At 39.4% G+C, this 60617-nt stretch overlaps 1 protein-coding gene across 6 annotated transcripts; it reads left to right on the top strand.

The window, feature by feature from the left end:
* The first annotated feature begins 12519 nt into the window (after window positions 1–12519).
* LOC119743234 lies at window positions 12520–59030 on the top strand. 6 transcript variants are annotated; one of them, XM_038219633.1, is made up of 47 exons: window positions 12521–12918; window positions 18508–18747; window positions 24949–25059; window positions 26243–26464; window positions 29361–29492; window positions 31173–31283; window positions 31752–31973; window positions 32271–32402; window positions 32717–32827; window positions 33299–33520; window positions 33819–33950; window positions 34269–34379; window positions 34848–35069; window positions 35367–35498; window positions 35813–35923; window positions 36395–36616; window positions 36915–37046; window positions 37365–37475; window positions 37946–38167; window positions 38464–38595; window positions 38910–39020; window positions 39492–39713; window positions 40011–40142; window positions 40457–40567; window positions 41022–41243; window positions 41541–41672; window positions 41990–42100; window positions 42574–42795; window positions 43094–43225; window positions 43540–43650; window positions 44120–44341; window positions 45340–45591; window positions 45742–45984; window positions 46105–46347; window positions 46672–46911; window positions 47277–47528; window positions 47801–48046; window positions 48324–48569; window positions 48686–48934; window positions 49205–49342; window positions 49976–50103; window positions 50341–50560; window positions 51643–51718; window positions 53877–53920; window positions 55784–55992; window positions 57056–57130; window positions 58288–59030. In XM_038219633.1, the coding sequence occupies exons 2-47, from the start codon at window positions 18657–18659 to the stop codon at window positions 58327–58329; spliced, it is 7512 nt and encodes a 2503-aa protein (XP_038075561.1). In that variant the 5' UTR covers window positions 12521–12918; window positions 18508–18656; the 3' UTR covers window positions 58330–59030. The 6 variants fall into 6 exon arrangements, with proteins under 6 accessions (XP_038075565.1, XP_038075563.1, XP_038075564.1 ...); XM_038219637.1 differs by lacking the exons at window positions 31752–31973; window positions 32271–32402; window positions 32717–32827 and having other exon boundaries at window positions 12520–12918; XM_038219635.1 differs by lacking the exons at window positions 33299–33520; window positions 33819–33950; window positions 34269–34379 and having other exon boundaries at window positions 12520–12918.
* Window positions 59031–60617: the final 1587 nt, after the last annotated feature.

The following is a 60617-nucleotide window of genomic DNA, read 5'->3' as shown; positions in this document are numbered from 1 at the left end:
ATGCCCTCAAACTCCTCGGTATTTGAACATATTGTGGGCTATGAACTTTTGGCTATGGGTTTGTAAACAATATGGGTGGAAGCCGCGCGCAGGACTTGGGGCCCTAAAAACGCTTTATTTTGCAATGGAGTGTAGGCATCGTTTTTCAAAATGGCGATGGACTTCAGGACTATTTTAAGGGATGATCATCTCCGGATGGAAATTTCTCCTAAAAGTCATCGGTTAACCCCCCCCCCCCCCCCAAATTGAAACGAAAATGAAAGATGATGAAATTGGCTTTAATTTGATGTGTGTCTCGAACACCTTGGAGTTGTGAGTATTTTTCCTGAATTTTCCTGAATTTCTGTAGTAGGGGCATTTATCATTGGGGTCCATGGCAGTATTTATACTGGTCTGCAACCATATTGGTCACTTATCAGAAGTGTATAAGTGAACAGTGTATTCAACCTTGTTGTTGTTCCGCCATTTTATTACAGGTATGTACCTGTTCCTTGATTTTTAGCTGTTTTGGTGTACACACCGAAACAGCTCTTGTTTTTGGTGTGTTTTTTATCTGTTCCTGATTTCAATTGGGAACAGCTATTGTTTTCGTTTAAGTTTTTTTTCCTTTTATTGGCTTTTTCGCAATTCTTGCATCATCGTGTCATCGTGAAATCATCGTACATGTAGGTCACGTGACATATCGATTTGAATGTTCATTTTTTACAGTCTTATAACTACATGTATTGAACTATTGGACCGATTGGTCTCAAACTCGGTATGTATATAGTCAGGGAAGTGTAATACCGGTAGATGAAATTTGATATGTTATGGTCACGTGACCTTCACTTCCAGTTTGACCAGAAATGGTAATTTTAGACCCCTTTATCATATCTCATGAATTATAAATCTGATTGGGTTGAAACTTCACAATAATACAAAGCTATATTGACAGATAATTATATTGCATTATTATTACTGTGCACTTTATTATTATCATGTTATGATGTCATGAATATTTAATGAGGCAACCTTTACAGTCTTATAACTATAGAACTATTTGACCAATTGATCTCAAACCCGGTAGGTATACAGACAGGGAAGTGTTCTAGATGAAAATTTGTATGTCAAGGTCATGTGACCCCTACATGTACTTCCGGTGTTACCGAAAGTGTTATTTTTAGATCCTAATAAGCATATCTAATGAATATATATTTGATTGGGTTGACACGTTATATTAGTATTAAGCAACATTAAAGGATAAATACATGTATGTTGCATTATTATTAATGGGCAATTTAATGTTTTCATTTTATGACTTCATGAATATTTAATGAGGCAATCTTTATAATTCTTTAACTTTAAAACTATTTGACCGATTGATCTCAAACTTGGTAAATATATAGACAGGGAAGTGTTATAAATGAAAATGTGTATGTCAAGGTCATGTGACACCTACTTCCGGTGTTACCGGAAGTGTTAATTTAGACCCTATCTAACATATCTAATGAATTATAAAATTCATGGGGTTGACACCTTATAATAGCATTAAGCAACATTAAAGGCTAAATATTATGCACTACTTTTGATGGGCAGTTTATTGTTTTCAGGTTTTGACGTCATGAATATTAAATGAGGCAATCTTCATACATGTAAACTTATAACTATAAAACTATTTGACTGATTGATCTCAAACTTAGTAGGTTTATAGAGAGGGAAGTGTTATAAATGAAAATGTTTATGTCAATTTTATTAATTTCATTTTTTTAATCTCATCATTATCATTTTGTTTACGGTCCAATACAGAATCAAAACTGGAAACAGCTCTGTGGTTGTTCACAACCACAACCTCTAGTTAGCTGTTCCCAATTTCAATTGCGAACAGCTCTTGTTTTCGTGAATTTTTTTTTCCCCTTTTCGAAGGGCATTTTTTACTCTTTGCCAGTAATTCATTTACACCAATCTTTGTCCAAGCAAAGACCCTAATTCAAACAACATTGTGTAATGATGACGTCATGATGACGTCATCCGGTGTTTATTTATGGGCAATTAAATTGTGACACATAAGAAATCAACCGTACGCATCCGCAGCATTTTGTTGCCGGCAAGTGGTAGAGTAGGTTGAGGTCTTTATTTCATTCAGTGTGCGCTAAATCACGTGACCCTTGCTTCCGGTCGAAAAAGGCCAAAACCGGAAGTGGCTTATTATTTGAAAGTGGTAATAGGTATGAGCTTGCTTTCAACGGTGTTAGTCTCTCGGCTGAGAGTATTCTTCAAATCATCTACCGATGACGTCATGCAATCTTTGAGCGCCCTCTAGCGACAGGCCGTTTGACGCAGCCCGTTTTGCTCACAGAATTACAACGTAAAAGCAGTTAATGTCGTGTCTAGGTTTTATATGCCTATGGGTCCAACAGACAATCAATATTGGGAAAGCTCTGTGGTTGCTCACAACCACAATTTCTAGTTTTTCTTTTTCTTTTTCCACTTTTTCCCCATAGGTTTTGTACACGTTTTTATTCTACAAGTCACTATGGGAATTCTTTTAATCCGATCAACTTTAAACTCAGCATAGTCATTAACCATCATCTGAAGATGTACACCGAAACTTTTCGTCATCATGATGTCATCAGGGGGTCACGTGACATCTATTTATAGATTCAATTTTTACAGCCTTATAACTATAGAACAATTTGACCGATTGATCTTAAATTTGGTAGGTATACAGACAGGGAAGTGTTATAGATGAAAATAGATATGTCAAAGTCACGTGACCTTCACTTCCGGTTTTACCGGAAGTGGTAATTTTAGACCCCTATTTCATATTTCATGAATTATTAATCTGATTATGTTGAAACTTCACATTAATACAAAGCTATATTGACAGATACATGTAATTATATTGCATTATGTGCACTTAATTATTGTCATGTTATGACGTCATGAATATTTAATGAGACTATCTTTAGAGTCTTATAACTATAGAACTATTTGACCGATTGATCTCAAACCTGGTTGGTAGATAGACAGGGAAATGTTATACATGTAGATGAACATTGATATGTCAAGGTCATGTGACCCCTACTTCTGGTATTACCGAAATTGTTAATTTTAGACCCTTATTAGCATATCTAATGAATTATAAATTTGATGGGGTTGACACCTAGCAGTAGGTAATCCTTTAAGGATAAATATGTTGCGTTATTATAAATGGGCAGTATATTGCATTCACGTTATGACGTCATGAATATTTAATGATGCATGTTTACAGTCTTATAACTGAGGAACCATTTGACCGATTGATGTCAAACATGGTGGGTATATAGACCGGGAAGTGTTGTCAATGAAAATTGGTATTTGTCAAGGTCATGTGACCTTTACTTCCGGTGTTACCAGAAGTGTTAATTTTAGACCCTACTTATCATATCTCATCACATGAATTATATATTGCTTTTAAAAGTCACAGATTGCTTTTAAAAGTCACAGATTTTTGAAAAAAAATCATTGAATCATTTTCTACTTTGCAATAGACAATCAAAAACATGTTGGGAACAGCTCTGTGGTTGTTCACTCACAACAACATAGTTCTAGTTTTTTTTCTTCTTCCACTTTTTTCCCATAGGATAACACATGTTTTCGTTCTACAGGGCACCTTTGGACCTTTTTTCAAATCCGATTGACTTCAAACCTGGCACACACTTAGACCACCATCTGAAGATGTATGCCGAATCATGACGTCATCATGACGTCATCACATGTCACGTGACGTAATCCTAAAAGTGCATAATTTAAGGCCCTATATCTACAGAACCGCAAGTCCGATTTGGTTCAAACTCAGTATGCATGTATTCTGGGATGTGTTATAGACAAAAATTGCAGTGACGTCACGATGAAGTCATCATGTGATTTTATATGAATTATTCCATTTTTGGACCTTTTAGTCATATCTCATCAACGGAACATGGTAAATTCGAAATTCTTTTTGTAAAAGGTTTATTAGGTCATTTCGTTAAATGTGTAACGTCATCATGATGTCATCAAAAACGTGATTTTCTTTTATTTACATATAAGGGTATGTCCGATCGTTATGAAACTTGGTGGGTAGGTAGATATTGATAAAAACATTTAAAATCTGAAGTGACGTCATCATGACATCATCATCTGATTTTTTATTCATTTTTAAAAACTAATATGTTCTAATTAGCAAAAATAACATAAAATACGCTCCGATCGACTTCAAACCTGGCACACACTTAGACCACCATCTTAAGATGTATGCCGAATCATCACGTGTCACGTGACGTTATTCTTAATGTGCATATTTTAAGGCTCTATATCTACAGAACCGGAGGTCCGATTGGGTTGAAACTCGGTATGCAGGTTTTGCGGGAGGTGTTATAGACAAAAATTGAAGTGACGTCACGATAATGTCCTCATGTGATTTTGTATGAATTATTCAATTTTTTGACCTTTTTCTCATATCTCATTAATGGAACGTGGTAAATTCAAAATTCTTTTTGCAAAAGGTTTGTTAGGTCGTAGATAGATACAGAAAATTTCGAAAAAAATGTGCAACGTCACCATGACGTCATAAAAAATGTTGTATTATTTTACATCGGACCGACACTTAGACCACCATGTGTAGAATACTTATGTACTTGTTCATTCGACTTGGATGAAACTCCTTTGTGGCAGTTATTGCTAAAACGATCGAAACAGCTCAGTGTTTGTCCACAAACACATTTCTAGTTATATTTGTTTGTATTATATTTAGAAATGCTCTTAGTTCCTTTGGCATTGACAATGTTTCAAGTTTACTTTAAGTTTTTGGTGACAATCAGTATACAGGGTGGTGCAAAAAGAAGGAAACCCACTTTTGACAATAATTTTAACCTACTTACTTATATTATTTGAACTGTTTTTTATAATGTAGTGAAGTATAGCTGCAACCATACATGTACGTGGTGAAAAAAATTCAAAAAATCGCAGAATAGTGTGATTATGCTAATTTGAATACAAGTCACCAAAATCACTGTTGTCTACGTGCATTAGTGTGGTTTTTTTGTGTCTTGAAATCAAGCCCTGGAGCTCAGTCAAGCGGATGGAATAAAACCATCCGTGGACAAACAAGTTTGGCTCATGAACTTTTTAAACTACCATATTTCAGAGACAAAATATGCATTTGCAATCATTTTTTCGTCACTTATGTTTAAAGATCAATATTTTAATACATTAAATTGAATTTTTGAAATATGCTCAACAAGTAGCTGAAAACTGCTGGCCAAAGTGGGTTTCCTTCTTTTTCACCACCCTGTAGTTATCTGTTTTAATCAAAATGTAGAATTCCTTTTCATTAATATTAATGGGTCGTTGTCAAAGTATAGTTATGAAATGTGTATGATAGGTTTAACTACAAATAATTTGCAACTCAGTGAATTGTGGAGATACCAGTTTTGTTTCGTACACTGTGCCTAGCCTAGCCCGTGCACAGTGAGACCTGGCACTGCCTGCCACACGGCCGAGCCCTGGGTGGACATTCCAGAGCCCTGCGGTCACTCATCAGGCCGATGGTCACTCCATCAGGCCGATGGTCACTCCATCAGGCCCTTGTTTCTTGTGGATTAGAAATGAGTGTTTGCACACTTTGAGCACTGAACTGGATTGAGTTCACGTTCATTGATTGGAATTATTTAGCATAGCATCAACTATTCATAAGATGAATTTGTGTCGGGGTGATGTAAATCAATATTAGCTTGGTTTTGCCCTTCACCGACGTATAAACACTGTATACGTTGTTTGTGTATTTCTTAATCACCACGAGTGCAACAGTAGGAATTTAGAATTGAAAAATCTTAATAAGAATTAAATCATTACATTTACTTATAATATTTTAACAGTATACTTATCAATGAAGTTTATATTATTACGTATTATATATTGTTAGGGTTAAATGTGAGGAATTATAACGTTCTGTAACTTTAAAACAAAATAATTAGATGGAGGATAGGCTGTACGTATTTTAATTAAATGGTGCAGGTATTTACACTTTTTCGGATGCCGTGGAAAGGAAAATGTAGTTAAGTTTAACTTATGCTTAGTTATATTTTGATTTTGTCACTAGTGAATAAAACAAGTTCTTGGTTTGAAAATATACGACACTGTTCTATAGATTTTTTCTAATACAGACCTAAAAAAGTTTAGTTCATACGGTTTGTGTTGACCGAGACTTCAATGTTTTAAAGCCGGCGATGTAACAACGGCACTGTGTAGAGATGGCTGGGCGGCGTGATTGCGTTTTCAGTTTGTTGCAATAAAGGGGGAGTTATCACTGTGAAAGGCCAAACTAAAGAAAGTTTTATGTAAATTTATTTCAAATTGAAGAATATCAGTACAAATTCTAAAATACTGGAAAAATAACCAGCTTGCATATTTTCAGTAAAGTTGCATGAAAAGAACTGCCGTTTGATACAATGAAATACTAGCATTAAATGTTTCTTGTTTTATTTTGGTCCCCCGAGCCTCTGTCCCATGATTTTTCAATCAATTGTGCAAGCTGAGAAAACCATGGGTTTCCACAGAGTGGAACAACATAACACAGAAATGTATTGATGTAAATACAGTAAATACATTTTATTCATCAAAATTAGCAATGTTATAAACTCGGAGTTCCAAATCCCTTTCTTGTCAGAATAAAAAGCCACTCCCATGTAAACAAATAGAATAGTCCGCAATGCTATACGTGCATGCAAGGCGGGAATGGACAGCTTCTTTGTTACAGGGTAGAAATATTTAAATCCCGAACTTAAGGTGAAGCTCTCTTCAATTAATCACGAAAATGACGGTTTATTTTATCAACATGAAACAATTGATACGCCATGTAGAATCTTATTATGAAAGGAATTTGGCTGTATGTGGTACTTGGACAACCGCCATGAACTCGATTTTTTTTCCGAAGGTCGTCAAGCCCATCAAACATACATGTAGGCACACAAAATTGCAATGCGCAGCAATGCGCATTTTTTTGTAACGAAAAAGGGTAGCTTTTTCAGCAAGAACAAACCTTAAATGACCTAAACATACCTCCATTTTACTTCGGTACACTATATATTATGCACAAAAATATTCACGTATTTTGTGGGTTTTTTTGGTGCGTGATGGCAAAGATTTTTGGCGATTATTTCTAATACCTCAACCGGCCGCGGCAAACAAATTCATCGAAGAGACTGCCATATTGACTACCTACGTATTCAGTTTCCCACTCTTTCTTGTTATGATCTTTTCAATGAATAATTTTGAGAGTTTCGAGATCGCGTGAGACTAAAAAAAGAAAGATGGCGGCCGCCAACATTTTTACAACTGGCCATTCTTGCTTATAAACCTGACAAAAATTATACTATTAATGACAAACTTTAGATACAAATTTAATCAAATCAGGAAAATTGAGAGTTTAATCACCTAGTATAAAATGCAAAGAAAATTCATGTTTATGCATCAGACGAATGGACTGTGGTGGATTTTGTAAAGAGTAATTACATGGTGACAGATGTGAGGCATGAAGACTGTCGGTAATGTCGCTACAAGGAGTGATAATTATGATTTTCAATAATTTTGGCTTATCAAACAGGCAGCGCATTCGTGTATGGTGCTGAATGGCCATAGGCCTAGGCCTTAGGTAGCCTACTCCCAAAGGGACGAGTTTTAAGTGTACCGTTGCACATAGCCCCATAAATGTGGCCTATTTACTGGACTGCCTCCGTAAACATAGGCCACACATCCACATGTACAAAAACGTGTCGCACTTTGCCAAATTTTGATTTTCGCATTAAGGCTTAGGGGCCATTCAGAATCTTCAATGTTTTAAAATTTCGACTTTTTTTCCAAATTATTTTGACCCACCCACCCACCCCTAATTTCGATTAATAAAAAAAACTGAACATGTCCATGTACATGCACTTGCATGTACATATACTTGAACATGAACATGTATACCCCTGTAGGCCCTACATGTGTGTCTAGTTCAGTGACGGCGTGAAGTTATCGGTCTTCCTCTGTTGCACTGCTGACCTTCAGTTTTCTTGTGTTATGCCAGCTGATATGCTGTTGGGAAAGACAGGTTGCAGTTTTGGAAGCCACAAAGATGACCGTGGTTTTGTCGTTTTTTTGGATGAGGTGGATGACATGTGACATACGAGGTTGCGCCTGTCACGTGTTTGCAGGGCGGGGGGTACGAGCGAAAGAAAAACATCAGGTTAGGGCAGACATCACATCACAGGCTGCGGTCCTCGTAGTCTTGGAGTCCAGTGGTTGAATAGTCCAGTTTTTATAGCTATTGGCAATCGACGCCCGCGGCGTGTTATAGAGCCGATCTAGTACACCTGGTACCCTGCTGCCTCTGCACGGCCTATAACCGCTACAAACACCTGGTGTCCAAGTCTACTGAAAAACCACCTCCCTCTCATGCATGCCACAGTGGGTCTATATACACGTAAATGACATACATGTACAGTACATACAGGGGACGAAGTTGGAAAAGAAACACGCATCGCGATATCGGAACGCTTGCGCGTAGTTCAGGCAAGTTAAAAGATCTATCTTTCTTTTCTTTTTTATCTTTTTCCATGGAAAGTGAATTTCGATTTTCAATTATTTAGCTTGACCCACCCACCCACAATTTGGAAAAAAGATCAAAATTTTAAAACATTGAAAATTCTGAATGGCCCCTTTGTTTGTAGGTTTTTTTTGCTTTAGAAGCATACTCACCCTCTTTATAGGCTAATCAGAAAGTGCTGCCTTTTTCAGATGTATATTTTCGTGAAATTTCCAGATTCATTTTTACAGGTTTGCGTATCAAAATTTCAACATGAAATTTCACAAAATTAGACATCTGAAAAAGGCAGCACTTTCTGACTAGCCTATAATTAGGGTGAGTATGCTTCTAAAGCGGTAATCCTTACTTTTAGGACACCTCTATTTTTTACGAGTTCTTTTCAAAACTGACTTTTGCAGATGACTGTCCAGTACCAAAGTGACTTTTGCAAGCTAAAGCAATCTTTTTTCTTCATATAAACCCATGTTTGTTGTAATTTTGAAAGCACTTTCAAAGAAAATGTGACTTTCCTACCTTTTTTCACAGTCAGAGGTGCATGATGTAGTTCTCACAACACAGTGAAAGCCCTACATAATGAAAGCTTGATGCTGATTGGCTGCAAAAGAAAATTAATAAGATGTTTATTTTTTACCAGCCAATCAGCATCGAGCTTTCATTATGTAGGGCTTTCACGTTTGCCATCTTGGATTTTGAGTCTGTTTTCTGGTTGTCATCGTCGTCTTTTACCCCTGAATTTCCCTCATAAATCAAAGCCCTGCCCTCTTTCCACAAAATTATACCTGCTGATATTCAAGAAGGTGTCATTGCCAATTGTTTAGATGTGCCAAGAAATATCAGAATGTCACTTTTGAGTGTCATTTAGTCAACTGTTTTGGTGAGTCTTCCCCTTCCTATATAGGAACGGGGTCCTAAAAGTAAGGATTACCTCTAAAGCAAAAAAAATCCTACAAACTAAGCCTAAATGTGAAAATCAAAATTTGGCAAAGTGCGACACGTTTTTGTACATGTGGATGTGTGGCCTATGTTTACGGAGGCAGTCCAGTAAATAGGCCACATTTATGGGGCTACGTTGCACACAATCTGTCAAAACAATACAATAAATCTTGCAGTGGTAGTACATCAGAGCAATACACAGTGTACTGAAATAAATATACATGTATAAACAATTCCCAACTGGATATTCATTTTGAATGTCGCACAAAATATTATTTCACACGAGTTGCGCTCACAGCGCACATCGCGACTGCGGTGGAGACTATACAAACTCGCTACACACACAGCGCGGGTCAAAGGTCACCCACGAGGAACCGCTCTATAACGCGCGCCAGTAGTAGCGCAGCACTGTGTGCGTAATACTAATAGCAGGGCCCAATTTCATAGAGCTACTTAAGCACAAAATTTGCTTAAGCACGAAAAAACATTGCTGTAAAATCACGTAACCCGGCAAAACTCCATGCGATGTACATTGCTTGTGACTGGTATTTAGCTGTTGTTTACTTAGCATAACAATCGAGTGGAGTTTTGGCCGGTAACCTGATTATATTAAGCAAGATTTTTTTGTGCTTAAGCAAATTTTGGGCTTAAGCAGCTCTATGAAATTGGCCCCTGTTCATATGCACATCGCCTCAATAACGCATCTTAGCTTTGTACACACAACACATTAAACTTTGTGAGAAAGCCGGGAGCTCGTTATGCACACAAAACACTGCCGTTCATGAAAATAAGGCAACATAACGGTCAGGAAAATAGCACTCACCAGTCAGCAAGTGTCCAACTGTCCTCTCAATAAGGAACTTCCGACCCAACAAAGATGATTTGTGCTACGTCCTACGAAGAAGAGGCTTTCATGCGTACAATTACGGAGCTTGACTGGCCGGATGCCATGAAAGCTAGAAGTCTAGTAAAGACGGTGTCACATGAAAATCCGACTCCTATGAAAATCGGACCCCTTTTTCCCTTTTATTGGTTAATCCCTCGCACGTGACAGGTCACTCTCCCCAAACGATCTAGACTTGGCCAAGTCTGGGTTGCGCTCGGTCTGTGCCTAAATCCACTCACAGCGCATATCGCATACGTCCTTACCAACGCGCGCCCTTTTGCACCACATGTATGCGCATGCTCTGCAATACATGCACACACATGTAAATGTACATGTACGTGTAATACGCGTATTGTACAATGTACATTATACAGTGCGTGCGTGAAGTAGAACGCACGCTGAAGTGTACCTTGTCGGGCATCTGGAAAGGCATAAACTAAGTGATTTTCGCTGCTTTTTTATTTAAGATACCGACTTGGGGCAATTCCGACTTGAGTCAAGTCTACAAACGATCCTAAAAATAGCATAGTATCGTACTCACGCGTGCGCACTACTACCAATGAGTCCACATTTCATGGAGTCGGATATTCACGCTACACCGGCATGCAACGCGCGCGTGCACGTGCCTTGGTGACCGTAAGGTCATGACTAAATTCTGCTAAATGCGCTTCAAAAATCTGTCAGATTTATTAAAAATCTGCCAAATTATCCAGAATTACTCGAAATACACTATAAAACACTTTGAATAATAATTATGTACCACTCATGGACCTGTATACAATATACCAAGTCTCCCCTATAACCGCTGCATTTTGTGCTTACGCAAACTCTTTAGGCCTTTTACCAAAAAAAAGTAAAAGTGACACACAAACAGACATCAGACAGACAGATATCAGACAGAATTCGTATATATTATCTTTTAATATATTTATATTATTTGTAGTCGAGTGTCCAAATGAGTAAAGTATTGTTTCTTGTGGATGAGAAATGAATGTTTGCACACTTTGAGCACTGAACTGGATTGAGTTCAGTCCATTGATTGAAATTATTTAGCAGAACATGCAACAAATTATTAAGCATTAAAAATTATAGTGGCATGTATAGTGGAACCTTATATTTTTTAAAGATTGCCCGATGCCTGTTATACGATAATCATATGCATTACGTATTTGACCCCTCCGTAAAACAAAAAGGAAAACCTTTAGGGAAGAGGCGTGTCCCCATGCACCCACCTAAGTTCGCTGTATTTATTTTAAGGAATGTTTATCGTCTTGATGTATTATTTCGTGTTGAAGTATGCCTGTAGACCGAAGTTCAATTATACGCTTAATACATGTAAAGTCAAATTCTGATCACATTTTCGTTTCACGTCTGTTGCTCAAGTAATACTTGTTCATGTACGTGAAAGCCTAGTTTAATTTCTCCCAGCAGTTTGACAGTTACTTATTGCAGTAGTTGAATCTCAGGAGATGCAATCGGTCGCCGGTCACGAAGAGGGTGACCGTAAGGTCATGACTAAATTCTGCTAAATGCACTTCAAAAATCTGTCAGATTGATCAAAAATCTGCCAAATTCCCCAGAATTACTCGAAATACATTATAAACACTTTATATAACATAAAGATGTTTTAAATACTGCCTTAATTAATGTTCAACTTACATTATAAACAATCTATAGCCACATAAAGATAATATGAAATTGCGTAAATTTCAGGCAAAACGTGGTTGCGCCACGACGAAATCCGGTTCCCAGTGAACCTCAGCACCCCTATTTTGCAAGGGTTTGTTTGAAAAGATTGAAGCTTTTGTAAACAAATGTGTGTTTTGTTTTTTTTATTTGCTGTTTTTCTGTCAAATAGGCATTTTTGCAGAATTCTGCCAGAAATCTGCCAAAAAAATCCATTCTGTCAAATTTTCTGTCCAACTCATTTTTTAACAAAAAAATCTGTCGAAGTTAGCAGAAAATCGGCTAAAACGGTCACTATGGTCACGAACGCTTATAGGCCTGAAGCACTAATTGTATTGTGGTGTCTTAACAATGGCACCACGATGAAGTAAATTTCATTGGAGCCCTTCAAAAGATCGTCGTTCAAACCAAGGTCTGACAAGGTCACCTAGTTGATTCATACGCAGTTTGCACAGTTTGCCAAACTCAAGCGAATACATTTCACCTCGAGACAACAATGAGCAGTGCATGGAATAGGCTTGCCGCACACACAGTGGGCAAGGCTGTACTCAGGGACACAACCTGAAATAATCCCTCGGCTCGGAATTTCAAACCAACGTTCAATTCAGTGGGACGAGAAAGGAATATCGTCAACGTGCATTGCGTGAGTCGGTGTTGCCGATACTCATGATCACCGTTCTAGGATTAACTCTTAGATGCCAAGCGAATTTAAGTAGGCCTAGCTATTAGTTTCCATCGTTCGCCATTACCGCTCTATGGTTTGCTTCAGGCCTGTGTCAGTTTTGACCAAGACCAAATTCGTGGCGCTGCTTAACCGAACAAAAAGGTAAGTCTGTTGTTCTTAAGTAAGATTTGAGGCTTTGCATGGTGGAGACTAAATAATGAAAGGTTTGTGGAAACACCATGTGCGAATAATTTCTCAACTAAGAGAATGGTTCTGAAAAGAACCAGAGGTATCTGTTGTTCTTAGGCCTCATTAGGCCGATCAAGCGTGATAATTGCCATGTAGGACTATATCACAAACTGCACGTTCTTTGAGGCACTTTTTAAAAGTCATATCATGTACAGAGTGGAAATTAGTTTCAGCTTTGTGGTTCGATCAAACCATTTTGCTTAATACATATTTTGCTTATAACAACGAAATGAAGAATGTGCTTGGCCGATTTTCAATAAGTAAAGTGGTGTTCCCTAACGTGGCGCACTTCGACGTTTACCGACTTTCCTCGTGTATTGTTGCCAAACCGCTTTGTTGACGAACCTCCAATTCATGCAGTGAAATACTGGTACTTTTACCTAATTAATGCTTGCTATTTAACCTGTGTGTACAATTTCGGTGTCATGAAATTTAATCCAAATTTAAAAAACGATGGCGTCCGGAAATTGGGCGAAAATTGGCTTAGTGTTCCCTTACGTGGCGCACTAAAATAAATCTCGGAAAATTCCAAATTAACATTTGAGCATTTCTGTAAAGTTGATAAATTCTGATAAATCATTACTATCTCTACTTATATACCCAGCCAGAAGTTTGTCAAAAAAATATTTTAATATTTTTTTTTGGGGGGGGGGGGGCATTTTCAAAGGATTCACTTTGCACTGCAAAATAAAATCGGATAATCACGCCAAAATAATGTTTTCTTCTAACTTTGTAACGGGCTGTGTTACAACTGATAATGTAGTAACCAACTGATAATGTATCACCAACCGATAATGTTACACAAATTGACCGATACTGTATCACTAACCGATAATGTAACAGAAATTGACCGATAGTGTAGTAAATGTTACTACACCATCGGTCAATATTTGTTACATTATCGGTTAAGACCGATAATGTATCAACAATCGACTGATAGTGTAGTACACACTATTGGTCAATTTCTGTAATTATCGGTTAGTGATACAGTATCGGTCAATTTGTGTGAAATTATTGGTTGGTGATACATTATCCGTTGGTTACTACATTATCAGTTGTAACAGGCTGATAAACTCGCGATTTATGAACGGGAGTGTTTAGCACTTGATCAAATTTCACTTCCTGTGAAATTTCAGTTAAAACTTGGCTCTGGTAGCTAGGTGCTACAGGCGAAAAATCAAAGTGCCCCACGTTAGGGGCTGCGCCACGTTAGGGTACATCAACAATATACACGTTATTCCGACAAGGGACATTGCCATTTTTATCGGCAATCCGTAACCAGGCTCCTAGCCGGATTGAAAGATAGAGTAGATCATTTGTCATTTGTGCATGTTTTTTTTCGTTTGAAGCAACAAAAGTTCTCGGTGCTTAACAACTTAGCTCAGTGAATGTTGTATATATTCCGAATAAACAATATTCTGGGATCTCGATTTCAATTCAAAATCTGCCGAGTCATGTTTTGAATTGCGCCCGAAATCAGCAAAGTTAACACCGCAGCGACGGGATACTTGTATAAGGGCGGATCCAGGGGGGGGGGGCAAAGGGGGCCATGCCCCCCCCAAAAAAAAAAGGATCAATTTTTTTTTCAGTGACTTCGCAATAAAGGCAGGCAATGAATACACCAACTTTTCCTCAAAAAACATTGTTTAAAGTGGTCTTAAATTGCCTCAGATCGCACCACAGAGCATCTAGAATCCAAGAAAATTTCGGGGCCCTTAAGCGGGCCCCGAACCCCCTCGCTGTAATTTTTTTGGACACACTTTTTGGGGACCACATATTTTTTTCGCCCCCCCCCAAAAAAATTGTGTTCTGGATCCGCCCTTGTACTTGTACACCGCGCTGCACTTTCCTAGGGGAGCAAGGTTTTATCGCTATCTAGAGCAGAGACTATCTATGCCACTTCGGTAATCGGCCATGAACTGGGCCGAACACGGTCAAAAAGATCGAATGCATTTTCAGATGTCGAATACATACATGTGTATGTACATGTACACATGTACATGTTCACATGTGCCTAATTCGTAACCGGCGGATGTTTTATGTCGAACAAAATGCATTCAAAACGTTGAAGAAAGTTCGGTTTGTAAAATTTCAGTTTGAGGAAATGCGTTCAAAACGTAAAGACGTTCGGTTTGTAAAAATTTCATTCGGTTTTAGGAAATGCATTGCAGCTGGGCTGGTAAAACACACATTTGATTGAAAGATATATTTGATTTAAAGATGCATTAATTTGATTTAAAGATGTATCGATTTTTAGAAATGCGTTCGCTTTTGGGAAATGCATTCCGATTACCAGAACTTTCATTATAACACTGTTATTTCGGTTGTGTACTATATGAACCTAGCAACCAAAATTTGAATGCACGTTGAGATCAACATTCAATTACCTAAAAAACACCAATCAATTTCACATTAGAAGTATGCGATTTCATATTTCAACCATGCAATTTCAAAAATAGGGCATTCAAATTAAAATTGCACAAACGAGCATCCAAATTCGCCGGAGCTTCCAGCTGTGTAAATTTGGTCATTCGAATTCACCATTATAAGCAAGCATAATGTGGAAAGCAAGAAAAGTTATTCGAAATAGGTCCATGTCGTTCCGTTGTTGTAAAAATAAGATTGAGTGTTTTTTGTTACAATTTGGAAATATAGATAATAAAAACCTGTCTCCCACAAGACTCTGCCACTGCTCTGATCACCATGCAAACTGTAAGATTGAAGCACTAGAAACATCAATATGCCAGCTCATGGGCGTTACATGAGAATTTCAAATGTAGGCCGTGGTCATTTGATCGAAGCTTTCGATGTCAATGCCCAAGGCTATCTATAACTTGCAGACAATCTTGGCATAAACAGATCTACTGCTGCAGGTCAATTGTAGCCGCGTATCTGAGATCTGGCAGACGTGAAAACCTACCAAGAGCAGTGGCGTCGCCAAGGGGGGGCCAGGGGGGGCACGTGCCCCCCCTGGAAAACCTAGTGCCCCCCCGAGTGCCCCCCCCCCCCCATCTGAGATTTGGGTTGGTAAAAAAATATATATATATTTTGTTATATTCAACTCCCATCATCTGAATTGGTTAAATAGCAATTTCTGGAGATATCTTCAGATCGAATTTAGCATCAAATGTGGCACCATTTTGCATCTAGCCCATCCTCCGTATGCGAAAATTTTCCAAAGGGGAGGGGGGCACCCCCTCCCCTTAGACCCCACCCCCAGGACGGCGATCCGTATCCACCTAAGTGCCCCCCATCAAATGCTGGTGCCCCCCCTGTGCCCCCCCCCCCCCCAGACTGAAAAGTCTGGTGACGCCACTGACCAAGAGGATGGGTCAGAAACACAAAATGGACCACGGCATGAAGCAGAAATAATCAAAAGGTGAAAGAAATGAAAAGACTCGCATCGTATACCTTCGTTTACTTTCATTTTGAATGCACAGAGTGCTAAACAGAATGCGCGGAAATGAAAACGAAAACAAGAATCTCATGCCAATAACTCTAAACCAAACCGACTGCTATAATTTGAATGATCACTTAAGCCGAATGACATAACTTCAGTTTAGGATGTGTTAAACTTGAAAACGTCAAGTCTTAAAACGAATTGGAAGGCCTGAAATCTAATACGAACCACGGGAATGACAGCATGGCGCTACTTCGCTTCAAATTGGCCACTATCAAGATGAATTCGAATGCAGTTTTTGTGAATTGGCCGGGAAACCTATATTTACTAACGGAAATTGTATAATCTATGAGAAACCAAATTATGTTTTCCCCTTTCCCAAAACCTTTGAATTGCGTTTGAATTCAATTGGGCGTTGTCGCGCTTCAATTGAAAAGCATCCTATGGATAAACGTTTATCGCCATTGACGGTATTTCGCTGCCAGAGGTCCAGGTCAAATGCTGTTAACCCTCAAGGGTACCGTGTATTGTTGTCCGAAGAAAAAAAATATTTCCGTGAAAAAAATCTTGTCAACCGAAATGAGTTATTGTCCATTTAAGTTGTTATGGTACAATACTGACGCAGGTTCAAAGTGACGAGTATAAGGTGTGGAGGTATTCAGGGTATTATACTCTGCACGCAATTATATACACCCACTGCCGGACTGTTCAACTTGGCTGACGCAATCATCAAAGCGCCGTCAGAACCGTTCCACACGGCATTCACGGTGGTTGATTTTTTTTGAAAACAAAATAGCAGCGCAGCCCTCCCACGCACCCCCAAGCAAAGCCCAGTCCTTTATTGCTGAGCCTGACTGACCCGAAAGTGGGCGAGATTTTCAACGAGACAAACTTGTAATGGGACTGAAGGACAGTTCGATTGACTTCCACGACTAGTGCTTCACTTAAAGGGAATATACAACATTTGAAAACAAAACATTAAAACAAAATCCAACTACCGAATTGTTACGAAATACCTTACTGGACTCTTACTGTAAGTGAGTGACAGTCTAAAGCATCCTGTAAAATCATGGCACCTGGTGTGCTGGCATATTGAAGAAAAGTGGTCGTTTTGTATCATTTTCCAACGTTGGTCGGCCGACCAGCGTTGGAAAAAAAACTGGCCTTTTTCAAATACTGCTCCCAATTTATCAAAGTTATTTTAGTCCGCATTTTGTTTGCAATCGATTGTACCCATGAAGGAGTGCAAGCCGGCTAGACTGGTTCCCTGACCTTACCATTTCTCCGTTGTCGATAAATTGCTCCGTTTCATCTTAAAGAGAATGCACAGCATTTGCTTTTGCTGCAATTTTCAGAAGCAAATGGATTTGGAGGGTTAGTATGTTATAGAAAATAATTATTGTTAAACTGACTTGTTTCACGTTTTGGGCTTGTAGATGCTACGGAAACCAAGAAAACCTATCATGTTCTTGTAGTCTGGTTCCCTGGCCCCACTTAAGATGAAACAGAGCAATTAATACCCTTTGGGGAATTGTAAGGTCGGCAAATCAGTCTAGCTAGCAGGCGTGTACCTCTTCACAGGCGTGTAATCAATTGCAAAGAAAAGTCAGAATAACTAAAATTGAAAAAATTAGGAAAGGTTATTTGAAAAAAAAGAAAAAAAAATTATCCAACGCTGATCGGCCGACCAGTGTTTGAAAAATACAGTTTTTCTTGAAATTTTCAGCACACCAGGAGCCACGATTTTAAAGGATGCTTTAGACTGTCAATTCCCTAACAATCCAGTAAGGTTTTCGTGATAATTTGATCATTTCGTTTTGTGACGTTTGTAAATGCTGTATCTTCCCTTTAAGTAGGGTAAGGGAACCACACTTAAGAAACATGATAGTTTTTTTCTTTGTTTTACCATCATCTACGAACCCAAAACTTCAAACAAGTAGTATAACAATATTTGTTATAAAATACTACCCCCCCCCCAATCCATCACTTTCAGGAAAGTATAACAACAAAAGCAAAACGTTGTATATTCCCTTTGCATTTCCAATCAATCAATTGGCTTATTATAAGTAAATCATATTAATTATACCAAAAACAACTTACAGGTTGACTGGTGAACCTGGTTCCTGAATTCTTGAGCTTCCACTAAAGACACTGAAGTGGGCGAGATTTTCTACGAGACAAATTGGTAATGGTACCTTTACAAGAACAGTTCGATTGACTTCCACGACAAACACTTCGGCCTGAGGGAGACATGGGTCCACCGACAAGAGCAGCGAAGATGCTCCTAGTCATTATGACATTTCTTGGATTGATACAGAGAGGCCGAGGGATTGCGCCGGCAAGTGAGTATATTGCATCATTTCTTAACAAACTCCCCAACAGTAAAACTTGCATGGATTTACTGTCAGATTTTGAACACAAATCGTGGAAATTTAATGAGATTTAACTCCCTGTAAAATAATCTATGAGAGCACCACTGTATTAATCAGCAAGGAAATGCAAAAGATTCTGTATTGCACCGCTTCTTTAATAATGATAACAATTACTCAAGGTGCTGGAAATTATGTCTCTTATTCAAGACAGGTAAATGAAGTTTATGAGAAAATATGAGACCCATTATGTAGCACCTTATAAGGGTGCTGCGGCGCATATTGCAGCCACTCCCAGAAACACCGGGGCAAACCCCTTCTCTTAGCGATAAGTGTTACTGGGTTCTTTAACGTGCATAACACAAGACATGGGACCTACGGCTTTACGTTCCATCCGAAGGACGAAGCAATTGTGGTAAAGTGCCTTGCTCAAGAGCACAAGCACCAGGATTCGAACCCAAGTACCATGGCACACGATTGGACCACAGCACCCCACAATTCACTATGAGAAACACCAGCTATATATGCGCTTGCCAGCTGTCCAATGACTGTTATGCAAACTTGCAAATGAATTTTCCCGTTTATAGAGTCAATGATAATGATTATTTCAACTCAAATGTACTGACAACATGCATTGAGAAATGATTTTAAACGGTAAACTAAAATATGGGCAACAAACCAACTGCAGAAGCTCTTGTGCAAATTCTTCGCAATGGTTGGTCAGTTTTGTTTTTACCCTATTTGACCAACAATGAGGTAACTTCAAGTTCATGTTGAGCACGTATTGCCAAATAGTGTTTACCCAACTTTGTACAAATACTAGTGTAGTATAGGTACCGTTTGCATTGAACCGGTCAAACGCTCAACACAGCCTGACGACTGTAGTTCAGTCACAACGTGCGTGACGCGCTCTAAGGCAACTCGAGGATAAATTTAGAAACTTCAGCATTCCATTTATTATATTTGACCCCATTTAATATAGGCAGCAACTCGAGAATACAAAGCATTCTTTTTATTATAGTTGGCCCCATTTTAGTGTAGGCTTGCTTGGCCATTTTCGCAACTTGTTCATTCAGTCGGACAAAATAGGCATTCCTTTTCATGAAGTTTTAGGGAGTCTGTACGAATGTCAGTTTCTATTTCGGAGTTGCATTTGATTTTGCTTGAAATGTATCAAATTAGTTGTAACGTTTTCGTGTGAGCATATTCCAACTCGTTTGTTTGTTTTCAGTTTCGCACAGAGTAGGCCAACTTGATTAAAATTAAATGTTCGTTTTATAACAAAATTGCATTCAAATGAGCAGACGACTTAATTTGGTGTTTCCATATCGCCAAACCTTACTCGTGTTGGCGATAAGAAAATTTCATTTAAAGAAATTTGAACCAGTTTTATTACATTTTCATTGTTATGGCATTTCCGAAAAGTGATCACACAAATTGACTAATCGGTCACTGTAGAGCGCAAAGGAAGATTTGTTGCAATTATGCAACATTCATTTCCTTCTATCACTTTGACACTTTTGTGCTGTGCATTTTTCATATTTCATTCCATGCAGGCACTTACATTTTTTTGGAATAGCTGTACATTCTTATAAAAATCTTTCTCAAAATTCATGTTATTTTACTGTCCGTTTCAAAACTATAACACAATTTATTGCCGATGCAACTGCCCGTTTTTGCTGAGCATGTGTTACTTAAAATATGAATGAAATTGAATTCCCGAATAGGACTTCCGAAAGCTCACGAAATTCAATGCAAAAGCAATTAAAGTAACTAGCTGGCTTCTTTTCACAAGTGAATATTATAGTAGGCCTACCCTGGAATATCTCGACTTTCGCTAAATGGAATCAGTGTGATGAAACGCTTGCACGTTTTAATGATCATTCGTTTGATTGAAAGACAAGTTGCGAAATTGGAAGGGAAAACCTCCAGTATATCACAACATTATAGACAGCGGCTGAAACTCACCCCCAGAACGCCAAGGTCTATGCCAACCATGGTCGTTGTAAATCAATTTAGGTTTTTGCCCTTCACCGACGTATAAACACTTTATACTCAGTGTGTTACCCCCGAGTGAAAGTTGGAAAACAATCACTCGGGTGGGAATCGAACCCACGGCCTCCTGCTTTCTAGTGCAGACGTCTTACCACTCGACCACCGAGCTAGCGGGATCGGTTAGCTGGTTCGAATCTGATGTACATAGGTACATCAGCTTCGAACCAGCCAACCGATCCCGTACATAGGTACATCAGATTCAACCTAGCCAACTGATCCGTAAGCTCGGTGGTCGAGTGGTAAGACCTCTGCACTAGAAAGCAGGAGGTCGTGGGTTCGAGTCCCACCCGAGTGATTATTTTTCAACTTTCACTCGGGGGTAACACACTGAGTGTAAAGTGTTTTTACGTCAACTACTGTTTCTGATGTACCTACGTACATTGGTTCATCAGATTCGAACCAGCCAACCGTTCCCGTAAGTTCGGTGGTCGAGTGGTAAGACCTCTGCACTAGAAAGCAGGAGGTCGTGGGTTCGATTCCAAGCCGAGTGATTTTTTCCCAACTTTCACTCGGGAGGTAACACACTGAGTATACAGTGTTTATACGTCGGTGAAGGGCAAAATCCGAAATTAATTTTCTTCACCCCGACGCAAACTGAATTCCATCTTATGAATAAATGGTCGTAATGTTTACTAAGGCCAAAAAAAAGTCTCCGGTTTCTGGTATGCGCGCGCGTCGCCGTAGCCATGCGCGTCGGCAAAATGAAAAAAAAAAAATTTCAATAAGAGATGATGTCTCAAAACCGCCAAACTCACTGGTTTGACTGGAATCCTGCTGCTGCACAATTTTAACGTGTTTTTAGATGGAGTTATGATCTAGAATAAGCTTTATGTGGCCTCTCCGGACTCCCATATATTTGCACTTAGTTTAGTCGGGCACCATTTGCTGTCATCAGCCGACATTAATTTTGAAGCAAAAAAGACCGGTAAAAAAAAAAAAAGCCGCGTCGCCGCACCACTTTTTGGGCAAGCTCTATACCAGAAACCGGAGACTTTTTTTTTTGGCCTAATGGAATGGTATGAGAAACCAACTTTTATTTCCCCTTTGACCAAAATCTCTGAATGGACGTTGTCGATCGTGCCTCAATAATTTGAAATGCACTCTATTAACAAACGTTTGCCGCCATTGACAATATCCTTTTTTAGATGCCGTAGGCAAAATGGGAAAATAGGTATAGTCAATACACACTTCTTAAGTTGAGAAATGTGTTGACCGCGACGTTATTCCACAACCATTTTTAAATATGCACTGTCGGAATTGTGTGAATGGAGAAATGTTTATGGGGCAGTACTTGTATACTGTGGAAACAGTACGCAGTACGGTAGTTGTCGGTAGTTGAAATAAGAAATATGTAAGAAGGAAAACAATTGTCAGATCTTGGTTTCCTTGATTCTCAGAAAAAAAGATGACTGCAAATAAGGGAATAAATGTGTGTTTGGGAGGTATTAAAAACTCTGTTTAGGACCGGTTGGAGTCTGGATAATAACCCCAGGCGAAGCATTCCAAACTCCAACCGGTCTAAAGAGTGTTTAATACCGACCAAGCACATATTTATTCCCAATTCGTAAATACCTTTTCAGTCAAAAACCAAATCTTTTCGGTCAAAAAATAAAAAAAGTCAAAAACTAGACGTTGCCAAACATTTTGTTCAATAATTTTACTTCATCTTTAATGAAACACCCCTCTTACTATAATACTGGATGTCCCTCTAGAACTCCTTACCTTATAAGGAGATCGGCGTGCGCGTCGCGCGTAATGCGCGATGTTGTGCAAAACGCAGCTGGGCTGGTGTAGTGGAAATTTCGGATTATGAAATACTGATTCATGGTAGTTTTGCACATGCCTACGTGAGGAATGTGAACGTTCAACCAATGAAACGTTGAAAGGCACCGGTTTTCATGGGAGTCCAAATTTCATGTGACACTCGAAAAGTGTTTCAGACCAGCCAGCCATGCATGTCTTTATCATCCGTTTAAAACCGGCCACGTGTTGGGGCGCCAACAGGAATGGGTAAACCTTATAACATATATGAATAAAACATTTATGAATAAAACATGATGTAGGGGTGCTGTGGGGTGCTGTGGCCCAATGGTTACAGTGGTACATGGGTTCGAATCCTGACCGTGGGAACATGGTGCTTGTGCTCTTGATCAAGGCACTTTACCATTATTGCTTCGTCCTTCGGATGGGACGTAAAGCCGTAGGTCCCGTGTGTTGTGTAATGCACGTAAAAGAACCCAGTAACGCTAAGAGAAGGGGTTTGCCCCGGTGTTTCTGGCAGTGGCAGCAATATGCGCCGCAGCATCTTGTAAACCATTATATGGTATTACATAATGGGTCTCATATTTATCATAAACTTTATTTACCTTTCTTTAATAATAGACATAATTTCCAGCGCCTTGAGTACCTAATTGTTGGTGCGCTATATAAGACTCCGATATTATTATTATTACTATGTAAACTTGGTGAACAAAATAGTTGGCAACGTCCAGTTTTTGGCTTGTTTTGATTTTTGGACCGAAACGATTTGGTTTTGACCGAAAAGGTATTTATGAATGGGAATAAATATGTGCTTGGTCGGTATTAAACACTCTGTTTAAGACTTGTGTGTATAAATGTGCAAGCTAGCAATTTACAACACATGGGTAAAACAAACAAGAGGGCATTATATTTCCATAATCAAGGAGTCTGGGTTCGCAACAATACTATTCCGCCATAAATAAAACATTCGACGCATAATATGTTTTTCTGTGTCTAAACTCCTGCTTACAGAAATCAATATGAATTGAAGGTAATCTTTATACACTTTCAGGCAGTTTCTATGGACAATGGGACTACCCAATGATACGTTCCAAAAATACTTGGCTTACTTGACTTATACCGTCCACACAGGTAGCAGACCTGGTGATGGCTTCTGCATGGTGGTGTTGTGCCAAACTTTCCTGTCCATAGCCAACCTTGCTGCATCAGTTATTCTTGATCTTGATCTTGATTTGCAGTCCTGTGAGATGCAGTCTTAAAGCCATTGTTTTGGTGAGCGGCCTCTTGGTCTGTCTCCTTTGACATTGCCTTCTATGCCATTTAGGGGTATCTTGTGATGGGTTGCATTCTTTTAACGTGGCCAAAGTACTTCAGTCTTTTTATTGTTATAATTTTTCTGATGGTCTAGGTCCAAGTTGAGTGGTTCTTTGATGTGTGTGTTGCGGATCTTGTCTAGACGGCTTACTCCCATTATACGACGAAGGCTCATCAAAAACATCTAAAAAACATGGAGCCTGTTTTCATCTTCTTTCTTAACTGTCCATGACTCGGCACCATACAGGAGTATTGACAGAATCAGAGTTTGGTACAGCTGCATCTTGGTGTGGTTGCTGATGACTTTGGATGTCCAAATGTTATACAGCTTTTGAAAGACTGCCCCCGCTTTCCTGATTCTTGTTTTGATGCAGCGTGGCCACTCATCAAAATTCCCAAGATTCATCCAGTAAAATTCCCAAGAATTCCAAAGGCAATGGAGAACAGTGTACAATATGAATTTAACAGAGCACGCGGTAGCCTAAAATCATATAGAATTATGATATTTTTACAACCAAAAATCCCAAGAACTTGGAAGAAATCCCAAGGAGTGGCCACGCTGTTTTAATGTCCTTTGCGCGTGTTCCGTTGTTTGCTATTGTGCTCCTAGACACAATTGTCCACCTGCTCTAGTTTGTTGTTGTTGATTTTGATGTTGCACTTTCTGTTGCTTATGACTTGAACTTCTGTTTTGCTGATGTTTATCTTGAGGCCATAGTCGCTGCTGGATTTGTACACTTTGTCCACTAAGGATTGAAGTTCCTCTGGAGTTAAAATTATTTGGTCCTAAATGGTGCGGCAAGAAAAACCGTAGTAGGGCCTACATCCAGCATTGCAGACGGGTGTCACAAATAAATGCAGACTTCTGATGAATACAGCAATTAATTCGGTGTGCTAATAGGGCCGTGTTCCTACAACAGAAATGGTAACAATGTACGTCTGACGTAGAGGATTTTTAAAGTTATTTCATCAAAAGAAGTTTAAAAAATTATGCAAAATAATTCAAAAATTATTTAACAAGTCTTAATACAATCTTGTTTACAGGTGATATGTATAGTTTTCAAATGGGACCCCGTAGTGGTACTGAAGATGGTGGACCTATTGAAATCGTTGTGACGAGGACTGGAATGCACGTTGATGCCAATTCTACAGTGGGTAAGTAGCATATGCTCAGTTCAAGGCATTGTACGCTTACTTTCTTTTCGTGTATTTTGTTCGTTTCGAATAAAAACACCACTCAAAATCCATAGAAGAACGTTCAAAACAAAACCTGTTGAGGATGCAGCTCCGTGAACACTTTTTTTCCCGAGAAAACAATGGAAAAAACATGTACATAATTTCACCGGGTGTTTAGTACCAGTACAATCTTTAATCTAAGTAAGCTGTTTGATAATAAATCGGTAGTACTTTCGATATGGGGAGTCACGGTGGCGTAGCAGTACTTTCCTCGCCTTCCACCGCTGTGTGACCCGGGTTCGAATCCCGCCTGGTAGGGGTGGTAAAATCCAGTGTCAAAATTTGACTCATTGAGTCGAACGAAAAATGTTAACTTAACTCTGCACGCCATCGACTTGCTTCGTTTGTATCAAATTCGAAACTTTCTAAAACTACAAATGTTTGCCATTTAATATTTCAGTCCACGCCTAGAGTGTACGTTAAAGTCGGCTATAAGAATCAATGCCGGTGTGGCGTGAAAATCCGACTCCGTCAAATATGGACTCATTGGTGGCATTGAACATGCGAAAGTATGATAATAGCCTATTTATAGGTATATGGGAGAGTGACTTGCCACGTGTGAGGGATTAACCAATAATAGGGAAAATGAGTCCGATTTTCATAGGAGTCGGACTTTCATAATTATGACAGCGGCCGCTTTATCCAAACGATCAAAAACCGAAACTATCGACTTGAACTCATGTACGTCTACCAGCGCGTTGGGATATGGCTACTGGACAACGGAAAGGCATTTTCTCAGAAATTTATGTAAAGGGCCTATACTGTAAACGAATGAAATGCTTCCCTAGACTTTGAAAACACATCTTACTGAAAAACAGTTAAACTTGCACCTAGTTTAGCTGATCGTAACTGTAGTCAGCTACAAGCCTGGGACACTTCCTGAGCCTGCCACGGCGACCTACTCCCCCGCTCCCCCTGTCAATGTTGTTCTCTCCAGCTGATGGAGCACACACCGCGCAATGAAAGACAACATCGAACGGGGCCGGAGGGTTGGGGGCCCAGCGAGATTTGGCCAGGATTGTAGGTCTGCAAGCTCGACTGTTTTCTATAATCTAACTGGCTGCTTTTATCGTGTACAATTTTGCTTTCATTTTGATGACAGCTGTTGCCAGCTCTGATGGAACGGCGACAGCCGGTGCAGATTATCTTGTGGTGATGGAAACGTTAGAATTCCAGCTGACGAGGAACCAAGTCAGTGTTACCGTGACAATCATTGACGATGGTGCCGCAGAGGACACCGAGTGTTTCACACTGACACTGTCAAATCCCGATCCCACTGGCACTCTTGGGTCAGCAACTGAAATTTGCATCGTCGATAATGAGGGTGAGATTGCAAATCTAACTCGTAGGCCTGCATGTGGAAGGTTTTTTTTTTGTGGTCCTGAACTTCATCTGTGGTTTCTGTTTCAAGAAATTTGAAGGATATTTAACAATTGTTGACTGTTGTGATGTGGGATATGACGTTTTGAACACCCGACCCGAGTGGTGCATAGCACCCGAGGGTGCTATGCGCCCCGAGGGTGTTCAAAACATCATATCCCACATCGCAGCAGTCAACAATTGTTTTGTTAGGCCTATACCTTTGTCTTGGATTCTTTGAATTTTGATGTAAAATCACGAAAACAAACAGCAGTAAACACAATAGTCATGACAATCGATCGGCATATCCATGGCATGTCGAGTGCTCGAAACAGCTGATCGTCTGCTAGTTCGCCGCTCCCACTCATATGTGAAAACATGGTGAAAATAGCGTGGGTACCAACGATACATGCGTTTCACACAGTACGTATACTGCATGTATCACGTGCGTGATATCCCAAGGGAGTGCACGTGCTATGACTTGTTATAAACTTAACACGTGATCGTTCTTGGCCAGTGAAAATGCAGTTTTCAAGACAGAGGTATAACAATAGCTTTTTAAGAGATTGACACAATTCAGGGAAGTCAAGCCAAGTGTAGTGTATATCCCTTGGATTTGGACGATAATGGCGTCTAAAACGATTCCTGGTGCCAGAGATGAAGTTCCGGTCGAAGACGAAGACATGGTTTGAAAGCCCTCCAAGATTGGCCTGTCTTAGCTTTTTATTGTATATTTTAAAGGCTGCACTTTTCAAAACAAAGATGATCTCAGTTTCACACGAATACCATGGAGCGCATTAGTAACTTTTATTCATATCAATGGATTTTGAGATACTTTGAAATGGATTTCGAGATATGTTGAAACGCATTTCGAGATATCTTGAAATGGACTTCGAGATATCTTGAAATGCATTTCGAGATATCTTGAACTGATTTCTACATATCTTGAAATGGATTTCCAAATATCTTGAAATGGATTTCGATATGTCTTGAAAACATTTGGAAATATCTTGAAAACATTTGAAGATATATTGAAATGCTTTTCGAGATATCGTGAAATCCTTTTCGAGATAACTTGAAATAATCACCCAGAGGCTTGAAATTGTGAGAATATTTCGTGATATCTTCATTGGAGATATCTTTCAGTGATTGGGTATGTTGAAATAATCAAAAGCTACCACGTGAACTTGAACAATTGTCAGTTATGGCAGTTATGTAGTAACAAATTGTAGTGGTCGATAATGGCTAGTGCAGCACCTCATTCAACCATCAACCCACTGTGCCAAACAATCATGTCATTTCATTTCAGAGAGAACTATGCGAAATTACGACATACATGACTTTGTGTAATTTTGTTTCTTGAGATTCTCAAAACAATGGTGATTGATATATTCTCAAAATGGTCGGTGAAACAATATGATTTATGAAACCCATTTTTTTTAAACGACGGGCCTTCAAAAGGACTTTGTTGTGAATATTTGTAACTTTTAAACTGGGGTTTTATTGCTAGTGATGTTTGAATGCAATTGTGACGACGATTCTTGAAATTGCACTTTTGAACGAAAGAGGTTTAGGGACATTGTGTTTAAATGATGATACACTTTGAACGGATTGAGCGGTACATACCGTTATTTCGTTTTACCGTTTTGGATTTCCTCAAAAAAAACAGTAAACGAACCATTGACTGTTTTGTCGTTTTACAGTTTTGTAAAACGGTCAAACGGTGTTAAGTGACCAAACAAATAATACCTTTTTTTATTTTTAAACTGATAAACGGTTAGTTGAGTGTTGTTTTACAAAAACATGACAATGACAAAACGGTCAATAGTGTTGTCGATCATTTTTTGATTCAGGTTCGGCAATTAAGCAATACACCTTGGAATGTTAATGCGCCCTGGCCTTGGGATCGAGTCAATGCTTGGGACCCAAATTGCCCTCCTTACATTCATGTCGTTCTCACGACAGAATTTGCGAATATTGGCTATTGAAGAGCCGCGCCGAACTCCAATTTCCTTAAAAAAATATCTGCAACTTCTTTATGCGTCCGTCCTGTATCCATTGTGAAATTTCCTCCTTGAAATTTTCCAGCGCCATTTTTGCTTGCAACTCTTTAAATAGCCCCACCGACTAAATCGCAGTATAGATGGGGGTCATACAGGGTCACGCAAGGAATCACACCACGCTTTAAGTATGACGAGGTAACACTTCTTCGTGTGCGGCATGGTCCACCTCATCCCCCTTGCCCACTGCCACAAAATGCACTACGGACTAGGGCCCTAACTATGACACTGAATTAAAAAAAAAAAGTCTGTATTCAATACTGACCGTTGCTGTTTTTCAAAGTTATTTGTGTCAAACTGTAAAACAAAAATCATTGATCGTTATGCTGTAATGAATTTTACTAAACTGATAAAACGGAATAACCGTATACCCTTTGACCGTTTTACAAAACTGTAAAACGACAAAACAGTCAATGGTTTGTTTACTGTTTTTGTTTTTGAGGAAATCCAAAACGGTAAAACGAAATAACGGTATGTACTGGGATTATGTAGTTGTTGGATAATCAGAGTAACGTCACTACATAAGGATCCAAATTAATAACCAGGGGTGTGGGCGGAACTTGGGAATTAACTCTTAATTTTCGGCTGAAGACGAAGACAATAAAAAAAAAGCTCTTCATTTTCCATCTCCAAATGCCGAGTTGGGAAGGAGGAGGTGCGCACAGAGGGAGGACAAGGGGACGCAGAGGGGCCTATGCCCTGCCCCTCCACTCCTACGTGCCCTCACCATGTGCCCTAAATTACGACACTGTGTTCATATAATTATCTGAAATTTCCCATCCATTTACTTCTTATTCAAAGATCCTTGTACGTGTCCTGGTGGCTGCCCGGCCGTGCCATGTTCAAATGGGGGTACATGTATGGATGCTGGTCATGGAATGAATAACTGTACTTGCCCTTCGGGGTGGAAGGGCGCCACCTGTGACGAGGAAGGTAAGCCAAATTCTAAAGTGAGTTTTGGGGAAAATAAGAAATTAAAATTGTCACAATTAAGAGGGTTTACAAATGGCAAGGTGTTGTGTTTCGTTGAGGTTGAATGTGAATAGCATATAGTTGTATGTGCATGTGAATTTCTGACCAGTAAACAAGTTTGGATATAAAATCAGCAATCTACGTGTGTTCTTCAACAATTTCGATTTTTTTTTCTGTCAAGGCTTCTGCAGCCTTCTGCAAAAAGCTTCATTATCTTAAATTGCTTTTCGCGCCCTGAATTATCGTATTAGTAATTCGATATTTGTGAAGCAGTTAATCCAGGATGAACAACGTTTATTACAGTACAGACGTTTTCCTTGTTCCGGATAGCAAACATCATTCAGGCTGCTTTTGGCTCAACTACTCCAGGAATTCAAGTGACATTGGCTAAAAAATTTACCTTGAGTGATGGACATACTACACAGTAATTTCCCAATTTAAGCTCCTTTTAATTCGACTTTACGACGTCAAAAGTATCCCTTTTTTGCCTTTTTTTTCCTAGTTCCGGATCGGGTCAATCAGATCTGAATCGATCAAACACTGGCTTCGCGCTAAAAAAAAAAAAAAAAAAAGGGAGAAAATCATTTTTTTTCAGCCAGAAAAAAAAACAAATCAAGCACATTTCTGATAAAGTATTATTTAATTGACCAAAAATAGTTCATTCAAGAGAATTCCAGCAAATTTTAAAAAGAGGAAAACTTAAATGATTTTGAAAATTTTGTCTACAGCACAACGAACTCAAACACGGACCAAAAACTTCACATAAAATCGATTAACGCGCGTGTAGTTGGGTCGTAAGTGCACGCGCGATCCGGAACTAGGCAAAAACATACGGTCAATCGTTGGCGAATTTTTAAAAATTAGAGACTCTACAACTTATTCGGATTCAACAAACATTGGATGGAAGAGTTTATACGACTATAGTGTATGAACAAAATGTTTGAAATCACACGGTACGAGTGATGTACCGAGGAGAAAAATGTATCGTCGATTCGCAGCTCCTGCGTTTTTCTGCAACCGTCCAAACATGTCAAAGTGCGAGTCGGAAATCTAGCCAAAATTCATCTTCTACAGATTTTATCGAAAAGATCTTTCTGTATCATGAAGCTTACATTTTCCTTTTCAAAATGCACTTAGTCTAATCTAAAAGAGGTAGGGTTTTATTTGAAGCGATTCGGAACTAGGAAAAATCCGGAACTAGGAAAACGACTGTACATTTAATCCTTAAAAAACATGCTTTGTACAAGTTGTGCAGCGTTACGTCCTTTTATAACCTTTTCGTGATTTTGTTTTATTGTTCTTGTGTACTGTCTGTGCGTTTCAACAAACTCCACTTTTTACTCCTCATGAACTTTCTAGCGTTGTATTTTGCTTTTAGAAAAAAGTTCTGTAAACTAATCGTCCCATAAGTAATCATGGACCGATTATTCACTTCGAGGTGTCGTACCAATAAGAAATATCTTTTGTATTCGTAAAAAAAAAAATTTTGAAAGCAGAAAGGTGTTTTTTGGGGGGATGATTCAAATACATGAAAACCATGCTTCTTAAAATAGACTAATATTTGTTATTATTCAATCAATGTTTTTGCATTGTTACCTTTGATATAACGATTTCGTGGTTTGTTGTTTGGGTATTTTTCAGCCGCAACTTACAATTTTGAGCAGGCATCCTACTCTACAAATGAAGGAGATGGCCCTATTGATATCACCATTATACGCACTGGAGCTTCGGCTTTGGAAAGTACTCTTGTTGGTATGTTACCTAGTAAGATCAAATGTCATTGAAACTGTAATGTTTGTATTTGTTACAAAATAACCTGCAAAGATGCTTAAATGTTTGCATTGCCTGCCGAAGGCCCATTGGTATGACCATAGGTAGGACCTCAGCTCTATGGTATTACGTCACAGGTAATATGGTCTATATTCTTCTTTGGTACCTCATCGACTCACTCACTTATTGTCACTTATGAATTAAATTTGCTTAAGTCTCACCTTAGCCCCAAAATTTGACGCAGATGACTATATTAACCCCTTGGACCCAATTGGTGTGATCATTCTGGGCAAGTTTTATAGGCTTGCCTTGTCTTGTTTTCACTAATGATTGAGTCAATTTGTGGCCCCAACCTTGTAGGCGAATTAGTATACGCCTACACTAGTTTTAATAAAAGATTTCATTACCTGAACATTTCATCATTATCAATATGCTATTCTTCCCCCACAGACGTTGTTACCTCCGATGGGACTGCTGTTGCAGGAATGGATTATATACCACAGACTACCACTCTAAACTTCATAGATACAAATATCACAGTATTCACGGTCACAATAATTGATGATGACAGCGCGCAGGACACGCATTGTTTCACCTTGTCTTTGATGAATCCAGATCCAAGCGATGGACAAGTTGGTGCTGATACAGAAATCTGCATCATTGATGATGAAGGTACAGTTAGAAGCCCCTAGTCCCCGTAATGTCAAAACAGCTCTTATTGTGTGCCAGAACATCAAACATCACGAGACTACCAAATGAAATGGACTTGTCTAATGCTGATCTTTTCAAGGGTTTTTAAGCCAAGGCATTTGTGAACATTGGGAAACATAATGGCATATACAGAGAATATTATTGATCGTCTATACGGAGACTGCAAATAGAATCGAGAACAAGCAAAATGATACATCAATGGTGTTTATTATTGATGTTTATGTGAAGTAAATAGAGTTGATTTTAATGCATTTTTAGATCCATGTGCTTGCACTGGTAATTGTCCACTCGTACCATGTTCAAATGGAGGTATGTGTATGGATGCTGGTCGTGGAATGTACAACTGTACTTGTGCGTTTGGATGGAAAGGATCTACCTGTGCCGATGAAGGTAATGAAATCATAATTGAGTTATTCACATGCAAAAGGCTCGGATTCGTGCGTTCCCCAAAGCCGAATGTGAAAAAGTGAAGTTGAAATTGGTGCGTGAAAGTGCCATCCGTGTACCTTTGGATTTTCAGGCTCCTAGTGTGGGATATATCGAAGCTTTTATGTCTTCTACCTTCATGATCGTGAATTTGTATCTTTCCTGCTGACTTGCTATTGTTTTCTAATTGCGTTTGTATTGTTACCTTCGATATCACAATTTCGTGGTTTCTTGTTGAATACTAGCAGTACCTTTTTTTGTTTGGGTATGTTTTTCAGCCACGGTATACAATTTTGAGCAGGCATCCTACTCTACAAATGAAGGAGATGGCCCTATTGATATCACCATTATACGCACTGGAGCTTCGGCTTTGGAAAGTACTCTTGTTGGTATGATACCTAATTAGTAAGATCAAATGTCATTGAAACTGTATGTTTGTATTTGTTACAAAATAACCTGCAAAGATGCTTAAATGTTTGAGTTGCCTGCCGAAGGCCCATTGGTATGACCATCGGTAGGACCTCAGCTCTATGGTATGACGTCACAGGTAATATGGTCTATATTTTTCTTTGGTACTTCATCGACTCACTCACTTATTGTCACTTATGAATTAAATTTGCTTAAGTCTCACCTGAGCCCCAAAATTCGACTCAGATGACTATATTAACCCCATGGACTCAATTGGTGTGATCATTCTGGGCAAGTTTTATAGGCTTGCCTTGTCTTGTTTTCACTAATGATTGAGTCAATTTGTGGCCCCAACCTTGTAGGCAAAGTAGTATACGCCTACACTAGTTTAAATAAAAGATTTAATTACCTGAACATTTCATCATTATCAATATGCTATTTTTCCCCCACAGACGTTGTTACCTCCGATGGGACTGCTGTTGCAGGAATGGATTATTCATCTCAGACTGCCACTCTAAACTTCACAGATACAAATATCACAGTATTCACGGTCACAATAATTGATGATGACAGCGCGCAGGACACGCATTGTTTCACCTTGTCTTTGATGAATCCAGATCCAAGCGATGGACAAGTTGGTGCTGATACAGAAATCTGCATCATTGATGATGAAGGTACAGTTAGAAGCCCCTAGTCCCCGTAATGTCAAAACAGCTCTTATTGTGTGCCAGAACATCAAACATCACGAGACTACCAAATGAAATGGACTTGTCTAATGCTGATCTTTTCAAGGGTTTTTAAGCCAAGGCATTTGTGAACATTGGGAAACATCATGGCATATACAGAGAACATTATTGATCGTCTATACGGAGACTGCAAATAGAATCGAGAACAAGCAAAATGATACATCAACGATGTTTATTATTGATGTTTGTGTGAGTAAATAGAGTTGATTTTTTAATGCATTTTTAGATCCATGTGCTTGCTCTGGTAATTGTCCACTCGTACCATGTTCAAATGGAGGTATGTGTATGGATGCTGGTCGTGGAATGTACAACTGTACTTGTGCGTTTGGATGGAAGGGCGCTACCTGTGCCGATGAAGGTAATGAAATCATAATTGAGTTTAATACTCACATGCAAAAAGCTCGGATTCGTGCGTTCCCCAAAGCTGAATGTGAAAAAGTGAAGTTGAAATTGGTGCGTGAAAGTGCCATCCGTGTACCTTTGGATTTTCAGGCTCCTAGTGTGGGATATATCGAAGCTTTTATGTCTTCAAGCTTCATGATCGTGAATTTGTATCTTTCCTGCTGACTTGCTATTGTTTTCTAATTGCGTTTGAATTGTTACTTTCGATATCACAATTTCGTGGTTTCTTGTTGAATATAAGCAGTACCTTTTTTTGTTTGGGTATATTTTTCAGCCACGGTATACAATTTTGAGCAGGCATCCTACTCTACAAATGAAGGAGATGGCCCTATTGATATCACCATTATACGCACTGGAGCTTCGGCTTTGGAAAGTACTCTTGTTGGTATGTTACCTAGTAAGATCAAATGTCATTGAAACTGTAATGTTTGTATTTGTTACAAAATAACCTGCAAAGATGCTTAAATGTTTGCATTGCCTGCCGAAGGCCCATTGGTATGACCATAGGTAGGACCTCAGCTCTATGGTATTACGTCACAGGTAATATGGTCTATATTCTTCTTTGGTACCTCATCGACTCACTCACTTATTGTCACTTATGAATTAAATTTGCTTAAGTCTCACCTTAGCCCCAAAATTTGACGCAGATGACTATATTAACCCCTTGGACCCAATTGGTGTGATCTTTCTGGGCAAGTTTTATAGGCTTGCCTGGTCTTGTTTTCACTAATGATTGAGTCAATTTGTGGCCCCAACCTTGTAGGCGAATTAGTATACGCCTACACTAGTTTTAATAAAAGATTTCATTACCTGAACATTTCATCATTATCAATATGCTATTCTTCCCCCACAGACGTTGTTACCTCCGATGGGACTGCTGTTGCAGGAATGGATTATATACCACAGACTACCACTCTAAACTTCATAGATACAAATATCACAGTATTCACGGTCACAATAATTGATGATGACAGCGCGCAGGACACGCATTGTTTCACCTTGTCTTTGATGAATCCAGATCCAAGCGATGGACAAGTTGGTGCTGATACAGAAATCTGCATCATTGATGATGAAGGTACAGTTAGAAGCCCCTAGTCCCCGTAATGTCAAAACAGCTCTTATTGTGTGCCAGAACATCAAACATCACGAGACTACCAAATGAAATGGACTTGTCTAATGCTGATCTTTTCAAGGGTTTTTAAGCCAAGGCATTTGTGAACATTGGGAAACATAATGGCATATACAGAGAATATTATTGATCGTCTATACGGAGACTGCAAATAGAATCGAGAACAAGCAAAATGATACATCAATGGTGTTTATTATTGATGTTTATGTGAAGTAAATAGAGTTGATTTTAATGCATTTTTAGATCCATGTGCTTGCACTGGTAATTGTCCACTCGTACCATGTTCAAATGGAGGTATGTGTATGGATGCTGGTCGTGGAATGTACAACTGTACTTGTGCGTTTGGATGGAAAGGATCTACCTGTGCCGATGAAGGTAATGAAATCATAATTGAGTTATTCACATGCAAAAGGCTCGGATTCGTGCGTTCCCCAAAGCCGAATGTGAAAAAGTGAAGTTGAAATTGGTGCGTGAAAGTGCCATCCGTGTACCTTTGGATTTTCAGGCTCCTAGTGTGGGATATATCGAAGCTTTTATGTCTTCTACCTTCATGATCGTGAATTTGTATCTTTCCTGCTGACTTGCTATTGTTTTCTAATTGCGTTTGTATTGTTACCTTCGATATCACAATTTCGTGGTTTCTTGTTGAATACTAGCAGTACCTTTTTTTGTTTGGGTATGTTTTTCAGCCACGGTATACAATTTTGAGCAGGCATCCTACTCTACAAATGAAGGAGATGGCCCTATTGATATCACCATTATACGCACTGGAGCTTCGGCTTTGGAAAGTACTCTTGTTGGTATGATACCTAATTAGTAAGATCAAATGTCATTGAAACTGTATGTTTGTATTTGTTACAAAATAACCTGCAAAGATGCTTAAATGTTTGAGTTGCCTGCCGAAGGCCCATTGGTATGACCATCGGTAGGACCTCAGCTCTATGGTATGACGTCACAGGTAATATGGTCTATATTTTTCTTTGGTACTTCATCGACTCACTCACTTATTGTCACTTATGAATTAAATTTGCTTAAGTCTCACCTGAGCCCCAAAATTCGACTCAGATGACTATATTTACCCCATGGACTCAATTGGTGTGATCATTCTGGGCAAGTTTTATAGGCTTGCCTTGTCTTGTTTTCACTAATGATTGAGTCAATTTGTGGCCCCAACCTTGTAGGCAAAGTAGTATACGCCTACACTAGTTTAAATAAAAGATTTAATTACCTGAACATTTCATCATTATCAATATGCTATTTTTCCCCCACAGACGTTGTTACCTCCGATGGGACTGCTGTTGCAGGAATGGATTATTCATCTCAGACTGCCACTCTAAACTTCACAGATACAAATATCACAGTATTCACGGTCACAATAATTGATGATGACAGCGCGCAGGACACGCATTGTTTCACCTTGTCTTTGATGAATCCAGATCCAAGCGATGGACAAGTTGGTGCTGATACAGAAATCTGCATCATTGATGATGAAGGTACAGTTAGAAGCCCCTAGTCCCCGTAATGTCAAAACAGCTCTTATTGTGTGCCAGAACATCAAACATCACGAGACTACCAAATGAAATGGACTTGTCTAATGCTGATCTTTTCAAGGGTTTTTAAGCCAAGGCATTTGTGAACATTGGGAAACATCATGGCATATACAGAGAACATTATTGATCGTCTATACGGAGACTGCAAATAGAATCGAGAACAAGCAAAATGATACATCAACGATGTTTATTATTGATGTTTGTGTGAGTAAATAGAGTTGATTTTTTAATGCATTTTTAGATCCATGTGCTTGCTCTGGTAATTGTCCACTCGTACCATGTTCAAATGGAGGTATGTGTATGGATGCTGGTCGTGGAATGTACAACTGTACTTGTGCGTTTGGATGGAAGGGCGCTACCTGTGCCGATGAAGGTAATGAAATCATAATTGAGTTTAATACTCACATGCAAAAAGCTCGGATTCGTGCGTTCCCCAAAGCTGAATGTGAAAAAGTGAAGTTGAAATTGGTGCGTGAAAGTGCCATCCGTGTACCTTTGGATTTTCAGGCTCCTAGTGTGGGATATATCGAAGCTTTTATGTCTTCAAGCTTCATGATCGTGAATTTGTATCTTTCCTGCTGACTTGCTATTGTTTTCTAATTGCGTTTGAATTGTTACTTTCGATATCACAATTTCGTGGTTTCTTGTTGAATATAAGCAGTACCTTTTTTTGTTTGGGTATATTTTTCAGCCACGGTATACAATTTTGAGCAGGCATCCTACTCTACAAATGAAGGAGATGGCCCTATTGATATCACCATTATACGCACTGGAGCTTCGGCTTTGGAAAGTACTCTTGTTGGTATGATACCTAATTAGTAAGATCAAATGTCATTGAAACTGTATGTTTGTATTTGTTACAAAATAACCTGCAAAGATGCTTAAATGTTTGCATTGCCTGCCGAAGGCCCATTGGTATGACCATAGGTAGGACCTCAGCTCTATGGTACTACGTCACAGGTAATATGGTCTATATTCTTCTTTGGTACCTCTTCGACTCACTCACTTATTGTCACTTATGAATTAATTTGCTTAAGTCTCACCTTAGCCCCAAAATTTGACGCAGATGACTATATTAACCCCTTGGACCCAATTGGTGTGATCATTCTGGGCAAGTTTTATAGGCTTGCCTGGTCTTGTTTTCACTAATGATTGAGTCAATTTGTGGCCCCAACCTTGTAGGCAAATTAGTATACGCCTACACTAGTTTTAATAAAAGATTTCATTACCTGAACATTTCATCATTATCAATATGCTATTTTTCCCCCACAGACGTTGTTACCTCCGATGGGACTGCTGTTGCAGGAATGGATTATTCATCTCAGACTGCCACTCTAAACTTCACAGATACAAATATCACAGTATTCACGGTCACAATAATTGATGATGACAGCGCGCAGGACACGCATTGTTTCACCTTGTCTTTGATGAATCCAGATCCAAGCGATGGACAAGTTGGTGCTGATACAGAAATCTGCATCATTGATGATGAAGGTACAGTTAAAGCCCCTAGTCCCCGTAATGTCAAAACAGCTCTTATTGTGTGCCAGAACATCAAACATCACGAGACTACCAAATGAAATGGACTTGTCTAATGCTGATCTTTTCAAGGGTTTTTAAGCCAAGGCATTTGTGAACATTGGGAAACATAATGGCATATACAGAGAATATTATTGATCGTCTATACGGAGACTGCAAATAGAATCGAGAACAAGCAAAATGATACATCAATGGTGTTTATTATTGATGTTTATGTGAAGTAAATAGAGTTGATTTTAATGCATTTTTAGATCCATGTGCTTGCACTGGTAATTGTCCACTCGTACCATGTTCAAATGGAGGTATGTGTATGGATGCTGGTCGTGGAATGTACAACTGTACTTGTGTGTTTGGATGGAAAGGATCTACCTGTGCCGATGAAGGTAATGAAATCATAATTGAGTTATTCACATGCAAAAGGCTCGGATTCGTGCGTTCCCCAAAGCCGAATGTGAAAAAGTGAAGTTGAAATTGGTGCGTGAAAGTGCCATCCGTGTACCTTTGGATTTTCAGGCTCCTAGTGTGGGATATATCGAAGCTTTTATGTCTTCTACCTTCATGATCGTGAATTTGTATCTTTCCTGCTGACTTGCTATTGTTTTCTAATTGCGTTTGTATTGTTACCTTCGATATCACAATTTCGTGGTTTCTTGTTGAATACTAGCAGTACCTTTTTTTGTTTGGGTATGTTTTTCAGCCACGGTATACAATTTTGAGCAGGCATCCTACTCTACAAATGAAGGAGATGGCCCTATTGATATCACCATTATACGCACTGGAGCTTCGGCTTTGGAAAGTACTCTTGTTGGTATGATACCTAATTAGTAAGATCAAATGTCATTGAAACTGTATGTTTGTATTTGTTACAAAATAACCTGCAAAGATGCTTAAATGTTTGGGTTGCCTGCCGAAGGCCCATTGGTATGACCATCGGTAGGACCTCAGCTCTATGGTATGACGTCACAGGTAATATGGTCTATATTTTTCTTTGGTACTTCATCGACTCACTCACTTATTGTCACTTATGAATTAAATTTGCTTAAGTCTCACCTGAGCCCCAAAATTCGACTCAGATGACTATATTAACCCCATGGACTCAATTGGTGTGATCATTCTGGGCAAGTTTTATAGGCTTGCCTTGTCTTGTTTTCACTAATGATTGAGTCAATTTGTGGCCCCAACCTTGTAGGCAAAGTAGTATACGCCTACACTAGTTTAAATAAAAGATTTAATTACCTGAACATTTCATCATTATCAATATGCTATTTTTCCCCCACAGACGTTGTTACCTCCGATGGGACTGCTGTTGCAGGAATGGATTATTCATCTCAGACTGCCACTCTAAACTTCACAGATACAAATATCACAGTATTCACGGTCACAATAATTGATGATGACAGCGCGCAGGACACGCATTGTTTCACCTTGTCTTTGATGAATCCAGATCCAAGCGATGGACAAGTTGGTGCTGATACAGAAATCTGCATCATTGATGATGAAGGTACAGTTAGAAGCCCCTAGTCCCCGTAATGTCAAAACAGCTCTTATTGTGTGCCAGAACATCAAACATCACGAGACTACCAAATGAAATGGACTTGTCTAATGCTGATCTTTTCAAGGGTTTTTAAGCCAAGGCATTTGTGAACATTGGGAAACATAATGGCATATACAGAGAATATTATTGATCGTCTATACGGAGACTGCAAATAGAATCGAGAACAAGCAAAATGATACATCAATGGTGTTTATTATTGATGTTTATGTGAAGTAAATAGAGTTGATTTTAATGCATTTTTAGATCCATGTGCTTGCACTGGTAATTGTCCACTCGTACCATGTTCAAATGGAGGTATGTGTATGGATGCTGGTCGTGGAATGTACAACTGTACTTGTGCGTTTGGATGGAAAGGATCTACCTGTGCCGATGAAGGTAATGAAATCATAATTGAGTTATTCACATGCAAAAGGCTCGGATTCGTGCGTTCCCCAAAGCCGAATGTGAAAAAGTGAAGTTGAAATTGGTGCGTGAAAGTGCCATCCGTGTACCTTTGGATTTTCAGGCTCCTAGTGTGGGATATATCGAAGCTTTTATGTCTTCTACCTTCATGATCGTGAATTTGTATCTTTCCTGCTGACTTGCTATTGTTTTCTAATTGCGTTTGTATTGTTACCTTCGATATCACAATTTCGTGGTTTCTTGTTGAATACTAGCAGTACCTTTTTTTGTTTGGGTATGTTTTTCAGCCACGGTATACAATTTTGAGCAGGCATCCTACTCTACAAATGAAGGAGATGGCCCTATTGATATCACCATTATACGCACTGGAGCTTCGGCTTTGGAAAGTACTCTTGTTGGTATGATACCTAATTAGTAAGATCAAATGTCATTGAAACTGTATGTTTGTATTTGTTACAAAATAACCTGCAAAGATGCTTAAATGTTTGGGTTGCCTGCCGAAGGCCCATTGGTATGACCATCGGTAGGACCTCAGCTCTATGGTATGACGTCACAGGTAATATGGTCTATATTTTTCTTTGGTACTTCATCGACTCACTCACTTATTGTCACTTATGAATTAAATTTGCTTAAGTCTCACCTGAGCCCCAAAATTCGACTCAGATGACTATATTAACCCCATGGACTCTGGGCAAGTTTTATAGGCTTGCCTTGTCTTGTTTTCACTAATGATTGAGTCAATTTGTGGCCCCAACCTTGTAGGCAAAGTAGTATACGCCTACACTAGTTTAAATAAAAGATTTAATTACCTGAACATTTCATCATTATCAATATGCTATTTTTCCCCCACAGACGTTGTTACCTCCGATGGGACTGCTGTTGCAGGAACGGATTATTCATCTCAGACTGCCACTCTAAACTTCACAGATACAAATATCACAGTATTCACGGTCACAATAATTGATGATGACAGCGCGCAGGACACGCATTGTTTCACCTTGTCTTTGATGAATCCAGATCCAAGCGATGGACAAGTTGGTGCTGATACAGAAATCTGCATCATTGATGATGAAGGTACAGTTAGAAGCCCTAGTCCTCGTAAAGTCAAAACAGCTCTTATTGTGTGCCGGAACATCAAACATCATGAGACTACCAAATGAAATGGACTTGTCTAATGCTGATCTTTTCAAGGGTTTTTAAGCCAAGGCATTTGTGAACATTGGGAAACATAATGGCATATACAGAGAATATTATTGATCGTCTATACGGAGATTGCAAATAGAATCGAGAACAAGCAAAATGATACATCAACGATGTTTATTATTGATGTTTGTGTGAGTAAATATAGTTGACTTTTTAATGCATTTTTAGATCCATGTGCTTGCTCTGGTAATTGTCCACTCGTACCATGTTCAAATGGAGGTATGTGTATGGATGTTGGTCATGGAATGTACAACTGTACTTGTGCGTTTGGATGGAAGGGCGCTACCTGTGCCGATGAAGGTAATGAAATCATAATTGAGTTACTCACATGCAAAAAGCTCGGATTCGTGCGTTCCCAAAAGCTGAATGTGAAAAAGTGAAAAAGTTGAAATTGGTGCGTGAAAGTGCCATCCGTGTACCTTTGGATTTTCAGGCTCCTAGTGTGGGATATATCGAAGCTTTTATGTCTTCAAGCTTCATGATCGTGAATTTGTATCTTTCCTGCTGACTTGCTATTGTTTTCTAATTGCGATTGAATTGTTACCTTCGATATCACAATTTCGTGGTTTCTTGTTGAATATTAGCAGTATCTTTTTTTGTTTGGGTATATTTTTCAGCCACGGTATACAATTTTGAGCAGGCATCCTACTCTACAAATGAAGGAGATGGCCCTATTGATATCACCATTATACGCACTGGAGCTTCGGCTTTGGAAAGTACTCTTGTTGGTATGTTACCTATTTAAGAAAGATCAAATGTCATTGAAACTGTATGTTTGTATTTGTTACAAAATAACCTGCAAAGATGCTTAAATGTTTGGGTTGCCTGCCGAAGGCCCATTGGTATGACCATCGGTAGGACCTCAGCTCTATGGTATGACGTCACAGGTAACATGGTCTATATTCTTCTTTGGTACCTCATCGACTCACTCGCTGATTGTCTCTTATGAATTAAACTTGCTTAAGTCTCACCTGAGCCCCAAAATTTGACTCAGATGACTATATTAACCCCTTGGACCCAATTGGTGTGATCATTCTGGGAAAAGTTTTTTAGGCTCTCGTAGCCTTGCTTTCACTAATGATTGAGTCAATTTGTGGCCCCAACCTTGTAGGCAAATTAGTATACGCCTACACTAGTTTTAATAAAAGATTTCATTACCTGAACAATTCATCATGATCAATATGCTATTTTTCCCCCACAGACGTTGTTACCACCGATGGGACTGCTGTTGCAGGAACGGATTATTTATCGCAGACTGCCACTCTAAACTTCACAGATACAAATATCACAGTAATCACGGTCACAATAATTGATGATGACAACGCGCAGGACATGCATTGTTTCACCTTGTCTTTGATGAATCCAGATCCAAGCGATGGACAAGTTGGTGCTGATACAGAAATCTGCATCATTGATGATGAAGGTACAGTTAGAAGCCCTAATCCTCCTCAAGTCAAAACAGCTCTTATTGTGTGCCAGAACATCAAACATTATGAGACTACCAAATGAAATGGACTTGTCTAGTGCTGATCTTTTCAAGGGTTTTTAAGCCAAGGCATTTGTGAACATTGGAAAACTTAATGGCATATACAGAGAATATTACTGATCGTCTATACGGAGACTGCAAATAGAATCGAGAACAAGCAAAATGATACATCAATGATGTTTGTTATTGATGTTCATGCGAAGTAAATAGAGTTGATTTTTTAATGCATTTTTAGATCCATGTGCTTGCGCTGGTAATTGTCCACTCGTACCATGTTCAAATGGAGGTATGTGTATGGATGCTGGTCGTGGAATGTACAACTGTACTTGTGCGTTTGGATGGAAGGGCGCTACCTGTGCCGATGAAGGTAATGAAATCATAATTGAGTTACTCACATGCAAAAAGCTCGGATTCGTGCGTTCCCCAAAGCTGAATGTGAAAAAGTGAAGTTGAAATTGGTGCATGAAAGTGCCATCCGTGTACCTTTGGATTTTCAAGCTCCTAGTGTGGGATATATCGAAGCTTTTATGTCTTCAAGCTTCATGATCGTGAATTTGTATCTTTCCTGCTGACTTGCTATTGTTTTCTAATTGCGTTTGAATTGTTACCTTCGATATCACAATTTCGTGGTTTCTTGTTGAATATAACCAGTATCTTTTTTTGTTTGGGTATATTTTTCAGCCACGGTATACAATTTTGAGCAGGCATCCTACTCTACAAATGAAGGAGATGGCCCTATTGATATCACCATTATACGCACTGGAGCTTCGGCTTTGGAAAGTACTCTTGTTGGTATGTTACCTAGTAAGATCAAATGTCATTGAAACTGTATGTTTGTATTTGTTACAAAATAACCTGCAAAGATGCTTAAATGTTTGGGTTGCCTGCCGAAGGCCCATTGGTATGACCATCGGTAGGACCTCAGCTCTATGGTATGACGTCACAGGTAACATGGTCTATATTCTTCTTTGTTACCTCATCGACTCACTCACTGATTGTCACTTATGAATTAAACTTGCTTAAGTCTCACCTTAGCCCCAAAATTTGACTCAGATGACAATATTAACCTCTTGGACCCAATTGGTATGATCATTCTGGGACACGTTGTTTAAGACTTGGCTAGTCTTGTTTTCACTATTGATTGAGTCAATTGGTGGCCCCAACCTTGTAGACAAATTAGTATACGCCTACACTAGTTTTAATAAAAGATTTCATTACCCGAACATTTCATCATTATCAATATGCTATTTTTCCCCCACAGACGTTGTTACCTCCGATGGGACTGCTGTTGCAGGAATGGATTATTTATCGCAGACTGCCACTCTAAACTTCACAGATACAAATATCACAGTATTCACGGTCACAATAATTGATGATGACTACGCGCAGGACACGCATTGTTTCACCTTGTCTTTGATGAATCCAGATCCAAGCGATGGACAAGTTGGTGCTGATACAGAAATCTGCATCATTGATGATGAAGGTACAGTCGGCCAAAACGCAAATCTGAATAAAACTGTAATTTCAACGACACAACTGTTAATGAATGCAATAAGGAGTCTGGTAAAATTGCTCCCGAATGGAACATTGATTGAAGGCCTAGAAAATGGATATGTTCCGTGTGGCAAGTTGCTGATCTCTAATTTGATATTTTAGAGAACTTCTTTTTGAGAACTTTACAACAGGTCGATGAGTAGGAGACATTTGTCCCCTGCGATTGACTTTTTTTGAAGAATTATATTAAAGAATGATTTAATCATTTGAATGGCAGACGTGTGGGGTTATGTTTTGCATTGAACAGCCTTGTCCCCACGTCTTACTATATTTTCAACCTCGCTTCCAATAGTAAGCCCTGAGATGGGAACCTGCTTCCATCAGTTTCGATAGCGCATTTAGCAGGTAATGGATTTATACCGTGTACTTGGTGTTGTTATTTCTAACGTGTATTACGCGTTTTCACGTTCATTGTAATCAGTATATCACGTCCACACCGTCTCAAAAAATAATCCTTTCCGTTCCAATTTGCTAATATTAATGTAAAGTGTGATACTGTATTTCGGCTAGATGGGACTGTTACATTTTAACTTTGAAAAACAATCGTGTTGTAGCAAATCACGCCGTCACGAATTGATCATATTTTTTACCCAAAACACCACATACAAAACCAAACGCACAGGTGGACACCATGCAGACTATTTCTCATTTGCATGTGTATCCAAATTGTTTTGATATGCAAACGATCCAGTACCAGGGTGATAGAGCAGGTAGTGGTGGGAGCGTACTGCTCGACACCCTGGGAACGAGGTTGAAATGCATGGGGTTGTGTTTAGCATTGAGATGGCAATGTGAGCTAGTGCAAACATTTTACATACATTCCTACATTACTTCAGCCAAAATGTGGTTTTCGCTTTTCAGTTTTGATTTTAATTTTTTGTTATTTTCCGCCGTTTTGCTATTTATTAACTCACGGCCGTTTTGCAGATGTAGTCAAGCCTGTCTTTGACCCATGCCCTCCTGTACTCCAAGCAAGCTACCCAACTGACTTGAACTTCCCAACAGCCGTCGTCAGTTGGACTCCACCAAATGTAACCGATAACAGTGGGGGACCTGTCACGGTCGATGCCAGTCATATGCCAGGGGAGGCATTCAACATTGGAGTAACAAGAATCATGATGAATGCAACTGATGAAAGTGGCAACATGGAATCATGCGTGTTCAATGTCACTGTTGTTGGTAAGGCCATATACATTTATTTATCATAATTGGGACTTGAATAATCATAAATGCAGTTTTGCTGAAATGTCTTCTTCCTGCTTTGTGCTTGCCTTCTCATGTTGACATGATACGTCTCTCAACGGAAAACATTTTTCTTTTGATGACCAGACGACCAGCAACCCAATGTGACCTGCCCTACTGGCTTCACACTCTACACTGATCCACAATCCAATGTTAGCACTGGTGGCTGGTCTCTGCCTAATGATGCATTTGATAATTCTGGTGTCTTCACTGCGACATCGTCACTGGATCCTACAGAGCCACTGGGTGTTTCTAATCACCACGTCTCCTACACTGTTGTGGATGCAGCCGGCAATGACATTAATTGTGGTTTCTACATTACTGTGCTTGGTAAGAAGTCATCATAGATCATTTTTGTAAATATTTTCCTAGAAGAGGTTTTTGAGGTCAGGTATCAAGAATTTTTTTCCCCAGAATTCAGTGAATTTGCTAAAACCTCTTGTCTTTCAGATAATGAAGATCCCTTCTTTGAGCCATGCCCAACTTCGGTCACAGTTCAAACTGACCCACAGCAGAACACCGCTAATGTGTCATGGCCGCCTGTCATTCCGATGGACAACGTTGCAGTTCAGGAATATAACTCCAACTACCAGCCTGGGCACTTATTCCCAATTGGTGACACAGACGTTGAGTACAATGTGACCGACACGTCAGGGAATACAGGTTCCTGCTTTTTTGTGGTGACAGTTGAAGGTATGTCTTTCAATGTCAATGTCTTTCATTCTCAATTTCCAAAGATTCTCATTTCTATCGATGTGGCTTTAAGAATCTCTTACGAATAAGTTGTACAAAAACAGTGTTTGAATGCCTCTTTGAATAATGAATAAGGATTGGAAAAACATTGAGCAGGCGGAGGTCAACCACGTGCTTCTGTAACAACTAATCGTTTTGTCCCACATTTTATCCTACTGCTTGCTACTTCTTATAGTCTCACAGAATCCCATGAATCAGTTTAGTTTTAAAGGAATTGCTACCACCTTTAATGCACTCTCTGATTTTTTTCTTCTTCAAATATAGACATGGAGCCTCCTGCTATTACTTGTCCCAGTGCAGCCATTGTAACTGACACAGACCCTCAACGGAGTGTCGCTAATGTGACATATGTCACGACTGCTGCTGACAATAGTGGGGAGTGGACGGTGTCATGCACCCCAGCCTCGGCAACCAACTTCCAAGTTGGAGTGCAGAATGTCATGTGTATCGCCACTGATCCCTCGGACAACACCGAAACCTGCTCATTTGCAGTCTTGGTATCAGGTGGGTGATTAAACAAAATCAATCTCGCAGGGCGCTGCGATTTCCCTCATAAAAGACCTGACAGAAAGAGCTTTCGATCAATTCACTCCTGTGTCAAGTATTGTAGGAAAGGCTCATCCTGAAACGACTAATACTCATACTTGAGAAGAGGCTCGAGCTCGTTCCACTACAGGCCATATCCCGATCCGGAAGGTCATGCAGAGGCCATGTTCTCAAACTCACAGTGAACAAAGAAGACGAATAACTCATTTTTGTTGGTATGATTGTCAACAAAATGTTAACTTTCAAGCCCTTGTAAGCTGATTTTTAGACGATTTTGTTCAACATTCTTTTAACATCATACGAAATATGTCATCTGCTCTCAGACAATGAAGATCCGGTCTTCGATACCTGTCCATCTGATATCACACTCAATGAACCACTGGAGAGTTTCGTCAACTTCACTATCATGGTCAACTGGACACGACCCGGGGTGACCGACAACGTTGGCGTGGTTCGATTGGATGAAACTCATGAACCAGGCAGTGTCTTTGGCATTGGCAGTCACCTGGTTACGTACACAGCCTACGATGCTGCTGATAATATGGCTACTTGTCAGTTCAACGTCATTGTGAATGGTAGGCTCGTTTATTATGCTCCTCTACTCACATTTGTGAACATTTATGCTTTAGGTCTATGTACAGAGACTCAAAAGGCAGTAGTAAATTTTGGTGAAACATATCTGCAAAAATGAATGTAATGTTGAGCACCTGTCACCTTCGCATTATCTGATAGGGCTTGCACCTGACGAAAAAGATGTACCACCTAAATTTGAAGTACACCTCAGAATATCCAAATATTTGTACTTGCACATTTCTCATTGATACTTGTTCTCCTGTCACTCCCACAGACGTGCAGCCGCCAGTTATTACCGGCTGTCCCGTGAACCTTCCTAGGTTCCCAACGGACCCCACTCGGGATACAGCCAGAGCATTCTGGGATGAACCTCAAGCTTCAGACAACTCGGGCAGCGTAACTCGGACCTCTAACTATGACGTTGGTGATGCGTTCCCTGTCGGAGATACCGTGGTGGTGTACACGGCAGAGGATGGCAGTGGTAACACCGTCAACTGCAGCTTTGTTGTCCAGGTCTATGGTAGGTGAAAAAACCAACCATTAAACCTCGGTCTTAATAATATGTATTACATGACAATGAAAGGATTTCGCTGTTTGATTAGAGTTCTGTTTCGCTCTTAAATACATGTACAATGTTCATGTTATCTCATACCATGTTTTACCAAACACTGACCAATCACCAGCTATTCATGCAAGCTGTCAGTCGACATACGAAAATGTGTTTGACTTCCTTCATCAATAATTAGGACTACCTTCTAGAGTACCTACCACGTCTTATGAACGTTCTTGTACCACAGATAATGAGCCTCCTGCATTTACTGGCTGCCCCTTCCAAGGAGTCACCAGTGACACAGGTCTGCAGAGCGATCGTGGAGTAGCTTCGTGGTCAGAACCACAAGGCACAGATAACGTGGCGGTAGCCAATGTACAGTCAGACTACCGGCCAGGAGATAGCTTCCCATTGGGTGCAACTGTCGTCACATACACTGTGACTGATACCGCAGGATTGGTCGCCGAATGTGCATTTACGATTACCATTTCGGGTAGGTGTAAGCGCGCAATGAGCTCTTTTTGCTGGCACCATTGGCGATGATGTAGTGATTTCCGGAGTGATTTTTTTTAAAGATAATGCCACATTTGTTGTTTTCCCCAATAACAGATGGTGAGAATCCCAGCTTGACCAACTGCCCAGCGAGTTTCACTCTAACGGTGGAGTTAGCCACAGACACAGCCGTTGCAGATTGGATTCCGCCGACTGCCTTGGACAACTCCGGCACAGTGACCCTGTCTACGACCTTTGAACCCGGCCAGTCACTTTTGCCTGGTGAATACAGCGTGACGTACACCGCCACCGATCCGGCAGGCCGGACAGCAACATGTCCTGTCTTCACTATCACTGTGGAACCAAGTAAGATATTTTGCTCTTGCCGACTGGATCGAGTCCTGCCACTCGTTTTGACGAATACAATTGACACATGATTTTCACATACTGATGTCTGTCTGTATGACACGTTCACTGTGGCTCCATATGATGCTGATCGAGCGTGATGCAGAACGGGCTAGAGAGTAAGATGGTTGAAATGGTTGAAAGGAATCAGTCTGATTTAATATAGGCCCTGGTGAATCTTAATTTGTTTTACGATGCGATGTTCTTCCATTGATTCTGCTTTGCTTCCAGATCACAATGAATGTTCTCTGCCAGAAGTCATGGGGGAATGTTCATCTCGAGGATTGACATGTGTCAATCAGCTGGAAGGTTACACATGCGACTGTCCCACCGGCTTTTTCAAGGCTGGAAACTCAGATACCTGCCTGCGTACGTATGATGATTTCTCGTTCGAAACCCCTGAAAATAATTCAAGAGAAAGTGGTCCGACAACTTTGGCCCACAAGGGTATAGACCAGTATAAAATAAATTACTACCGAGGCAAATGATAAATAGGCCTACCCTCTGTTCTAACAATCAGAACAAACACCCAAAGTCAAATCCCGAAGCCCATTGCCAAGTTGGAAAATAAGCCTTCCACTTTACTGTAAGATTCAGCACCTTTGGGGTCAAATGTCATAATGATTTCTCAAAAAATACAACCTCAGTGTTCAGTTCTAGTAGTCTGGAACCCTCCTCGAGTTTTTCACAAACACTGAAAATGAAGGCCCACAAACCTCTCTACCATGACAAGCGAAGACATCACAAACATTATTCAGTCAGCATAGGCATTTTAGGTCATTTTACACAAACTTAATTAAGGCCGTGAAACAAAAACATAAGACATTGCAGAGGTATGATGAAGCCGCCCCTGATTGTTTCGAAAAAAAAAAATGGCCAAGCAATCCATGTGTAAAACAGAAAAACGGAGTGTTTAAACCCCAAATCTACAAAACTTTAACTGCATTTATAATTATAATAACCTAAAAAAACATACAAAGTCCTGATTTTTTTAACAAACAGAAGGAAGAATGTTTCGTTTTACTTTCGTCATTGTGGAGATCAGCAACAGCCCAGCTGTATTCACTAACGACCTCACTGATCCCACCTCAGTTGCGTTTCTTTCACATCAGAGACGCCTTGAGAACTTGGTAAGAGACTTAAGAATTAAGAGTCCACTTTGGATAATGGCCGTGGACGTTTGTTGCCTCGATTTGGTCTAATTGGTTCAACATCTTAGAATTTGTTAAGGTCAGAATTAACGGCTAAGTTGGAATGTGCTCCGAATTACCGATAATGACCAAGTTGCTCACATCAAGTTAAATAGTAATTGAAAGTAGAATAACATCAGTCTTTTCTCTAAATGTTTCGTTTCTGTGTTGTTGTAGTTCAGTATTGCCTTCGGCAATCTATCCGAGTTCGGCCGCATCATTGTCTTGTACTTCTTCAGTGGTAGCATAGGTGTGGAAGCATTGATTTCAGTCAACGGGAACTCCACGGCCAACCAAACGGACGTGGAAAATTCCATTGATGCCGCCATCTCAGCAGATGATTTATTCTTAAATTCAGAATATAAGGTCACCCCCAGCGCCACTACCTTTTTGGAAGGTACGTGGTAGGCTTATAAGTATAGCTGTTTTAGGCCGTAGTCTTCAAAGACGACTTGCTATAATAGTTAGGATGATACTACAGACCTACAATGGATCAGGTATTAAACTGTGTGTATATACGTTACTGACTGAATGAGAGGCATAAATAATTAGCATTGCAATGATAATCAGACTCTACCAACAAATTAGCGTACGTAATTGTTTAGATTCTTTAAACATGTACAAACCGTCACCGAACAGCTTTAATGAAAAAACTCCCTTTGGGGGAAAGCAAGTCAATAAATAAAACTCTATTACTTGTAAAAGAACTTGAAACTTTTAAATGTAAGTTGCAATTGAACGATTATAAGTAACAACTTTCAGTATGTGCGCATAATGGTTATCGGTGAGTTTAATGATAGCCTTATGATTGTGCAGGATGATGACCGTTGACTTAAGTGGCGCATCTATTCCTTTGTGTTCCATAAAAAAAAATATATATATCTTCTTGTTGGCATTTTTAAGGGTGGTTGGTGCCCTTTTGGCTTTTATGCAAATCCGAATTTCCACACTCGTGAGCAAAACTGTGATATCATTCAGGGCGGAAACTTCAATTTCACATCTGTTTCAGCATAATAGTCATCAAATTCCATCTTATAATAATAGTCATCAGAATATTTACGGGCTTGCCTTGGTTATTTTTCCTGTCAGTGGTTCATTGTCGTTTCAGCATGACAGCAAATCAATGAGAAAACAGTATACACAAAACGATTTCGGATTTGAGTTTACAATTTGAAGAGAAAAAATCCTAATAAGAAGGGTGTGTTACTGAAGTGACAGCACAGCAACAGCGCCCTCAGTTGTCAGGAAAAGCATGGAACATTTCAAACGTTTAAAAGGTGCACTAAAACGTTTACCCAAAAGGGTTGTTCTACAGTTTCAACACATTTCAGAGGACTAGATATTTGCTACAATTAAGTTTCAGTGTACAATTCATTTCATAGACACTTTAAAAAAAAAAAAATTGGCATCTTCGAATCAGACGCTTGATGGCGCTATGCATTATGAATTCTTGATTCTTTGTTTCTTTCATTTCGACAGAAGTTTGCCTGGATGGGTTCTGTGACAATGGAGGAACATGCCAACCCAATGCTTCCAGCTACCTCAGCTCCTGCGTGTTCGTATAACCTGGTTTATTGCACTTAAGTGGCTTTCAAACATGTGAATGGCACAATACATAATTAACTTAGATTACCCTCCATCAATCAATCCTATAGTAGAAACAAAAAGATGTTGGAGTGTAGTATTTATTTGTTAAGAAGTAGGAAATGTTGAGTGGTTTGTTTTTTTAGAGCATTGGCAAATAAACATGGGACAGGTTGTAGCCAATTCCATCACAAGGCAAATCATAATTATGATCCAAAAGTCAAATCCCAGTCAAATTACAAATCAAATCAAATCACAAGTTTAATCATTAGTCGAATTGCAAGTAGATCCACTAGTCTGATTGGAAGTCAAATTCCATGTCCAATCACAACTAAGGTCATAATTTACAATTAGGGATTAACTGGACCTACAAATGCCCCGGTCCACAGTGACACTTGATTTTAGACTTTTGATGACTTATCAGAATTATAATACGATTTCATGGTGGCAAACACAAACGAAATATACTATGTTAGGTCCTCCATGGAACGTTTTGCTGCAAAGGATGTTAATTCTCAGTCTAACTTCTCAGTTCCTTATTGAGTGGTCGGGCACAACCCGACCACTCTTTGGATCTGTTACGATTAATCTTTCTTTCTTTCTTTTTTTTTTTTTCCGGACAATACTTCTCCGCGGGTTTTCTCTTAAACGGTATATGGTATGAACTTGTAACTTTCAATATATATCGACCCTCATCCGAAGTGGTGCATATTACTCTGACGTCACGATTACGTCATCGGGTGTCAAATTACACGCGATTTTAGAGGAAAAAAGGGCCAAATACTTTCATCTATAACTCTTAAACAAAATGATCAAATATGTTCCAACTTTGTAATCAGATAGACCATTAGGTGATCAACACTTTTTGTCGTGTACGTGAACTCGCTTGACCTTTACTTCCGGGTCCACCGGAAGGTCAAAGTTACGTGAATTGAAAATGAAGACTTTAGCCTGAAATCAAAACAAAGCACAATTTCTTCCACACGGTTTACGGTATGATCATAAAACCTACTGTGAACTTGTACCATGTTACGAAGATAGTATAACTGTTGTTACGTCATCATGACGTCATCAGGTATCAAATTACAAGCGATTTGATTGCACGATTTGACAAAATACTTTGACCTATATCTCTTGAACTAAATAGGGTATCGTGTTCGTTTTTTCGTGAGGTTGTAGACGGTGCCTTGAGCAACATTTATTATTCCCGGGCACAAAACTGCTTGACCTTTACTTCCGGTGTTACCGGAAGTGCAATAGAAACTGAATCTAACTCTAAAACGGAAGCATTTCCGTACAGACAAATACATTATGGAAGTGTTAAGTGAGGAATGCCAATCACAAAAACATTATTTTGACGTCATCCACGAAAGGGCGCCCTCCAGCGGTACATGGAAAACAGTTTAATCTTTTAAAATGTTAAAACCCTCAATCAAATTTTTATGATATAATTGCCCCTATATATCCCGTGAGCAACCACAAATGAATTTGCAAGGTTTCATAATCATGACGTCATCAGACCGGAAGTTACTGTAGGGAGAATTCAACAATGACCATTTTATGTGTTAAGTTAAATCCATCATTTGATCCCTGTCTCATGACTTTGTTTTTTGCCCCCCCCCAAAAAAAATGACATCTGTTACACTTTATATTGACCTTTTGCTTCCAAATACTGTGACGTCATCAAACTGGAAGTTAGCTGTTATTATTACATACACTTAATTTCCATATTTCCATGCGTTATTTTTACTTAATGATTAACAAGTGTCCTCCCTTCCCTGTTTTGACTGATGACGCCATCAAACCGGAAATAACTTGTACTCAAACTGTTTACTGAAATTTATCACACCTTAAAAGACGCATTATTTTTGTAAAAAATAATTGGTACTGGAAATGTTGAAGTTCTTGGTCCTTTTTTTCTGACATAAACATATTCATAACTTAATTGGACAATATCTAATGAAATGGTTGTCTACCCGACCACTCTGCGTTTGTAACAACAAACGCGAACCTCTAGTTTGTATTTGTATTTTTAGATGCTCACGCAGCGACTGCAGCGTATTGACTTAACGTGCCATTCTGTGAATACATTTTATATTAAACATAATAATGATGGTTTCATCTTTCAGGTGTCCTGCAGGTTTCAGTGGAGACAGATGTGAGACAGTGAACGGTACGGGTAACCTTACTACCTTACTACCTTGTTACTAAAAAAAGGCTTAAAACACCTTTATCATTTAAATTTTGATATTTTTTTCTCATGAATAACGCCACCACGATTGTGTTAAAAAGTGGCCTTTAAAAATATATGTGGCCTTTAAAAAAGAGTCACATTTTGGGAGTAATGACTGCATAAACTTTTTTCCTGAAGCCAAAAACTATTAGTTAAGTCGGAAGATAGGGTTCCCATGCACCCCCTGGATATATTTTTTTTTTACCTGCTTTTTGTAATCCTTAGGATGTCTAATGAATGAATTTTGATGTTCCCAAGATCAAATATTGTCCCTTGGGGTTCATTTGGCGGCCATATTGGCGGCCACCTTGGATTTCGAAAAAAATCGGTTATTGACATAACATTTGAGTCAGGCATCATAGGAAGACCAATGAACACATTTTTTTGAGTAATTTGGGTTTGAGGAATCGATTGAAGGCTTTGTTTTTTATAATTTGGCGGCCATCTTGGATTTTGACCAAAATCGGCTATTTGACGTCATTTTTGAACTAGGATCATGGGTAAGTAAATGGACATGTTTTGGGGGGTAATTTGGGTTTGAGGAATCAATTGAAAGTATTATTTTCATAATTGGGCGGCCATCTTGGTGGTCATCTTTGATTCCGACGAAAATCGGTTATTTGACGTAAACTTTGAAATAGGCATCACAGGAAGACAAGTGAACACGTTTTCGGGGGTAATTTGGGCATGACATATCGAATGAATATACATGTATTTTTTTAATAATTGAAACAAGTTAAAAAAAACCTTAAAAATTATAATTTGCACTAAGAATCTTGCAAAACACTAATCTACATGTATTCCAAAGTCCTAATAATGTTCCAGGGGTTAAAGGGTTAGGATGTGCTGGGGTGGAATGGAGAAAATAGAGCTGTTTCATTTCCATGGAAGTTTCCCATTGTAAAGCACAGCGTCTCACCATTAGCCTCTCACCAAATCCTACTGTCTGGCTTCTCGTGCCAACCCTGTTTCTGCTGAATGACAGATAGTGTCAGCGAGTCCATGGTACTATTATACAAGGTTGCTCCGGGTAGGTGGAACTCATTAGAATTGGTTGTCTGTCCACCTAGGTGAAGGACAACTCTGATCACAAACCCTAAACAAAGTTTCATAATCAATCTCTTTATGCTCTTCTAATATTGATTCTCCGCTTCCACAACAGTTTTCTGCTGTAAGTCAATGAGTGATGGATGGGCCACATCACCATACTGGCATGATTATCCCCCACCGCGATATATAAATATGCTATGATTGTTAGTTAACTATCACCATTTCCAGCTAATACTAAAGATTAAGCCTACACCTTAATTTGTCTTTCATGATGCCTAGTTCAAAAGTTATGTCAAATGACCAATTTTCGTCGAAATCCAAGATGACCACCAAGATGGCCGCCCAATTATAAAAATAATGCTTTCAATCGATTCCGCACACCCAACTTACCCCGCAAAACATGTTCATTTGTCTTCCTATGATGCCTGGCTCCAAAATTATGTCAATAACTGATTTTTGTCAAAATCCAAGATGGCCGCCAAGATGGCCGCCAAATGAACCCCATGTGACAATATTTGATCTCGGGAACATCAAAATTCGTTATCTAGACACCCTAAAGATTACAAAAAAGTATATCCAGGGGGTGCATGGGAACCCTATCTTCCGACTAGACAACTCCTTTCGTTCAAACTCATTTAAACAATTATTCGAAAACATGTGGTGAACGTTTCTATGGTAGTTATCTCGGCCGGCTGTTACTATTCCGGTATTTAGTCATGCAACCTCTAATAATGTGTCGCGATTGGTTCACAGATACCAGCCTCTCATCTGCAGCTATTGTGGCCATTATCGCGAGTATCCTGGGTCTTCTCTTTATCGTTATTCCTACCGGTATGCTCGTGTTTCTGACGATGACGAAAAGAGCAAGGCTGGCTTGGTGGAATAGGCAACAGAGCGCCACCACGCGCCCATCTGAGCGGCGCAAGGCAATGTACGAGTCCCCACACCCTAGGATATACCTGGTGAGAGCCTATAGCTGCCGTTTTTCTTTTCTGCAATCTTGTTGGGTTATTTTACCGTACAACTACTCTTGGTCCTAGACTGGATCTCATTTCCATAATGGACCTCTATCAAGCTGCCACCATTTTAGTAATGTTCCCTGTATCCAATAACCTTATGGTAACGTGCGTAGCCAATCGGCTTCCCTAGCCCTGACAGGTCTTATGACGTCGGCACCTGCGGTTGAATGCCACAGCTCTGGTGATGCTTGCAGTTGAGCCCTTCTACACCTCAGTGGTAGTGTGGATTGATTTGGTGTTGATTTGGGGTGGGGTGACCTAGTGGATTGGGTGGATCACGGGTGGATTTAATGTGGATCACTGTGGATCACAATCATCAATAAATGAGGCGTAGGAGATTTGTTTGACTTCCTTGGCCCCACCTGATCAATTGTGAGTTTTATTCTCATCAGCTCTGCCTTTTATAGGCCAACATCCCTATAGTCTTGTACACACGTACTTAACTCTATACAAGAGGATTTGACCAATCAGATATCAGTATAGGTGACTAAGGACATGCCCACTCAACAGTGCTATTGGCTCATACAGTTGAGACCAGGCAGACTGTCACAGACTTTGTCACAGTATTGTGAATGACAACGTTTTGTGCAAAAAGGAACCAGACTATTTTTCCTTCTAGCTTCGCTTTGGTAACGTTTATTTGAATGAAAAAATCAAAATGGCCGCAACAAGATTCCCTGCAAACTAGATGAACCAAATCGTGTCCCGGGTACTTCGGCAGCACTACGCAGGATTCGCTTGAATTCAGCTTAAAAGCCCTTTTGAGGATTATTGAATTGGAATTTATTTCAGAACAATCGGAACTAGTAAGAATTTTGTTCGATCTAAAGGGAAGAGTAAAAACACAATTTTACGCTGTAGTGCGGCGTTTTTGTTGGTGTTTGATTTGTTACGCTTTTTGTGCCAATCCTAGATATCCCACGTTAAATATTAAAAATTAATTGGGTCTTACTTGCGTCTCATATTTTGTGCATTGTTTGTGTGCACATAATGTGCATTATTACAGAACAAAGGCTTCAGACCGTCCTTGTCGGAATTTACCATCCCTTACATGGCACGGTCCGGGGAGGCGGACATTCCGGTAAGTGAGAGATCCAATTACATATTCAGCAGATAGAAGATATGAAAACAGTGGCCTCAAGGACGTTAATACATTGAGGATGAGGTCAGGATATTTCCCTGACACATTTTGGTGACCGGAATTGAGCCGTTGGATCACACACCATCCCCACCTCTGCATTGTGTATCTAAAAACAGACTGATTGACATAACCAACCATTGGTTGAAACAATATGTGTCCAACCAATCGGATTGGTTGGACAGTGACATTTTAACCAATATTGGTTATTTAAACCAATGTGTTTTTATAGCGGACAGGCAGTACAGTCACTGTGTGGACCTCCGAGCAAAACATGTCCACACAGTGCAGGTCGTGCATACGTTGTGTGGACTTGCCCACGTCGACACGAGGTTCCCCTCTTTGAAAAAAAAAATATTTTAGAGACATTAATTTGTGGGTTTTATCCGTTGTAAAATGAAGAGGAGCTCTCAAGGAAATCATGATCACACATTTGGGTTGAAAGAGTGTTCATAGTGCGAGTATACAAAGACGTTTTGCCCGATTTTTCTTAACTTAACTACACGAAAAGAAGGAATATCGACTTTAGGTGTGTAAGGTGAACGTGTGCTCTTACGAGAACTACCTTATGGGGTACTCACACAAAGGGAACAGTGGTACCCCATTATGCATCACAAGTGCGTGTGTTTGTAATTACGTAAACACCAGCAATCGTGGACCTAGGACAAAAGGGTAGAATGCGTCCATGATCGTGTACAAAACCAATGAGAGCTGTTGCTTAAAAGTTAAATACAAACAAAGGAATGAGAATTACGGAGAAATGGGGCTCCACAATCGCCGGTGTTCATGAAGATGTGTTTGTTTATGGTGTAAATCGAGGACACACACGTGCAACATCATCGGTGAAGCAAGGACAGGAACCAAATCGAGGACGACCTCGATTAGAAAACGTGTACAAAACCAATGAGAGCTGTTGCGAATAAGTTGTAATACAAACAAAGGAAAAGGGAGAAAGAACAAAAGAAGATCCTCGATTTACACCTGTATGTGTGCAAAGGGTGCTCGGCCGCTCCTGGACCGTGACTCGTCCCAATTAAAACATGTACGTACATTGAGTTAGCATAATCTTGATCTTGAAATCATTTATTTTGTTCATGCAGCTTCGCCAGATGATGTCAAGAGACGAAAGCATTTATTACTAAGCTCATAATTGCTATCGGCGTGAACTGAGGGAAAAAATCCTAACTTTCTAAAATATAAGTAGAGTATACATTATTTGGGTTGTTTTTCACTCGAACTCAGGACATTTCCAATGGCAATGGTGACCTCATTTGTGACCTCCACTCTCATTGGATAGGTTTGGTTCAAACTTTGACCAAGCTGCAACGCGGCCAGCGCAACTAATTATTCCTGCTTTGCTCTTGACAGTAATGTATCAACATGCTTTGCCGCCTCGCGAACCACAAAAGATTTAGAAGAGAACAAGGTCGGGTCCGAAACACTTGGCCTACGGTCGGATATATTAACACACGAGTCTACGGGGAGTGGCTGCAGCCGCTAGCCAGTGGCTTTCATAGGTGCGCGTGTTATTTCCGGCCGTAGCCAAGTGATTCGCATATACAGCCTTAGAAATCACCAACGCACTTACTAGCTAGCAATTTTTATATACAGCCTGTCTAAAAAAAAAATGGTACAATCGAAAACGATTTTTTTTTTCATTATTAAATCTCAACATAAGTAAGTCGTTTTGAGCATCACATTAAAGGAAAAAGACCAGGCTTGCAATACTTTTCGTTTCATCTCATTTGCTTTTGTCAATCCAGAGATAACTCCAGTTTACTGCGGAACACAAAAATCGAGTTTGTTTCTTTTGCCAAGTTGCAATCTTTTGTGAGCTTCAAGACAGCATGGCACAGAACTCGAAACAACTCTGCCCATGCATAAAAGTGGCACAAAATCGATTTTGGTGTATCGCACTAAATTGATTATATCTCTGAATTGACAAAAGCAAATAAGATCAAACAAACACTATTGGAAAGCCCAGTCTTTGTTCTTTAATATTATGCCAAGTAAGAATGACTTATTATGAAATTTCGTTTTTAACACTTTTTTTTCTGATTGTACCATTTTTTGAATAAGACAGGCTGTATATACATATATATTTTTGGTTGGGACCAAAAAGATACATTATAAATAAAATTACGTAAAACTGGCCAAAAGATTCAGTCAAAATGTGCCAAAAGAAGTATCATTTTCTGCTTTGTAAATTAAAAACTACGTACGATGTCATACTGAAATAAAACATTTTAAGCATTGGTATTGCCATCAACTGTAATATTAATTGATGTAAAAGCGTGTCCCTAAATTTTGACAAGGGATGTTTTTAAAGCTTCATTGTGCCATTTTGGTCCTATATTAGACTGGAACACCGCCGCTAAATTAAAGGGGATAACAAAAGATCCTTTCAGTCCTCCAGTGTTGGGTCTTTTGTTGAAAACAGTCCTCGATCGTACGGTTATGTGCTTAGTCTATGGGAAAGTATTTTATTACAGACGCAAAGGGAAGCACAAAGCATTGTCCTCGAGCGTGTAGAAATTCACGACTGTGTGTGTAGTTGGGGCAGAGTATATATATATATATTTTTAGTGTTATGAGATATTTATGTATTGTAGTGACAATTTCGTGGGAGATTTTTTGAATACATGTTAATTTTGTTTTATGGTATCTTGAATATATATTTGTATAATGGTATTTTTTATGCTTAAATCTTTATAACATTAATATTAATGGTTAGGCATTTTAATCCTAGGACGGTCGCTATACTGGTTGTATCAAAAAAGGTAATCCAAAATTAATCGCTATAGAAAAGCTAGAAAAATGTTGAAACTCAAAGTGGTTTCATCTTATATGTTACATCATTAGCTTTTAATTGATACCATAATTACACCTCTTTTTAATCACAGATGACTGAACACCATTGCTTGCAACACAAATGCCCAAAAGCCTCTTTTACAAGTGTAACGATACGGTTTTTGGATTTCAATTATGAATCATTCATAAGGAGCATGAATAATGCGATGACCATTTATGGCTGTTAATTTCAGTGTACTTACCCAGCGAATGTAACGGTCCTAGTAGTGAATAAGTTCAGACATAATTATGTTCGTCGATATTCATATCAAAGTCAATACTTCTTCTGAGCCATTTTTTGCACGACGAGGGGTTGTAGTCATTGCTATCCGCTCCGTTCACAAGTACCCCCTCACCGGCAAAGAAAGTACAGTTGGGGATGACCGAACGACGCCATCCAGGGCCAAGTTCGGGCAAGGACCATTAGTCGACTAGTGGTTGATCTGTGACGTACCTTACGCCTGCGCACTAATAGCAAAGTGCGAACGTCTCTAGTCGAACGCTGGTCAAATTGTCATTGCAAAACGTCTGGATCCTGGCTCCCTGCTGTACGTTATGAACGCGCGCGGCTATGGTTACC

This window comes from Patiria miniata, unplaced genomic scaffold (assembly GCF_015706575.1).
Source record: "Patiria miniata isolate m_02_andy unplaced genomic scaffold, ASM1570657v1 HiC_scaffold_6, whole genome shotgun sequence".
Lineage (NCBI taxonomy): Eukaryota > Metazoa > Echinodermata > Asteroidea > Valvatida > Asterinidae > Patiria > Patiria miniata.
This window is presented reverse-complemented; position numbering and strand designations above follow the sequence as displayed.

Coding starts and splice junctions, on each gene's coding strand:
- LOC119743234 (XM_038219633.1), top strand. CDS start 18,657: ATGGGTCCACCGACAAGAGCAGCGAAGATGCTCCTAGTCATTATGACA. Junction 33,951..34,268: donor CGCTACCTGTGCCGATGAAG/GTAATGAAATCA, acceptor TATATTTTTCAG/CCACGGTATACAATTTTGAG. Junction 48,935..49,204: donor CACTATCACTGTGGAACCAA/GTAAGATATTTT, acceptor CTTTGCTTCCAG/ATCACAATGAATGTTCTCTG.